Source organism: Octopus sinensis, linkage group LG1 (assembly GCF_006345805.1).
Source record: "Octopus sinensis linkage group LG1, ASM634580v1, whole genome shotgun sequence".
NCBI classification, from domain to species: Eukaryota; Metazoa; Mollusca; class Cephalopoda; order Octopoda; family Octopodidae; genus Octopus; species Octopus sinensis.
Genome location: NC_042997.1, coordinates 176,301,226 through 176,361,160, shown reverse-complemented (window position 1 = coordinate 176,361,160; position 59,935 = coordinate 176,301,226). Strand labels below are relative to the sequence as shown.

General features: G+C 35.8%; 2 protein-coding genes across 3 annotated transcripts; one reads left to right on the top strand and one right to left on the bottom strand.

The window, feature by feature from the left end:
• The first annotated feature begins 8,913 nt into the window (after nucleotides 1-8,913).
• LOC115218884 (phosphatidylinositol N-acetylglucosaminyltransferase subunit Q) lies at nucleotides 8,914-29,845 on the top strand. 2 transcript variants are annotated; one of them, XM_029788876.2, is made up of 9 exons: nucleotides 8,914-9,037; nucleotides 15,492-15,689; nucleotides 17,761-18,271; nucleotides 21,569-21,694; nucleotides 22,918-23,038; nucleotides 24,867-24,993; nucleotides 26,555-26,711; nucleotides 28,209-28,401; nucleotides 29,674-29,844. In XM_029788876.2, the coding sequence occupies exons 2-9, from the start codon at nucleotides 15,539-15,541 to the stop codon at nucleotides 29,827-29,829; spliced, it is 1,542 nt and encodes a 513-aa protein (XP_029644736.1). In that variant the 5' UTR covers nucleotides 8,914-9,037; nucleotides 15,492-15,538; the 3' UTR covers nucleotides 29,830-29,844. The 2 variants fall into 2 exon arrangements, with proteins under 2 accessions (XP_029644736.1, XP_036362995.1); XM_036507102.1 differs by lacking the exon at nucleotides 8,914-9,037 and having other exon boundaries at nucleotides 29,674-29,845.
• Nucleotides 29,846-34,470: 4,625 nt separating this feature from the next.
• On the bottom strand, nucleotides 34,471-50,665 carry LOC115218033 (endosome-associated-trafficking regulator 1). Its single transcript, XM_029787787.2, has 7 exons — nucleotides 50,416-50,665; nucleotides 47,477-48,018; nucleotides 42,764-42,837; nucleotides 41,088-41,199; nucleotides 38,310-38,372; nucleotides 37,156-37,292; nucleotides 34,471-34,999 (listed from the first exon to the last, which is right to left on the bottom strand). Exons 1-7 carry the CDS (start codon nucleotides 50,663-50,665, stop codon nucleotides 34,891-34,893), a joined length of 1,287 nt encoding a protein of 428 aa, XP_029643647.2. The 3' UTR covers nucleotides 34,471-34,890.
• Between the last annotated feature and the right edge of the window lie 9,270 nt (nucleotides 50,666-59,935).

Below are 59,935 nucleotides of genomic sequence, written 5' to 3'. Positions count from 1 at the left end.
AATACTGAGATACCATCCCTTCCAGAGAAGCAAGCATTCACTCCCAAACAGTATTCTTTCTTAAATCTCATCATGCCAGTAGCCATTTGTAAACAAATCTGAAGATTTCCAAGAAGATGGCTACTAACAGGGCCAAACACCTTCCTCATTGCATGAAGCAAAGTAATTTGTTGCAAATAAGAAGGGTATAGGCTCATCACCCTTGTAGTCAATCAGGTTGCACAGGAAGATGCCATACCCAGTAACTAGTGAAGCAGCTTTTGAGGGTCAGCTGAAATGTTAATGGTTAACCAAGATATTCTCAAATGATGTTTATTTTTCAACATACACCCCCTTGCAGTCCACACACTTCTTCCATTGGTGTTGTAGTACTTGAATCCCATTGGTGAAGAAGCTTTCATCTTGTTGGTCAAAAAAAGGTCATCAATAGCAGATATGACATTGTCATTACTGCAATACTGTTTCCCAACTAAGTGTTTTTTTCTGTTGGGTGATAGATGATAGTCAAATAGGACCAAATCAGGAGAATAGGGAAGGTAATCAATAAGTTCAGGGTCACAGTCATGCACATCAACCACTGAAACCAAAGACATGTGCTGGAGTATTTTCTGATGGAGCAAGATTCCTTTTGTCAGTTTTCCTGGCCATTTGGACTTGACAGCCTTTCATAACTGCCTCAACCAGTTGGCATTGTACTCTCCTTTGACTGAGTGGCCTTTTTGAAAATAGTCAATAAACACAATGTCTTTTGCATCCCACAAAACTGAGGCCATCATTGGAGGAGGTGAGGGGGGATGTTTCCACTGTATGGATTGTCTTTTTGTCTCTGGTTCAAAGTGATGAAGCCAACGTTCAAGAAACCAGCTGAATCTGGCTCAGACAATGTCAGATTTTCCTATGATGTGATCAGCCTGGTATGCTTTTGAACAGGTGTCAGATGTGGCACCCATCAAGCAGGAACCTTCATCATACCAAGTTCATTGTGCAGAATATTCTCAACTCTCTCACAGGATATGCTAATATCTTCAGGTACTTGATAACACTGTGATGCCAAATTTTGTTGATTTTCAAGAGAAGTCACCACTAGTCTCGTTACTTTTGAAATCTTTGAACAGTTATGGAAACCACCTCTCCACCCCACCTCACCACCTCACCAACAACAACACTGAACACCTTTTTGATCTCCATGTGTCTAACACACGTGGACATGCCTACAAAGTCAGAAAACAGCACAGCTCCCATGACTTTCGGAAACATTTTTTCACGCTCAGGGTTGCTGAAGCGTGGAATAAACTGCCTGCATCAGTTGTTGACTGCCATGACACTGCATCCTTTAAGGCCCTCATGCTTCCCGAAATCCGTCGAAACTACACCTGATTATATATACACTTTAGATGAGTTGTAGTGCACCTGAGCACTGTACACAATTATTATTATTATTATATATCAGTTTTACCTGGAAAGAATTAATAAGAAGAGTTGAAATTAATGCATGAAACATCTCACAGCTCTAACATTACACTTTATAGTCAACCTATGAACTTTTCAGCCCACTCTTGTATAGCAGTATTTATAGAAGAACGAGAAAAGAAATTCTGGGTGTGGGAGCAAAACTCGAAATCAAAGGGCTTTCAAGTTATCTTAGTAAAGACTAAAATTTTAGTAAGCAAGAAAACAAAAGGACTCTACTCCAAATGAGATTCCGGATACCTAGTGCAAACTATGGATACACAAAAGGTGCAGTAGAATCACAGGTAATTATTATTAACCATCTTACAAACAATAACTCTGAGCACCTTTTCAAACTCCACCTGTCTAAGACCCATGGACATGTTTACAAAGTCAGAAAACAGCACAGCTCCCATGACTTTCAGAAACATTTTTTCATGCTAAGAGTTGCTGAACCATGGAACAGACTGCCGGCATCAGTTGTTAGTTGTTGGAGCACTGCATCCTTCAAAACTTCCATGCTTTCTGAGATTCGGCAACACTACATCTGATTTTCTCCCCTCCATACACACGCAAGCATGAATCCGACTCATACACTGTTCACTTTCCAGACATTTGTACATTAAGGCACATGCTTTATACGCACTTTTTGACAAGTTGTGGTGCACCTGAGCACTGTATACAATAATTTCATTATTATTATTTATATGAAAGTCAACATAGAAAGTAGATTTTATATGTAGCAGATATGCAGGCCTAATAAACATTAAGAACACATAGGAAATAGATTTTCTCCAATGCATAGGAGGATCCCTTGAGGTAGTAGATAGCTTCTGATCTGTAGATGACCTAATTAGCTGGGTAGGAAGATGTTCTCAATATAGTGGCCTCAGTATGAACAGGCTGGAGGAAGTTCAGAATGCTTTCTCCCTAACAGAGAGTGAAAAGCAGATTGTATAAAACTTGTGTACAACTAGCATTGCTACATGGTAGTGAGCCATAGGCTCTAAATGCAGAGAACTTGTGAAAACTAGAAAGCAATGAAGCAAGAATCTTCCACTGGATGTGCAGTGTCAGTGTACATGACTTTCAGAGTACAAATGTGTTGAGTGAAAAACTGGGCATGAGAGAAATCAAATGTAGTGTGCAAGAGAAAATTGTATTAGTTTAAGCATGTGATATATATGGATGAAGGAGGCGCAATGGCCCAGTGTTAGGGCAGCGGACTCATGGTCGTAGGACCGCGGTTTCGATTCCCAGACCGGGCGTTGTGAGTGTTTATTGAGCGAAAACACCTAAAGCTCCACGAGGCTCCGGCAGGGATGGTGGTGATCCCTGCTGTACTCTTTCACCACAACTTTCTCTCACTCTTACTTCCTGTTTCTGTTGTACCTGTATTTCAAAGAGCCGGCCTTGTCACTCTGTGTCACACTGAATATCCCCGAGAACTACGTTAAGGGTACACATGTATGTGGAGTGCTCAGCCACTTACACGTTAATTTCACGAGCAGGCTGTTCCGTTGATCGGATCAACCGGAACCCTTGTCGTCGTAACCGACGGAGTGCTTCCATCCATACATGGATGAAGGCAGCTGTATAAAGAAGTATCATTCACTTAATGTGGATGAAATCTATGATAAAAGGAGACTCTGGAAGACATTGGATGGAAGTAGCAAAGTTTGATCTCAGGTTCTTAGGCCAACTCAAGAAGACCCATCTATTAAGGCAAAACTGAAGATATACACATACATACATGTATGTATTATGTATGTGTGTGTGTGTCTGTGTGGCTTTCTGTATATCAGTGTGTGAGGATATACAGATATATAGATAATATACAGATAATGTACACATATATAATGTTTTCTTTGTTATCAACAAATATCAGAAAATTTGTGACTGTGTTATTATTGTTGTTAGTGTTTTTATTGCTATTTTTATCACTATTATACTTGTTTCTTGAGTACAATTGACGTTCAGTGGGATCATCTGTTGCCTTTAACTGAAACCCTGCCAGTATTGTTGCATCAGCTGAATTATAATTTATTGCTATAAAGCCATTGAGAGAATTTCTGATTGATAAAACACTTATAGATAAGTACTAAACAATATTTGACCAGTAACATATACTTAATGTACATCGGTACTGCTGTGAGAAGATTGGTTGATTGGCCATTCCTTTAATTCAACCCCCTTCTACAGCTGGTGTGATTACACTGAACCTCCTCCAAATATTTCTCAGAATTCAAATGGAAGTTTTTGCAGATTGATTTGAACTATCTACAGTTCGAAAGAGATGATTTGGTTGTGTAATTCAAATAGTAATTCATGTTATATAATCTTATATTGTATAATACATTGTGAACAAATAAATAGCCATGCTATTGAAACATACATAACATAATCTGGACAAAAATTACTCTCTACTGATGTTCTATTATATTTATATTGCGTGACATGTACAGCAAGTGTTGCTACATACATTGGATTTATAATGTGGAGGGATGAAAACTTCTGAAGTTTTGAGATATCAAGTTCAGGAAACTAACCAACCACTTGATTACCTACTAATCAGGCACAGACACTTAGTTGATATATTTTATTCTCACCATGAAATGAGACGGAAGGACAATTGTAAATGCAAAGTCTTTTTGCTATGTATCACTTATACAGATTAGTAGTTAGTGACTTGAGAATATGGAAGACTCAGAGAAAAAGACAAATTAAAGAAGGAAGATATAGAGGAAGCCAAGAGTTCTTGACTGGCCTTTGATCAATACTTATAGCAGAAAAGAGGAAATAGAGAAAATAGGAATTTCTGAGAAACAACCTCCAGAGGACTACAGACCAGATTTGTGACTGTTGCAAGGTACAAGCCAGATGCAAGGTAACATAGTGGTGCAATAGTAGCATAGAAAGAATCATAAGTGCTTAGCGACAGGTTTGGAACAAATGGAAGAATGTAATCTGAAAAGAAAAATATCAAATGGTCAGAAAGGAAACAAGGCATTAGATATACATAACAAAGGAAGATGCAGAGAGAAAGAGGATTTCACATGAGAGGCAGAGGTGTGAGATGTTCTGAATTGCTAAGTAGAGTTCTAGAGAGAAGTGAGATGTCATTAGAGAGAAGTGTACCTGAAATGGTAATGGCACATGTTGTCATACAGACACAAAAAAGGAAGAGGCATGGGAGTGTTATTGTGAGAGTTCCTGGCCCTACTGTATAATATTTTTCTCAAGGCTGTAGGCATAGAAAATCTTTGAGAGACATTCTGTGAAGATTGGTGAGGGGTTAAGAGATTAAAGTGTGATGGAAGGAGAAGAACAGGTTTATTGTTGTGGAGGAAATTCATGGCTACTTTATACTTTGCATGGGTCACTAGGATTGAGATGGTAACTGGAGTGGTGTCCAAAAGAGACGTAAGTATAATGATGACGAGGTGCCAGAACAGACCCTCAAGGTAACATGTCGAAGAAGATGAACTGAAGAGAATGTGAATAAAGAAGAGTCAGGAGGGTGATGGGTACAGTTGCAAGGGTGTGGGAGGAGAGTGAGAGATGATATAAACATAAAGTAAAGGTGGTCATATGTGTACATAGATGATGAATATAGTGAATGTGAAAAGAGGTGGATGGCAAATATGACTGGGGACAATGAGGGAGATAAGGGATGGATTCAATAAAGAGTAGCTCAAAAAAGAGGAACCATTTTTGGGGGGTGAAAGGAAAGGGAAGAAAAAGAGTAGTTGTAGACACAACAGGGACATAGAGTGAAGAACCCAGTTGTGTGCATACACATTATACCTTGAGAATTTGTCATATCATGCTAATAAAACTGGACAGGTCTTCCCAAGAATTGTATAAACCAATTTTTTCACTCCTTTTTAATTTCTTTCATGAGGTTCAACAGTCCAAAATAAGTTTTCATTACTTCATCCCATATCTCACGGGGTCTTCCTCTTTTACAGATTCCATTTCCTGTAAGTGATGACACTTCTTTATACAACTATCCTCATTTATACGTACCACATGCTCAACCGAATACAGTCTTCTCTCTTGCACATTATTTCTGGTTCTTCTTATGCCCAATTTTTCTCTCAATACATTTATACTCGATGGTTCTCATGCAGATAACAGAAGCTACTTACTACTTTTAGGGATCCTCCCTGGCATTTGAGAGCATATACATATATACATATGCTCTTAACAATATATTTCTTTACTGCCCACAAGGGGCTACACACAGAGGGGGTAAACAAGGACGGACAAACGGATTAAGTCAATTATATTGAACTGGTAACTGGTACTTATTTAATCGACCCCGAAAGGATAAAGGCAAAGTCGACCTCGGTGGAATTTGAACTCAGAACGTAACAACAGATGAAATACTGCTAAGCATTTCGCCTGGTGTGCTAACGTTTCTGCCAACTCATTACCTTTGCTCTTAACAATATAGGTAATTCAGCAGACCTACTCGCCAGAGGCACATAACCTCCTTACTAATGTAGATAAGAATGCAATTTTGGTCAGCAAGATTGTGAAAAAAAAAACCCCTCTGAAATGAAATTCTTTGAAGCAAAAACTCCGTGTGAGATGGGGTTATCTCCCTTTGAACAGTTCCAGTTATGCCTGAAAAAGGTCAGTTTATGAAGGATTTCTGTACACTGGTCAGCAAGCAGAGAAATCCATGTCTCTCATGCAGGCACTGACTAAACATTTAAATTTTGAAATTTAAGAATGCCCTTGAAGCAAGCAAATTTTTTAGGATTATTGCCTTCTCAGCCAAACAAAGTTTACATAATCTGCTCCCATTGAGGTATGGTCCAGGCACTTCCATTTAATCTTGTATGGCGTATCCTCTTCTTTTAAACCCTATATGTAGTTGGTCGAAGACGTAATGTTATGCCTCTTTGGGATCCTAAAAAAAGGACCTGTGGTTATTTAGTAGTAGCTTAAAGGAGCCCTCTATTCCTCCAACATATTCCTGTGTGTGTGTCCTGAGCACTGTGGCGCACCTGAGCACTGTATACAATTAATTTCATTATTATTTTATTATTTTATGTTGTTGGTGCTGCTGTTATTGTTGCTGCTGACTCTGTTATCAGGTGCTTCTGTCGTTATTACTACTCCTATCGCTACCATTGCTGCTGTTACTGATGGACACCACCTCTGCCTTGTAGACCAGAGCCTACTGAACACTGACTATTAGCCCTACATGAGCATCCTGCCACTGCGCAGAGTTTAAGAGCAGTCACTAAAATCTTTTTTACACTGGGTGCACAGCTGAATGAGACTCTTAAGATGTGTCTATCAAGTAGTCATTTGAACCTATAAGATTTCATGAAATGCTTATCCACAAGTATAAGGAAGATCTTTCTGATGCAGATTTTGATGTTGAGTGAAAAGGGTAGGGCAAAGAAAATGACTTTACGGTGGCACTTTCTTTTGTGAATGTTAGGTCCCATGATAAAGGCGATGTGGTCTGTAAACTTGTTGGCTGCCAAAGTGTTGTTGTAATAGAGGGCTGCAGTGTCAAATATAAATATATATGTATGTATTTACTCCTGACTATGAAAATAACATCAGTAATGCTTCTCTCCTCAGACAAAGCTGGACTGCATTTTGTCTAGTCTAATTCTGCTCCTAATTAATTGGGCTATAACTCTCTTCATAATTTTCATCACCTGGTCCAAGAGTTTGATGCTTCTATTGAAAGAATCTCCCTTACTCCTGTAGCAGCTAACAATAATGCTGCTATGCCTGTGACTTGCTATTACACCTTCCTGAATGACCTGACTAACTATACGGGTGATTAGCTTGTTTCCTACCTTACGAGATGAGCATCTCATCTCAGCAGTGATTCTGGATGGACTAGGGGCTTTCCCGGTTTTCCTGCCTTTAATTGCCTTATCTACCATACTGCTGTCCACTAGGATAGCTGGTCCCTTTGTTATGTTCACATGAAGGAAACTCCTTTTATCCCATTCATTTTCCACATTCAATAGTCTTGCATAGTAACTTTTCCATGCTTCTTTCTTGTCCACATCACTAAGTGCAAGCATACCATTATCTATCTGCACACACTTCTCTCTCACAATATCTCAATTCTCTCTGACACACTGTCTAGCAGTCTGGAACAGTTCAAGTTTCTGCTCTTCATACTGTAGGACATTGTCTAACTTATTCTTTTCTGCTTCCACCCTAGCTAGATAAACCAAACATCTAGCCTGACTTTTAAGCCTTCTGATATAATTCTTTGCAACCCACTCTTTTCCTGTCTCTTCTTTTTATGGCCCTGTCAATGTCACTGTTCCACACCATGCCTCCCTTGATCTGGCAGAGGCTTTGCTCTAACCACAGATTTTGTCTGTTGCCCTTTGTAGGTTGTCCTGTATGAACTTCCAGTTGTCCTCTACATCTCTATCTCTTCCTCCTTCTCATCAAAGGCCTCATTAAGGACATCTTTAAATATCTGCCCATTTGAAGGATCCTTGAATTTCCACAACCTCCTTTTCCATATTGGTTTGCATCTCAAGATCTTTCTGGCCCTAAGCATGAAGTCACCAACCACTAGCTTATGTTCAGTTGTACATTCCTTACCGAGCAAAGATTATATGTATATATTTAAGGCGATAAGAAATGGAGCAATAAACAGTGAGAAGTGAATCGTTGGTGTTATAAAGTCATCATTTAATTAAGAAGAGAATATGTTTACAGCTGTTTCAGTATTTCAAACTGGGGTAAATTTGCATTTACTCCAGCTTGATACACTGAAACAGCTGTAAACATAATCTCTTCTTAATTAAATAATGACTTTATAACACCAACAATCCACTCCTCATTGTTTATTGTCCAATTTCTTATCGTCTTTATATTTATTAAACCACGGTTTACCTTATAAGTTACCTACTACCGTATACCTTATAACAAGGACCATACATACTGAGGTAATATCAGGAGTGCCTATGGATACATCTATCCCTTTGATGGTTACATTACCTCTCTATGTATATTTATATATATGGAACGTTTATAATTATGAACAAGTCACAGTTATAACTAAGAGAGTTTCAAAACCCTTACATGTTAGAAATAGCAGCCAAAACCGCTATAAAGCCATTTTTTCATTCCTATTATATCTCTTAATAAAAACCGTCTGCAGACGACATGACAAATAGAATCCACAACTTAAAAATAACTGGTTAATTCCCTATTGCAAATTCGACGATAGGGACCTCTTAATTTCTAGTTAACTAAACACTTTTAAACTTCGTATACTGCCGTTCAAAAGGAAAAGATCTTATTCCGTTTCTTCCCTTTGCACTTCGCTAGTCATCGATCTGCTATCCTTCTTAAATTCAATTGAAGCTAGGTAAGGCCAAGTTGCAACTGATACATAACGTTACAGTAAAATTAAAATCTAAATTATAGTCAGAAATCTAAGAGAGATAACTCTTACAAGATTCTTTAAAATTCTTTAAAGCGGTGAGTTGTCACATTCTATCTTACTTTTTTGTTAATCTAGCAACTGTTTATCGATACTCGAATACATTCAAGCAAAAGTAAATGTATTTAAACATATACCGTAAGTATAAATTTCGTTTACATTCTATGTATAGCCCTAAGAATGGTCGAATAAGGCAAATTTTGGTTGAAACTGTATTCTTATGTGTTTTCTACTGGCTTTATTTTCTACACCGCTTATATAGGTTAATATATATGCGAGCGCGCATTTTTTTCATGATAGTCGTTTAGAGCAAGTTGTTTTACACCTATTACGCTGTTTTTGTTTTTGTGCCCGGTTCAGACGCTTTCGGAAATTCCCGATATAAATATTCCGAGGCCTCTCCCCCACCCCTCTTTCGCGAGAGCGCATTTTTTTTGTCATATTCGTTTAGAGCAAGTTGTTTTACACATATTACACTATTTTTTTTTTTGTTTTGGTGCCCGGGTCAGCTCCTCAGACGCTTTCGGAACTTCCCGATGCGAATTTTCCGAGGCCTCTCCCCCACCCCCTTTCGCGTGCGCGAATTTTTTTTTTCATATTCGTTCATAGGAAGTTGTTTTACACCTATTACACACATTTTTTTTTTGATTTTCTGATATTTGTTACGCCCTATATTAACCCTTATATATCTCTAACTTTTCTGGTGTTAAACTTGTATATTTTATTTACCTGAACTTTGAGTTCAGTTAATACCTATTTTCTAATATTGTATTTATTTATTTATATTTATCACTATCGTTAGTTCATAATCGCATGTTATATATCTTCTCGAGTTTAGAAATAACAAATGTGTAAACAGTTCCTCCACCATGTAATACTTATAAGCTATAGTTTCACAAATGTATTCTTATCTAATTAAATTTCTCACTTGCAGCGGGAAATTTTGAGCTATTTTAAAATATGAAAAGAATTCTATGGCCTTTTTGAAGATTGTCAACAAACACCAATGCCTTTTGCACCCCCAAATAACTGAAACCATCACCTTCTCTGCAGATGAAATTTGAGCTATTTTAGAACATCGAAAGGAATGCCTATTAATCTACCCTGACCTTAGTCGTGATGTCTAAAACAAACTCATGATCACCCTAATGATTTAATATACTATTGTGAATAGTTACAAATAATTTGTTTGTACAATATATGTGTGTTTGTGTGTGTGTGTATAATTTATTTATATTGTAAGAGCACTATTTCCCTTTGGCAAAACTGTTATCCATCTGTGCGGGATTTGGTTAGTGTAGCCACTCTGAGCGAGAGGTCCTTTGTTACCAACAGAGGTAGGAGCTCCAGAATTTTGCCCAGTCTATTGTTATTCTAGCAGCTACGCCCTCAGAGCATCCGCCCCCACAACTGACTTGGTCACCTAGTCAACAGATGTGATGGAATCTATTTTCTGTACATCTTCGGTGTTTATTGCACCAGTGCACCTTCCACACACAAAAACTACCTTCCCAGTTAACATTCCTTTGATATTGCTGCACCTCTTAAGTGTCCATAACTTACACTGGGTACATCTTATGGAGTTTCTACCTACACCTTTTCTACAAATCTAGCAGGTCCATCAACCCGAAGGAATTTCTGATTTATCTACCTTCCTACTTACTAAGACTTTGGTTTTTGTTAGGTTAACTTTAATGCCCTTCGATTCTAGACCTTGCTTCCACACCTGAAATTTCTCTAGTTCTAGTAGTGATTCAGCTATTAGAGCAAGGTCATCAGCATAGAGGGGTTCCCAGGGGCAACCTGTCTTGAATTCCTCTGTTATTGCCTGGAGGACTATGATAAACAAGAGGCGGGGTGAGGACTGATTCTTGGTGAACCCCTACTTCTACCCGGAATTCTTTGCTATATTCGTTGCCAACCCTCACCTTACTGACAGCATCCCTGTCCATGGCTTGTACAGCTCTCACCAACCACTCATCTATCCCTAGATTTTGGTGCATCTTATTTTTTGGGGCCACATCATCAACATTGATGGAATAGCACCACTTCCAGATAAAGTGAAAGCTCTTCAGGATATTCCTCCACCTACTTTTTTGCAACAACTTTCTCAGTTCCTTGGTCTTCTTAATTATTATTGCCATTTTATTCCACATTGTGCAAACCTACTGTCTCCTCTGTCTGATCTCTTATGGAATAGAAAAAAAGGACTAGCCTATTTCTCTTGACCCAATTCATCTTGAGGCATTTACCAAAGTTAAACAGGTGCTGACTAGCACTTCTCTTCTCACATATCCTGAGTCTGATGCCCAGCTTTTGCTGGTCATAGATGCATCAAACACAGCTGTTGGTGCAGTTTTGCAGCAACATCACCAGTAGCTAGTACAATTCCTTACTCTCTTCTCGTGGCAGCTTAAGCCTACTGAAACCTGCTATAGCATATTTGACTGTGAACTTTTGGTTGTGTATGTGGCAATTAGACACTTTCAACACTCACTTGAAGGTTGCCAATTTATGACCTATACCAATCATCGCTTACTTTTGCATTTCGTTTGAAGCCCAACAGATATTCGCCTTGCGAAACTCATCACCTAGATTTTGTTTCACAGTTTACCAATGATATTCTTTGTCATCACTTTTAGATATCGACCTCCATCTTCTTTTTGCAGATCATCCTCCCTGAGAGTCGATCAATCTTGCTTCACCTGAATTTGTGACTTGTAAATTCAAGTACCTGCCTATGCACAAATATTATGTGACATCTCGACAGATACACCATGTCCTCTTGTTCCTCGCATCCTGGAACTTCAGCCACAGTGAAACTCATTTCAGCTAGATTCTTTTGGCTGAATATGAGATGAGATATCACTGCTTGGTCATGTTCTTGTCTTTTCTGCCAGAAAGTTAAAGTGCATAAGCACATTCATGCACTTCTTGGTACGTTCAACACCCTGGACGTTTATTTGACCCACATCCATTTCAATCTAGTAGGACCCGATCCAGTTAGTCAATGTTTTATGTATCTCCTTATGTGCATTGACTGTTTTACATGTTGGCCAGAAGCCATCCTTTTGTGTGATATTACAGCAGAATCGGTAGCGCGAGCCCTGGTATTGGGTTGGATATTGCGTTATAGCGTTCCTACCATGATCATCACTAACTATGGTATGCAGTTCAAACCCTAGCTCTTCCATGAGCTTTTGAAAATTCTAGGTGTGCGGCACATTCGGACTACTAGTTACCATCCAGCTTCACATGGTTTGATGGAATGCTTCCACTGCCAATTGAAGGCTACAATGCATGCTTACCTTGACCAACATCAGTGGAGTGAATATCTACCCATTGTTCTTCTGGGCTGCCATTCAGCTGTCAAGGAGGATCTTAGATATTCTCCAGTGGTAACACATAACTGGATGCTAACACTACTAATGTTCAGCACCAACATTTTGTCCTGCAGAAGCAATTGAGTGTCAAGTTCAGAAGCTGCTTAATAACCAACAAATTCTTCAGATAGGACATTGTCAAAAATAGCATAGAACAAGTGAAATCTGTTTCATCTACAGTTAATGCAAAAGAACCATACTTAGGCAAAGAGTATTTTATCTTTGATTACTGATGCTGTGATAAAAGGAAACTCTTTCTGAATATCATTAAATAATATTTGTATTTCAGGGCCTCTCTACATTCCTTTGCTTGATGATAGGATTTTGTGTCAGTGTCAGACCCATTCTTTCTTGCACATTGTCTTGCCTTTACCAATCATGTTTGTGTCATCCTTTTTGGAGGTGGGGACCCTGCTGTGTTGTTAAGGGATAGGTAGTATTTTATTTTTACAATGCTTTGTATGAGCCTTTTTAAGTGTATTCTATTCCAAAGTTTTTGAAAGTCCTGTACAGAAGCAACTGTAATATGGAAATGGAACCTATGTTGGGTAATCAAAGCATCCTTTTGCCATGTTGCATACTTCCAACCTAGAAAGCCTGCTTTGGTGAACACCTGGTTCTTTTTTTTTATTGATCTGGAAAATGTTGACAGTGAATATATTTTAGTTTCTGATGTGCTGTATTTTACACGTGAATGTTATAAAACTCTGGATTCAATCTCTAATAACTTGAGCCATCTAATGTTTTTTTGAAATTTTCTGAGCATTGTTGGGAGGAGGGTAGTCATTCTTTTGATTGTGGTTAATATCTGCAGGGTGAAGACTCTAAATCTGCTGAATTGCAATTGTTTTAGAAACATCACCTTTCACACTGGACATCAAATGAAAGGTTTTCCAATTCCTAATCATAGTGCAGCCTAGTTATTTGTCTTTTGGTGTTTTGTCATTGAATTATGTCTACTAACATCTTCTAAACCTTTTCAAGTAGAATCTGCTGAGCCAATAACCATAGCAAAATATTCCAAATTTGCAGAAGCTGACACTTGGAGGACTTTTGGGTTTTAAGAATGTTCAGCATTTCCATAGTACAGCAAGTTTCTTTCTAATGATTTGTCAAATATCCATTGTATATTAGATTGGCAATAAAGAGTTAACAGGTTGTTTATACATAAATGTTTTTTGTTTAAAAAGTGACAAAAAAAATCTATTAACACAGCAGTTGGCCTCTTCAAATTTATAGTAAATTTTTGTTCAGACTGGAAAGAGCACATAGAATTTAAAAATAAAAAAAATAATGTACGTTCAAGAAATAACATGCATTCAGTATCACAGTTGATAACAATAGCTATTGATTTTCCTGCTAAGCGATATATTGTTAGAATAGTTGTTTCTTACCTATGGCTGTAATATTGAACAGGTGTTTCAATTGTGACAGTTCCATCTTTATTTATATATTGTTTTTCAAACATAATATATCTAGTGCAATGCTCTCTAATGTATGCTAGTTAATTTTTTTTTATATGTACAAGGGGGTGCTGAAAAGTTCCTGGCTTTAGGTAAGAGAAAGCACAAGAGGATCATGATTCGAGCGAGGTCGTTGCCAGTACCACCTAACTGGCCCCCGCGCCGGTGGCACATAAAAAGCACCCACTACACTCTCAGAGTGGTTGGCGTTAGGAAGGGCATCCAGCTGTAGAAACTCTGCCAGATCAAGATTGGAGCCTGGTGCAGCTATCTGGTTCACCAGCCCTCAGTCAAAATCGTCCAACCCATGCTAACATGGAAAGCGGATGTTAAACGCTCTTATTGCAGCAGTCCTTCAGTTTTTCTAAGCCCTGTAAAAGAACTTGGAAGATTGGGCATCCAACCAGGCTTTTCACAATACCCTTAAAGCCAGGTGCTTTACAGCACCTCCTCATATTTTTTATGGTTAAGGTGTGATTTAGAGGAGATTTGGGAGCTCTTTTTGAACAGATTGAGTGACTGCATGTAGGTTCCCTTTTTGTCTTGTAGAAAGGTTAGCGTTCACATTATCCTGTCAAAAGTAATGCTAATTTATTCATATGTTTTGAATTAATCTTGCATTATCCTGTTACTTTGAGATTTTTATGAAGTAACTATTAAGTTTTAGAATGATATTGTAGGGTTAGTTTGAGAAACCGAATCTGGTCAGTTTGAACATAAAGCAGGTAGAATATTTGGGCCTGATATGACCTGTTTAAGCACTAAAGGATTAAAATACGTTTGTTACATTTTCAGCTGTAAATTACTAGTAATAAATGAGAATAATTATTTCATGATAGATTGGCAAGCTTTTGTTCACTAACAAACACCATACCAGCATGATGTATGCTACCCTTGTCTCTTCTGTTGATGCCATAATAGTTCTTGCTTCTCTAAACTTGCAAGCTGTCATCTACTACTACTACATTAACATTTTTTTCTCCTCAAACAACATATGATGTATTTTTTTGCAATTTACATAGTTCTGCACACAATCTTACTGAATGCCATTTCGGGTAAGTGTCTTTTACCATAAACATAGGTTGACTTGAATGTTATGAGTGAAATTATATATACAGAAGCTCATCAGATACACTGTATCTGTTTTTAGATAGGAGACAATGTTTGGTTTAGCATCATAACCCGGGTTCTTTTTAGTTAATCCCCTTCTGTTCTAAGTATTCTCACCAGCTTTCCTGTCTGAAGATAACTGATACATTACTTCCTAATCTACAAACCCATAAATTGTTTCTTCCTCACTAGTTTTGATGATTACAAGTAAGTTCATGGCTATCAATTCACCACAGGGAAAGTTTACCACCATCAAATCACCACAATGAAAGTTCACCGTGGGGAAAGTTTGCCAAGAAAATAGATCTATAGTATCTCACAGCTAATAGTTAAAAACTATTTTATTGAAAAAAGAAACCCAAAACAAAAACAGTGAACTTCCCCTGTGGTGTATTAATGATGGTGAACTTACCCTGCAGTGAATTGATGATGATGAAATTACCAGACATGAGTTTTGATGGCCCTTCCAAAAGCCTTGGGTATTGTCCTTCCTCCTCTGATAAAACCATAGAACTACTTTTTCCTTTCACTTACAAGCTCTCACCAACCACTTTAATTTATCTGTATGTTTCTCTTTCCTTTTCATTTTCTATTTCTAATCTTATATTAAAGCTATTTTTATTTCTCTTCTTATAGGAAAATAAATGCGATCAGCTGCAAAGTTTGGAATGTATTGATCTTCAATGTCTGATGCAATGGATTGTACATGGAAAGTTTTTATACCTCACAGCTTGCCTTATCATAAGGATGGCTATTTAGTTGGCCGCATCTGGAGCCAAGAACAACTAATTTATATTGTTGGGGTTATACGTTTAGAAGACTTCAATGATAAAGGTTATTTTTTAAAAAAATATTATTTTGATTGCTTTTAAATACATTTTTTATTAAAAAAAATGCTAAGCATGTTGCCTCTAGATTTGTTATGTTAGATTAAGTAAGTGGGCTGCTATTGTGTTGGATTAGTCCCGGGATAGATAGATAGAGAGAGAAAAGAGAGGGGAGTGAGATTGCAGGTATGATAGAAGAGACCACCAGTACAGGAGGGGATTTCCAATGAGAGAAGCAAGATTCCCCATATTGGTAGTGGGGGCAGGAAGAGGTGGGCACATCATGAACTAGGAAAGATTATTTTAGAGATAGTATGAAATATTTAGCCAACATGAAAACACAGGGAGAAAAAAGAAAACTAAGGCTTTAGAGAAATTTCAATTTGGAAGTTATATGAAAAATTAAGGATAAAAACTAAGGCAGAGAGAAATTACGATTTGGAAGTTATATTGAAGAGTCAAATGAAATAATTAGTCTACAAAAGTACATATTAGCAATAATGCGGGTTAGATGTATGAATGAATGAAGCGATAAAAAAAATGAGAAAATATCTTAGCCTAGCTTGTGCATACCATAGATGCTAACAATAACCAAACACTGGAATAGGCTGCCCGAAAGTCTGAGAGGAAAACATGCACTAAAGGTCCGTCCCTCGCCTGGCCCTCGTGCCAGTGGCACATAAAAAGCACCATCCGTTCGTGGCAGTTTGCCAGCTCTGTCTGGCACCTGTGCGGGTGGCACGTAAAAAGCACCCACTACACTCTCGGAGTGGTTGGCGTTAGGAAGGGCATCCAGCCGTAGAAACACTGCCAGATTTGACTGGGCCTGATGAAGCCTTCTGGCTTCACAGACCCCAGTAGAACCGTCCAACCCATGCTAGCATGGAAAACGGACGATAAACGATGATGATGATGATGATGATACTATGGCCGGAGGTGGACATTATGAATGGGCATTTTCACCCTAGGGAGTAAAGATAGCAGTAAGAAGCAATACCCAATTACTTGTGAATTATAGGTGATATGTTCATTTTAGTTCAGTTAGAAATTAGTGACAGTGATCAGGGTGTTCAAATATCCCAATTTTCTTGCAATTATCTCTGTTTTCAAACAAGTCCCAGTGACCTAAAAGAATCTTTTGGGATACTGATTGGTCCTGTTATTTAAAAAAAATTAAATTTTAATTTCAAATGTAAGCTTTCATAAATATTTTCCAGTTTGTTTATATGTATCTTTAAAATGTTTGCTTTCTACAAATCTTTTAACTTTTAGAAAGTACAGCTTTAAGTTAAAATTTGCTTATTCAGTCTTAATTAAAGTATTAACTTACAGCTCTTGTACAACTTCAGTGATTAGCTGTGTGTGTTTTACCTTTTTTATATTTTCATACATTGTAATTTTAACTAATTTAATTTTTGTCAATTGGTTCAGTAAATGATTTAACAAAGTACATTTTTATTCTCATACGTAAAAGGCTTACAATATTTATCTATTTGTCTCCCGACCTACCAATGCATTCACCTATCTACCTACCTCTCCCTACCAACTTACCTATACCTGCCTACCAGTTTTAGAGCATGTAAATTGAGACCCTTTCCTGAGCTGTCTGTGAATTAAAGAAAAAAAGATATTGCCACCTTATGTGTGGTCAACTTACAAATACAACTCAATTTTTAAATAGGAACACTACCAAAGTCTTTGAATGCAATAGTGTATGTGTCTAAAGAAAACCAAATTTACTGAGCCCATTCCTCTATATAATATACCCACAGGAGTACTTGAACTCAGTAATGCAAGCTAACAAAATACTGTAATTCAATCTACACCTTGGTACCTACTTAGAGCTAGGTGGACTGTGTTGTTGAAAGTTAAGCATCTTGGTTATACCACACTGACATTACTGTTTCCTTAACTATTTAGCAGGTATTGTACTATTAGTACAATCTTGTACCATCCAACATTTCGTCACTAGTTTTTGATTAGATTATGTAAATTTTATTCTTATATAAGTAAAGAGTTCATTTACATCTCGTACTTTTTAGCTTGTTGCTAATTTTTTTTTTGTTTGTTTTCTCTAGATAATTGGAGTTTTTGCTGTAATGTTGCTGACAATCAAGAAAGTTTACCAACATTAAAGGTTGTTGGTGTCTGGAATTCTCATAAAAATTCAAAAGTTGACCAAGAGAAATTTTACCACCTTTTTCAAACAGGATGGTTAGAATTGAAGATGTTAAACCGCAGATCACTAAGTGCCCGAGTCTACACAAATTCTTCCAGAAATGGGTTCTTTTGTTGCACATGTGTCCTTTTTGATCCAAACGATCTTCAAAAGTCATATTTTATTCAAGAGAGCATCACTGCACATAAAAATGATAGTGAATATTGTCAATCAGATACTATTCCTTCTGCAGTTGTGAAGATTGTACAAGACGTCTGCCAAAATGCTGATGATATTGCTCATTTGGAAGAAAATCATAGAATGACAAGTTATTTCCACAAGTCTCCTTGTTTAAAAAGTTCTTGCCTGGACATTATTCTTACATTATTCATATCACCTATCAAATTCATTAGTTCCTTGTTTGTATTTAAGTAAGTTAACTTTCTTTTTTGTTTTTGATTCAAATGTATTAATTGAGTTAGATTGATATAATACAGGTAAAAATGAAATAAGACCTTTCCATATATAATTCAGTATAAAACCTTTCCTTGTATATCCTCCACCTCATCATCATCATTTAATGTCTGTTGTCTATACTGGCATGGGTTGGACGGTTTGACTGGGCTGGCATGCTGGAAGGCTGCACCAGACTCCAGTCTGATTTGGCATGATTTTCTATGGCTGGATGCCCTTCCTAACACCAACCATTCTGAGAGTATAATGGGTGCTTTTACATGCTACCAGCACAGGTGCCATTTGCATGCCACCAGGGTGCGTTTATGTGCCACTGGCACAGGTACCGATTTGTGTGACACCAATATCTGCCACAACTGTGATTTTGCTTGGCTTGATGGGTCTTCTCAAGCACGACATAATGCCAAAGGGTTTGGTCATTGCCTCTGTGAAGCCCAACACTTGAAAGGAACTCAGCCACTTTGCCTCTGTGAGGTCCACTGCTCAACATGAGTATTCCTTGTAATCATAATATCTCTACAAAAGGATTTGAAAAACTCAGAAAATATATAGATTTGTTCATTGAAATTGGAAAAAAAAATGTGGCATCTCAAGATGGTTACAATTGTAGGAGTGCTTGAAATGATCAAAAAAGGAATAAAAGATTATTTGAGAATGATCCCTGGCTTGCTATCCATGCCAGAAGTGCAAAAGATTGTTTGAACTGGTTTGTCATATGTATTGAGAAGAGCATACATATACACACACATACCCACACACACACATACATACATCTATCTACATAACAGCCCACTAACTATTCTACTCTACCTGTGTAAACTGTGGGTGTGGAGGTATACTAATAATATTAGTAATGATGATTGCAATGAGGATGATTGTATTCAAAATAATAACCATAATAATAATCATCATAATAATATTAATAATGATAATCATATTAAGCAGTAACAAAAACAGATAGTTTTGCATTAAAAAAATATTTCATAAAATGTTTTATTTTTTTTAATGTTTTTTTAATGTTTTTTACTTTAATTTCATCTTTCTTTTGTAATATTTTAAAAAAAGATAACATTTTTCTATCTTAATAAAATAAAATCTAATTTAATTTCTAAATGAACTAATGAACTAACTGTCCTTTTAGAAGAGCCTGGCTCCATCAGACTTCTCTAAAAAGAACAAAAACAACCTGATTTGTTTTTATGTTAATATCATAGGTACAGGCACGGCTGTGTGGTTAAGATGTTCACTTCACAACCAAGTGGTTTCAGGTTCAGTTCTATTGCACAATACCTTGAGCAAATGTCTTTTACTATAACCCTTGTCTGACCAATGCCTTGAGTGAATTTGGTAGACGTAAACTGTGTGGAAGCCTATCCACTCCCTCTTCTTCTCAGTCTCACTTTACTAGGCTTTTGGCATAACTGACAATGGCAGTAGATCTCTTCTGTTTGCAGTATATAGCCTCCAATGTAAATAAGGATGCTACCGCATCTGTTCTGACCCTCTCACCAACACTGCTTTGTGTTGTTCACTGGTTTGGAACCCACCTACTTTCCATTCACTCTGCCACCACATCACTCAACCTATGGGTGGTTACATTGGGTCTATTGTACCCAGTACACTCTACCTTCATTATTCCCTCCTCCTGTCCTGTCATTATCCTATTCACTCTGTCACTATATGTTGCTCACCCCCCCCCACACACACACACATCTTAGATCATTGCTCAACCTACTGAGTAATGCAGCTTTCTGTCATTGTCCTGCCATCTTGCCCACATTGTCTTGAATATACATACCTTTCTCAATACTGTTTACCCCTGTCACTCATTCTTCCATCACATATCCCTCTCATGTCATTCATGCTCCTATTGCTAACTCTCACTCTGTGAAGAGGCTACTGAATGAGCAGAGATGTGGGGGTTGTGAGGTTCATTTAGTTGTGTCATGGACATGGGTCTTTCCCTCCCCTATTCCTATGTCTAGTGCTGGTGTCACAAAAAACACATCCAATATATCCTGTATTGTTATTAGGAAGGGTACCCAGCTATAAAAAGCAAGCTAAAAATGAAATGCAAGGAAGATGACCTTTCCCCAACTGCTTTGGCCCCTTTAGATGTGATGTACCTCCTTATGCATTCTAACTCTGACCATGGCAACCCATTGCCTGCATGGAAAATAGATATGAAATGATGATGATGATGTGTGTGTGAGTGTCTGTGTTTGTGTTCTCCCACTCTATTGCTTAACAACCAATATTTTTTGTTTACATCCCTGTAACTTACTGGTTTGGCAAAAAAGAGATGGATGAAATAAAGTATCAGACTTTAAAAAAAATAGTACTGGGATTGAATTGTTCAACGAAACCCTTGAAAACAATGTCCCAGTCCAGTGACTGAAACAAGTAAAAGAATAACATTTAACTTGGCATGTAAAAAGCACCTTCCAAACGTGGTCGATGCCAGTGCCCCCGACTGGCTCCTGTGCTGGTGGCACATAAAAAGCACCATCTGAACATGGCTGATGCCAGTGCCTCCTGACTGGTTCCTTTGCCAGTGGCACGTAAAAAGCACCCACTACACTCTCAAAGTGGTTGACGTTAGGAAGGACATCCAGCTATAGAAACCTTGTCAGATCAGATTGGAGCCTGGTGCAGCCTACTGGCTTACCAGTCCTCAGTCAAATCGTCCAATCTATGCCAACATGGAAAACGGATATTAAATGATGATGATGATGAAGTTCTGCTTGTATAGGATCAGTACCCAAGACAAAGTTTGAATCCAGAACTTTTAAATGCAAGTTCTGATTTCAAAGCCTGTTTTAACCATTTTCCTGTACAAAGTATTTCCATAGGTTTGTCTTAAACATCCATGCTTGTTTACAGGCTTTTCTATAGCCTTTGTTTCATATGTTCTGAGTAATATAAAACTTTCCTTCCATAAGACCCAAGTTACTTTTGTGGTTGAAAAAAATTGGGAATGTGTATCGTACATGATGCATAGATGCCAGTGAAATATGTCCTGTGTATCACATATGATACATAGGACAGGCAAAGGTCAAATCATGCATGCATACATGTAATAAGGCATCTGAAGAACATTCACTGAATATATTAATCAAAATATAGTTTAGAAGGAAGCACAAAAAGATAGATTTAACAGTTAAGAATAAACCATACTACTCTATTTAAATAACTGATCTACAAAAAATATAGTCCTGTAACTTCTATTTTGCCCTTTTTTTTTATGTTTATAGGAATACCAATAAATATATTGATAAAGTTTTGTTTACTTCTGCATTTGCACGAGTTATGAAAATGAAACATTCTCAGATTGAATTGCAGACAAAGAAAGATGAAAAGTCACCTCTGAAAAAACTCTGGTTTGTTGATATTTGTCTTTTTACTTCAATGATATGAATTTTGTAAAATTGAATGCTATAATGATTGAATATTAAAAAAAAAAATCCTCTTGTTGAATTCTGTATCTAGGGCATTTAGAGGTTTATCAAACCCTTACGATGTTTTGTAATTTCTAGTGAATACTGATATCACCACCAACAACAATTATAAGAGTTGACCTCCAGCATTAAGTCTCCGACTTTATACAATTGTAACACTTTATACTTCTTTTATGTATCTAGTCATTCAGAAATGAGGAACAATGACTGAGCAGTGCTGAATACCAATGCTTTACATTACTTTTGTATTACATTGTAACAGTACATGTATTCAGCTATGTTTATATCTGCCTGGTGAAAGTAGTTGAATTTTCTGTTTTACTAGTATAATCTATGAAATAATAATTTTGTTGGTAAAATAAAGAAAAGATTATTGTATTTAATAGCATAAAAAATGCACAGGCATGTTAGATGCAACCAATTTCAACAGTGCATAGTCGGGAAAAATGTTTTTAAAACATTAAAACATGCAATATAAGCCCTATGTAGCATAAAAATACCTGGAGTCATTTTTTTGAAACATCTTTTGTGGGGTGGGTGAAAGTGCATCTTATAAGCTGTCAAATATGGTAAGTCTTGTCTTAAGCTTTATCCTTTATTTCAAATATTTTCACATTTTATCTGTTCTGTGTTGATAAATTAAAGTACCAGTATTGTATACCATGATGGTTTGTAAATTCAATTGACAACGCTCTTCTTTACAAATTGATAAACTTTCTCAAGTGACAAAAAAAAAAAATTTATTAACTGTTGATTATTTTTATAAATATGAATTATATAGTAGTTATTTCTAATTTTAGTACAAGGCCATAAATTTGTATGGATGTAGTAACAGAAATAGTTAACTTTTTTTTCTCTAATTTTCAGTTACTTGGATCTTGGATATCGTCAGATTATGGATTCGTTCACTTTTATCAACAATGTAATAGAAATAAATTACCAAGATAAATTGTCATTTTGTTACAGATGGTTTTTAATTGAGAAAAGTTCTAAGATACTTGTAAAGTATAGTGAAAAAAAAAAAAATTATATTGTTGTTGATTTTTTTAAAATATGAATATATAGTAGTTTTTTCTAATTTAACAAGGCCATAAATTTGTATGGATAGTCCAGAAAGGGTTAACTTTTTTTTCTCTAATTTTCAGTTACTTGGATCTTGGATATCGTCAGATTATGGATTCGTTATTAGGAATTTTATGCTTATTTTTACTGTCTTCGCTGACATCACCGCAAGATATTGCCTCTCTTATCCTATACTGGACAAAGGTATCTTAGAACTTTTCTCTTAAAAACTTATCTATGTAAGAAAATGAAAATTCTATCTTGTAATTTATTTCTATGACTATTGTTGCTTTCAGTCCTAATTATTATTATTATTATTATTTTATTATTATTATTTATTATTATTATTATTATTTATTATTATTATTATTATTATTATCATCATTCAGTAGTTTTATTTTTATAGCGTGCTTTCACTTCACTACCGAGCGCAGCTCTGTGTGCCTTGGGTATGTGCTGTGATTTGTTGTGGTGCTCTGATGGTTTCTGTATGGAAAGTGTTTATTATTATTATTATTATTGTTATTAAAAAAAAATATGTTTTTTAAGGCAGTGAGCTGGCAGAATTTTAGCATATCAGATGGAATGCTTAGTTGTATTTCTTCTGGTACTTTAAGTTCTGAGTTCAAATTTTGCTGAGGTTGACTTTGCCTTTCATCTTTTTGGGATCAGTGAAATAAGTTACTGTTGAAGACTGGAGTTGATGTAATTGACTCATCCAATTCCCTAAAATTGCTGGCATTGTGCTAAAAATTTGAAAGTATTATTAAATGTTATTTAAACTTGTAATAAACTACTGGAAAACAGTTTGGGCTAAACAACAATAATCCTAATTATTGATTTGACTAGATTTAAAGCCCTATATTTTTAGGGGAGGAGACAGGAAACATGAAATGTTTACGAGTTTCCTGTAACTTTCTAAGCAAAGTGAAATCATTTCAATAAGTATAAAAATCTCATTGTGGATTTGGCTCACCTGAAACTTAACTCTTGTATGACAGTGCTCACCACAATGATCTTTCTAAATATTGAAATTTTGCCAAAGCAAACATTGGAGCTTGGTGCAATCTTGTGGCTTGCCAGCTCCTGTCAAACCATCCAGACCAAATTATGATGATGAATTGATCATAAAATGTGTATTACTTAAACTAAACATTAATTTATACACACCTAGAAAATCTATGACATTATTATCTAGTATGTCACCCTTTAAGATGGTAGTGTTGTTTAAGAGAAATATTGCTGATATTTCTTGTAAATTAAATAACCACCTTAAGACTCACTAATTGGCTCAAATAATGAACAAGCTGCATTACTATATCAGAATTCTAAGTTCAAATGTTCCTTCTAATTTGTTGCTATGAAGGAATGCAGAAATCTACATTGTATGCAAATTTTCTTTCTTTACAAAGTGCATGCGCATTCATGCAAATAAGCATCACTCAAATTCCTTCCATTAAACAAATTTGGTTTCATCTTTAAAAGCTTGTAAGTAATGTAAATACACATTCTTTTCCCTTCCTAGTTGTTAAACATGTGCACATGCACAAGTTCACAGCTTAGAAGGGGGAACATTACTCACAAGGTAAGTCTAAGACTATGGTAAAGACACTTAGCCAAGTTGTTGCTCATTATGATTGAACTGGAATTATGTGGTAGCAAAGCAAGCTACTAAACCACAAAGCCATGCATATTTAAAAAATTTTAATTTATTATTACATATTTAGTTGTGTCTGCGGAGAGTAATTTTTTTTTTGTACCTTATAATGTAACACACTCACCAGTAAAATTTCCACTTATTTCTTATTTTTATTTTCTAAAAATTTTCATTGCGTCTTGCAACCTTTTCAATAGTCTTGACTCTACATTATAAGGCACAAAAAGAAAATGACTTGCCCCAGACACAACAGAATATGCTTCAACACACATACTCATATAAAGAACCTTGCAAACCAAATCCAAAAACGAAATTACATATTTAATTTTCTGTCTATTTGAATTAAAATGTCTTCTATGAATTTCTTATTTGTAGACCACTGTAATAAGTTTGTCAAGCATCCTGCAATGGTTGATGGGCTCACCTGCTGGTCTCAAGCTTAACTCACAGCTTAATGGGTTCTTGGGATCGTTTTTCAAGTACAACATTTATGTATGGACTAGTAAGTAATAAAGTATATTTTTAGTTTCATTTTTGATGGAAGCAAAATATCATTTTAACGTCTAATTTTCCATGCTTGCATGGGTCAGAGTTTACTAAGGCAGTTTTTCTATGGCTGGATGCTCTTCCTGTCACCAACCCTCAAAGCAATATTTCTCCATGGCCAGGTCTGTTCTCGTAGAATTATTAAAAATGAATGACACTGCTTGTATGATAGTGACAATCATCATACGATGTGAAGACAAGGAGACTCACCCACTCACTCACACAATATATATATATAGGCACAGGAGTGGCTGTGTGGCGAGAAGCTTCCTCCCCAACCACATGGTTCTGGATTCAGACCTACTGCATGGTACCTTCAGCAAGTGTCTTCTACTATAGCCTCAGGCTGACCAAAGCCTTGTGAGTGGATTTGGTGGACAGAAACTGAAAGAAGCCCATTATGTGTATGTTTTTATATACATACATACACACACACACACATATATATATATATAACTAATGATATGAACATTTAACGTGGTTTTTGAGTCAGGGATTTGACTGCTATTTCGGTATGGAGGTGTCTCTCAGACACCCATATTTTTAGTTGTAAAAAAAATTATTACCTTTGTATGATATTTTTCCCATGCTGGCCACTTGATAATATCGATATCGATATTATCCTTATTTATAAATTTATATAAAAATATATATATATATATACACACACACATTTTTGTATTTGTTTTGCAAATTTCTTAATGTGAAATCGTGTGTTGAAACAAAAATTCCTATACTTGGGGATGGTCATATTTTGCCATTTAAACACATGCACTATATATTTGGTCTTCACTTCAGCTTTATTATTATTATTTTAGTTTCTTTGTCAAAGCTCTTTCTCACACATCTTGTGACCTCTTCAGTCACTCTCAGCCCCATATAGGAGATAGAGAGTCACTGCGCTGAAGATGTGTGATGAAAGATTTCAGACAAAGGACCCTAAAATGAAAATAATAACGAAGTTGATATGAAAACCAAGTATATAGTGCATGTGTTTAATTGGCAAAATGTGACCATTCCCAAGTATAACAAATATATATATATATATATGTGTGTGTGTGTGTGTGGAGGTGCAATGGCCCAGGGGTTAGGGCAGTGGTCTCGCGGTCGTAGGATCATGGTTTCGATTCCCAAACTGGGTGGCGTTGTGAGTGTTTATTGAGCGAAAACACCTAAAGCTCCTCGAGGCTCTGGCAGGGGGTGGTGGCGATCCCTGCTGTATTCTTTTGCCACATCTTTCTTCTGTTGGCCTGCTCGCTTAGCCAGTGGGGTGGCGTCATTTGAAGGCTAAAACAATGCGAAGCTCATTGTGACCAGCGATGTGTAGCAACATCTGATAGCCTGGTCGGTCACGGTGAGATATATATATATATTTATTTATTTATACACACCATTTTGTTTTTACTTTACTGAAGAAATTCTAATATTTGAAATAGTTTCTGGTTCATGTTTGAACCATATTTTATCTTTTGTTACATATTTACTTAATTCTAATTATTGGTGTATTCTTTTTGCAGCATATTTGACAGTAATTCTTGAACCAATTCTTGCCACGTTTCTTCAGTGCTCTTTGTTTTCGGGGATCTTTGGTTTCTCTTTGCAACTTAGCCTTCTCCAAGATATTGTATCTTTAATGGCGCTTCATATATATTGTTTCTATGTTTTTGCTTCACGGTAAGTCGAATACTCATTTTGATTGAAATTGCTGTTAGCTTTTTAATTTAATTACTTTATAATCAATAGCATTTAATTGGAATATGTTTAAAAAAATAAATTTGGCTTTCTTATTGAACTAAATATTTAATTCCTGAGAAGTGCAAGGTGGTTCATTCTCATCATATTAGCATCAATTTTAACATGCATGAACGGTTGGATGAGGTTTATTGAGGTAAATTTTCTACTGCAGGAAAAAACAATAAGGATGGGTTGGGTGTGGAATGGGGCACCTTAGGCGAGTGTCTTCTACCAAAGTTCTGTCAGGGCTGATTGATGTCTTATGAAAGAATTTAGTAAACAGAAACAGCAGGAAGCTCATATCAGGGCCATCGCTAAGCCCCTGCAACCCCTGTGGTCACAGGGGGCCTCTGCGGTTGAGGGGCCTCATGTTAAGATCAAAGTATGTAGATTAGTCATCTATTTACTTTTGTTAAGATATCAAACAAGAATTAAACTATCTGTGTTAACTGAAAATTTCAAGAAATATAATGGTAATACACTGTACCTGCAAAAGTTCTTGTAAAAATATTACATTGTACTATGAATGTGTACCAGACTTTGTAGATTATCTATGATATCTGTTGTACATGAACTTAACTCTCAGTATGATTATTCTGAACTGATTAATGATCTTGTGAAGTGAAAAGTGTGCTGTGAAAGTTGTCTGGATTATAAAAGTGCTTTTTTATTCGTATCTGGAAGTTTTACTTACTGAAATTTGTAATAGACCTAAATAAATTTAACTGGTTGTACTTTTAAAGATGTTCTTTAGGGTTATGTGAAATATTGAACTTCAGATAAAATAAAGTAAAATATAGCTATGAATAAAAGGTGCATAAATTATGAATTTTGTATGAAGGGATGGGGCCTTGAAACAAAAAGTTGAAGGGGCCCTCTAAAAGTCATGTAATAGAGTTGGCTCATATATATGTGTGCCTATATATCTATCTTTTATCTTTTACTTATTTCAGTCATTAGACAACAACTATGTTGGGGCACTGCCAATAACTTTTAATCTAATGAATCAACCCCAGTCCTCTTTTTTTAGCCTGGTACTTATTCTATAACTGCTTGGTTATGGGGATGTAAACACACCAACACCATTTGTCAAGTGGTGGTGGGGAACAAACACAGACACACACACGTGACAGGCTTCTTACATACATATATACATGTGTATGTTTGTGCAAATGTTTATACTTTGCTTGTCACCATTTGAGAAAAATGGTGATGACGTTTATATGCCTTGTTGACATTATGATTGGTTATTCTGCATTTCTGAAGATTCATGGGGAAAAAACAAACTTTTACATGTAAAACAGATGAGGGTTAGTGACAAGAATAGTATCTCAACATAAAAATCTTGCTAGTAAGATATTAAATGAATGAATGAAAATTCAAATTTTCAAATTAATATTTCAATGAAATTTCCAATTTAATTTTTTTTTTGTTCAGGTTTTATTATTTCCAAGTCTACACTCTTTCATCTCTTTGGCGTCTGTTTTGTGGCAAAAAATGGAATGTTCTCCGTCACAGATTAGATACAGCATCAAATGATATTGATCATCTATTTGTTGGGACCCTGTTTTTCACAGTACTTTTGTTTTTATTGCCAACTACAGCGGTGTATTACAGTCTTTTCACTCTGGTAAGTGAGCACTTATTTTTCTTTACAAATTCCGTTGATGTTGATCGATTTCAATTTTGATTTGAAAATCAAAAATCAAATCAAAATCGAAATCCATCAACATCAATGGAATTTGTAGTTGTGATACCAATGCCAGTGGCACGTAAGAGAACCATCTGAACGTGGCCGTAGCCAGCACCGCATTGACTGGCCCCCGTGCCGGCGGCACGTAACAAACACCATCTGATCGTGGCCATTGTCAGCCTCGCCTGGCTTCCGTGCCGGTGGCACGTAAAAAGCACCATCCAAGCATGGCCGTTCGCCAGCCTTGTCTGGAACCTGTGTCGGTGGTACGTAAAAAGCACCCACTACACTCACGGAGTGGTTGGCGTTAGGAAGGGCATCCAGCTGTAGAAACACTGCCAGATCTAACTGGCCTGGTGCAGCCTTCGGGCTTCCCAGAACCCAGTTGAACCGTCCAACCCATGCTAGCATGGAAAGTGGACGTTAAACAATGATGATGATGATTTCTCATTGAAATCATTCACTCTTGCAAGACAACCATGTGTTTGTATGTGTGCCTATCTCACAACATAGTGTAGCCATGGCCAGTTGGTTAAAAAGTTTGCTTTGTAATCATCAAGACTTGTACTCAGTCCTCCTGTGGCAATAAACCTTCACATTATAAGCACATGAACAGGATCCCCTTCATTTTACATGTAAGCTCATTTACACATGCATTGTATATATATCTTTGCTCTGGCAGGAGCCCTTTAACGTTTAAACCAGCCATATCAGGCTCAAATATTTCTCTCTACTGCATGTTCAAACTGGCTAAATCTTGCCTCTCACACCTACCCTACAATGTCATTCTATCACTGAAATCTTAAAAGCATTAATATTTCAATGAAATTTCCAATTTAATTTTTTGGGGTTCAGGTTTTATTATTTCTAAGTCTACACTCTTTCATCTCTTTGATGTCTGTTTTGTGGCAAGAAATGGAATGTTAATGCATGATTAATTTGAAACAATGTGAACAAATAAGCATTACATGTGACAGATTAATTTGAAAGCTAAAGAGTGAAGCAAACAAGCTGACTGCACTTCCAAGGCTTGGTTGGCTTAGGGCTGTTGTCAGACATTTGCCCAAGGTACTACACAGTGTAATTGAATCTAAAACCACAAAGTTGGGAAGCCAAACTTCTTAACCACACAACCATGCCTAAAAAAAAATGTATATCCTTTGTTTTATTAAATCTCTAAGACTGTCTCATAAATTTTTTATTCTTCAGCTCCATCTAGTTATTCTTCTATTCCATACTTTTGTCACATCGATTACAGACTGGGTTATAAATGTACCTATTTATTCAATGATGCAGTGGCTCATAAGAGCAAAATCCGTTGCAGGTATGTTATTTTTATTCACTTCAGTTTTTCTTCAACCCTAGGTAAGCTCTGATCCACTAGAACTGTGATCAAAAGCATTTCAGTCATGACCATCTTTTTTTTTTCTAGACAATATAGTGCATTGAAAACTAAACTATCCGACATGTCCATAGCAGACTGAGCAATGATATAAATGGTCCCTCATTTCTTGATATTCTTTTATGTTCAGTTTCTTTATTTTCCTGTAGAGAGAAACTATCTATTTTTAGGCCTAGCTTAAAGCAAAGCCTGGAGGTAAATTAACAGATATTAAGTATGTCACACAATAAATTCAATCATCATCATCGTTTAACATCTGCTTTCCATGCTAGCATGGGTTGGATGATTTGACTGAGGACTGGCGAACCAGATGGCTGCGCCAGGCCCCAGTCTGATCTCATAGAGTTTCTACAGCTGGATGCCCTTCCTAATGCCAACCACTCCGAGTGTAGTGGATGCTTTAACGTGCCACCAGCATGAGGGCCAGTTAGGTGGTACTGGCAATGGCCATGCTCGAAAATGGTGTTTTTTTACGTTCCACCTGCACGTAAATTCAATGCTAATAATAAAAATAACTAATGGTGTGTGTGTTTCTTTTTCTACTAGACAGTGGTGGTACTTATGAAATGTTCCATTTACTATCCAAAATATAACTATATCAGTATTTGAAGTCAGCAGTGTAAGCTAATCATACAGTGTTAAGTTGTATCATGATATGATGCACATCTACTTCTCAGTGGATACAGCTTAAACTCTGTAATAGATATGAACTGTCTACCCTTAGACCAAGAGACTAATGTGAAACCTTTTACTTGTTTCAAATGACTGAAACAAGTAAAAGGTTTCTTTCAATTTCTGTCTATGAAATCCACAAGCGAATCCTGAAACATAGTCTTTTGTGATATGACAATTTTAATTATTTGATTTCCAAGTATAGTTCTAATTATTTTTTTGTTTTGTTTATACTAGATTAATTTCTAATAGTCTATACCATCCTTTTTGATTGACAGCTTCTTTCTACAGTTGATATTATCATATTATTAGCATCAACCTGCGTTTGAGATTTAAAAAAACATTTCTTTAACTTTCTAAGAAACAATCTGAACGCTTCTGAAGCAAACTTCATTTGTTTGTTTACGTTCATCGTAATTTGAATTTGAAGAAAGATATGTGTTTCAGTTGAGATTTCAATTTAAGTATTTTCTTACTAAATTTATATTGGTCAATTTAATTAGGAAATTCACTGAAAGCTTTACTAAGGTGTTAGTAATTTCAATAGTAATATATGTTTTAGAAATCAAAAGGTAATTTTAATATTCCAACAACCCATTTTAGCATGGAAAAACAACCATAAAATGAATGAATGATGCTTGTTGATGACACAGGCAGAACGTGTGGATATAGGGTTTGTTTTGTTACTAACTTGTTCTTGGGCCAGCCAATGCTATGTAGTGAAATTGGTAGATGGAAATTGTGTAGAAGCCATTGTATTTATATATAAACATACATCATCATCATCATCGTTTAACGTCCACTTTCCATGCTAGCATGGGTTGGACAATTTGACTGAGGTCTGGCGAACCAGATGTCTGCACCAGACTCCAATCTGATCTGGCAGAGTTTCTACAGCTGGATGCCCTTCCTAACACCAACCACTCCAAGAGTGTAGTAGGTGCTTTTACGTGCCACTCAGGTGGTACTGGCAATGGCCATGCTCAAATGGTGCTTTTATGTGCCACCTGCACAGGAGCCAGTCCAGCGGTACTGGCAACGACCTACTTAATCTGGATATATAAGCCAGAAAATTGTGGTATTTGTCTCAAGAAAGCATCTCATCTAGACATATAGTGCTGAAAAGCACAAGCATAATCAGTAGCTGACACAAAGTGTCCAGCAGCAGTGGAAGTGCTAAATCTAGATTTCTGCCTCTTTGAGTATCATTAGCCAGTAAATTGATATAGAAAAAGTGATGAACAAATTACTAACATCACAAATATAGCAAATTTTTACCCAGCTTGCTGGCTATTTGCTACACCAGTGGTTTGTCAGTCAGTTTTTTTTTATCAGCAGAGGCTAAAATTGTGGTTGATATTTGCTACCGATAATGCTCAAGGAGGAAGAAATCTAGATTTAGCAATTTCATCATCACTGCTAGACACTTTGTGTCTGCTTACTGATATACTTCCGTGCTGTTTAGCACTATACATCTACATGAGATTCTTTCTCAAGACAAATACTGCAATTTCTGGCTTTCTACAGTATATCCAAGTTAAGTAAGATATACAGAATGCTATTTTGAGTTAATACTGCTTTTGTTGTGATTAGCAAATATATATATCATCATAATTTAACTGATGGTGAACCAGACTCCAATCTGATCTGGCAGAGTTTCTACAGCTGGATGCCCTTCTTAATGCCAACCACTCCGAGAGTGTAGTGGGTGCTTTTACGTGCCAGTTTGGTGGTACTGGCAATGGCCACACCCAAATGGTGCTTTTTTACGTGCCACCTGCACAGGAGCCAGTCCAGTGGCACTGGCGACGACCTCGCTCGAATATTTCACATGCCACCAGCACAAGTGCTAGTAAGGCGACGCAGTAACGATCACACTTGAATGGTGTGCTTAACGTGCCATCGGCACGGAGGCCAGGTTGTTGCTCTGGCAACGATCTCACTCGTATGGTACTATTAGCGCTCCACTAGCAACGGATGCCAGTCACCGAATTTGATTTCGACTTCGATTTCACTTGCCTCAACTGGTCTTCGCATATATATAAGCATGCATGTGTGTTTGATCATATTCCTTGTATGAAAAGCATTGAGTGAAAATGGTGAATGTTCATTGACTTTTTCTGCTAATAAATTGTCCTGCAGCTATGCTTTCAAAAGAAAATATTTAAAAATCCATTTGAAAAACAGGTAAGTGTTAGTGACAGGAAGAGTATCTGACTATAAAATACTGCTTTTACTGATTTGTCCAACTTGTGCTAACATGGAAAAACAAACATTAAGCAAATAAGTAAAGCTGTTGATCGAATTTGTACTACGAAAGGCATTTTTTATATTTACATGTTGAGTGACCACCACAACATTCTTTGTAATTCTATGGCCAAGTAAATTTCAAGAAGCAGTATTTGTGGTTGGCAGTCATATTATCCTTAGCTAAGAAAAAAGATTTTCAGAGAATAAATTAGCCTTTTGTTTCATACATTAAATACCCTTCCCTAGAAGCTTGCTTCTTTTATCATGGATTGAAAAAATTCCCAGTATAACACTCAGTTATGTTTTGTAGGTTAATATTTTTCTTTAAAAGACAACAAAGCTTAAGTGTAGAAAATAATTTGTAACAGACTTGTAAAGCTTGGAAACTAGTTTGAACCAAATTACTGTACCTAAGAATATATAGTAAATGTTTCAGTTATCAGGAATATGATTAAACTTGTAAATGAGCTTTTTCCATCTTAATTCTATTTTTGATTGATTGTCTCTTAATTTTTTTGATAAAAATAATTCTAAATTTAGATGGAAATTCAAATGTTTGATTATTTTCTAAATTAAGTGAAACTTAAGCAGTAAAAGACATGTTAATCATTCAAAAATACACAAAGGCTGTTAACTTCACTTAGACAATTATTATTTGGTGACAAAATCAGAGGTGCAGTGGAATTGCATTAATGGCCAGGTTGTAGTTGGTGTGACAAATTTTGACTCAATAATACATGCCTAAGTGAAGTTAACAGTCTTTGTGTGTTTTTGAATTATTTTTGTTTCAACGTGTTCAGATCAAATCACTTGCCTGGCAAGTACACCACTGAAATTAAGTAGTATATTTTAGAAATGAAAAGGTGTTAAACAGTATTCTAAACAAAAACCTGTTTCTAGTGCCAGCATTATCAAATAAAAGTAAAAACTATAAAATAAAATTTTCTTTTTCAGGTTTCTCAATTTACATTCAGCCAGGTCTTTACAATTTTGAGTGAGAAGCAAAGAACCAACCTGAATAATGTGCACTCAGTATGGTCTAAGATAATTAAAAAAATTATAAAAGGACATTTTATATAAACAATAATTAACACTAGTACAGAAATAAAAATCTGTGTTTGTTTTTGATGCTTTTTTTTTCTTTAACATCTGAAATGATTGAAGACAAAGATCTATCTCTATATATACAAATATGTCTTTTATGTTTTAAGAATGGTAGGGTGTGATTTAAGGAAATTTGGCTGGTATTTCTAGTAGGGTGATCAACCAGTAGAGGCTTCTTTATTAGCTTGACAATTTAGAGATATTTGAAGAATATAGCAAGGAGAAAATAATACTTGGTATAGAAGGCAGATAACTGTTCATAGTTGCAACAGCAAAAGCAGGAAGAAATGGCTTATTTTTCTACTAATAAATATACTTTCTTATGGAGTTCATTTTATTAAATGCTGTAATATAATTTTGTTAATTCAAGGACCTAAGAAATAACTTCAGTAATCTATAGTAATTCTTTGTTAATTTTGTTAATTCAAGGACCTAAAAAATAACTTCAGTAATCTATAGTAATTCCTTGTTAATTTTCTTTTATAGAATATTTTGGAATCTTGCTGCATACTAAGTGATAACAGCCCCTTAACGACAGTAGTTTAAACAAAACAAACAAAAGACAACAAAGAACAAAATAAGGTACAATAGTTATGTAATAAAAGAGAAAATATACGTTTGTGGTATAATTCATACAGTTGGTAATAATTTAACAAAAAATAAAAAGGCAGGGGTGTAAAAAAAAAAAAATGAAATGAATCACTTTGACAGGATGGAATTACAAAAACGTTTGGACAAATCCCTTAAGCATATATTATCAGTCAATCAGAGACATGATCCTCACAGCCTATCAGTTATTGCATTCTTTTTCTTTCTTTATACAATAGCTTGTCCTTTTTTTTTTTTAATCTTTCTTCCAAACTATATTCAAATGATTTTGAAAGTAGTTTTTTTTCATAATTTCCTTTGTAAAATAAACCTTAGAAGGGGAAACCAGTTTGTTGTGAGAACAACTCGTGGCAAAAGTCTTTCTTTGCTTATATTTACATACATCTCTTTCAACTGTTCCCTTTCTGGTTGTTATCACAACTTTCTTCTTGAACTTTATCTGCTGAGGCTAAAACAGCCGATAGCATTCTCAAAGAATCAACACCACTCAGCAATTGTCTAGTAAATGAAATGAAAGAAGTTCATGTTAGTTACATCCAAAAAAAGCTTAAGGTAGTTTTTTTTATGAATACTAAAAAATGTAATTATTTTAATTAACTTTGTTCATTTTACAATTTCTCAAACTACATTTTTAAAAATAGTCATAAATATCAGAAACAAGTTTTTGCATTAATATCATGGTCATAACAAGACAGGAGGCAAGTGGCAGAATTATTAGTGTTGAATGAAACGCTTAGCTACATTTCTTCATTATGCTCTGAGTTCCTATCCTGCCAAGATCAACTTTGCTTTTCTTCTCTCAGGGATCAATAAAATAAAATACTAGCCAAGTACTGGGATTGGTGTAATCATATTTAATGTAATGTATTTTTAATTAACTTTGTTCATTTTACAAGTCTCAAACTACATTTTTAAAATTAGTATAAATATCAGAAACAAGTTTTTGCATTAATATCATGGTCATAACAAGACAGGAGGCAAGTGGCAGAATTATTAGTGTTGAATGAAACGCTTAGCTACATTTCTTCATTATGCTCTGAGTTCCTATCCTGCCAAGATCAACTTTGCTTTTCTTCTCTCAGGGATCAATAAAATAAAATACTAGCCAAGTACTGGGATTGGTGTAATCATATTTCTTTACTACCCACAAGGGGCTAAATACAGAGGAGACAAACAAGGACAGACAAACGGATTAAGTCGATTACATCGACCCCAGTGCGTAACTGGTACTTAATTTATCAACCCAGAAAGGATGAAAGGCAAAGTCGACCTCAACGGAATTTGAACTCAGAACGTAACGGCAGACGAAATACGGCTACGCATTTCGCCCGGCGTGCTAACGTTTCTGCCAGCTTGCCGCCTTGTGTAATCAACTTATCCCTTCCCTCAATATTGCTGGTATCAATGATACCATGGAGGTGTAATATCTTGTAAAGGAACTGTCTGGAACAGGTTGTATCTTTTACACTGTTTGGGTGCAACACAATTTCCTTCTTTGTTTCCAGAAACTACCAGTCAGGAACAAGTAAGCAACCTTAAAAATATTGACTCTTTTTTTCTTATTTACAAAAAGAAGGCACGTTGGTAAATTGGTAACCACTTGGTATTTCGGAAGGCACAAGGTAATGAAGTTAAACCACTTGTAAGTTTAACACTTGTACCTCACCTCACAACAAATTCAGCAGCAACAGAGCAGGTCAAATCCCAAGCGTCTGGGACAGGAGAATAGGCTAATAACATGTTGAAACACCACTGTAAAGGAACTGTCTGGAACAGGTTGTGTCTTTTACACTGTTTGGGTGCAACAATCCTCTTTAAATTAACCTTGTCAAGCTGTATCCCTGCTATAGTGGGAACCACTTAAATGTCATCTGTCATGGATTCGCACTAAAGCAATTATGAACAATACTCAGAAAAAGAAGATAAAATACTAAAATTAGACAAGTGATCACATTGCAGCTTTGTAGTCAAGTGTGTTTATGACTGTTAATGATGTTCCCCATAGCTTTTTACTTTTGTTTTTAATCGAAAAACAAAGTTAGTTTTGTAATGAAATGTGTATGTGATGAATCCAGCACTTTGTATTGTAAATGAATAAAGCCTAGACTCATTGCTGTTGAGGAAATTACTGAAGATATTCTTTGGACGAGGAGTTTACACCTACGTCAGCAATAATAGGGATTAAGAGAATCAACTTGGTGAAAGTGATGAGGAAAGTAGCAATTCAAGTGAACAAAAATAGGGAGAGAAAGATAGGTCTATTATTGTTATCCCTCTGAATTTTTTTTTTTTTTTTTTCTTGTGGTTCTGTTCAAATACAGTAGTTAAGCGAAAGGCTTATTATTGTTATTCTCCTGGATTTTTATGTGATTCTTCCATTAGTTTGCCTGCAATCATTACTCTTGAGCTGTATATGCAACTATTTATTGCTTGGCTCAGGAGCCCAGGTGAAAGGTAAAGTTAGACAACGGACCCAAGTCTGAGAGAATTAAATAGATTGACATAAATAGTTGAATGTTTTCAATTATAAAGGTGCATCATTACTAACACGGTTGAATTTGAGCACATAAACTAAAAGTGTCCATTCATCTAAAAACAGTTTCATTTAATCTCGGGTCGAAGTCAAGACATTATATAAATACATTGAATCTTACCTTAATGACTGTTCAGCAGAAGCTGCAACTGTTGCTAATTGCTCAGAGGCAGAAAATGTTTTCTGTTTTAGATATGCTGTACCTAAGTCTCCAGATTGTAATATTTCATTTTCTTTCTGAAGCGTTTGTATTTGTTTCTAGTTAATAACAGAAAAATGGTAAATTAGAAAACTGTCACTGTCACATAAACTGTTATCTTCAGACAAAAGCTGAAAGGTCTAAGTCTACAAAAAAAAAAAAAAGTAACCTGCATATATAGAAAATTAATACATATATAAAAAAGACAAAGATATATATATATATGTCATCATTTAACGTCTGTTGTTCATGCTGGCATGGGTTGGATAGTTTGACCAGGGCTGGTAAGCTAGAAGGTTGCACCAGACTCGTCTGATTTGGCAAGGTTATTTTACGGTTGGATGCCGTTCCTAACGCCAACCACTCTGAGTGTAATGGGTGCTTTTATGTGCCACTGGTATCTGCCATGACTGTGATTTTGCTCAGCTTGATAGGTCTTCTCAAGCACAACATAATGCCAAAGGTCTTGGTCATTGCCTCTGTGAGGACCAACGCTCGAAAGGAACGCAGCCACTTTGCCTTTGTGAGGCCCAACGCTCCAAAAGAACTCAGCCACTTTGCCTCCGTGAGACCCAACACTCAAAAGGAACTCAGCCACTTTGCCTCCATGAGGTCCAATGCTCCAAGGGTGCTCTTTATGTGCCACCAGCATGGGTGCCAGTTACGCGACACCAACATCAGCCACGACTACGATTTCACCTGGCATTCAACTCTAAAATCCATCCTCAAATCCTGTCCAAGCCATGATAACATGAAAAAATGGTGTTTAAAAGAATGAACGATTATTTAAGCAAGTACATAAAACAACCAGTTACGCGACACCAACATCAGCCACGACTACGATTTCACCTGGCTTGACATGTCTTCTCAAGCACAGCATATTGCCAAAGGTCTTGGTCACTAGTCATTGCCTCTGTGAGGCTCAAAGTTCAAAGATCATGCTTCATCACTTGTCTTCCTGGGTATACCTCTACCACAGGTTCCCTCCACAGTTAGAGATCAGCACTTTTTTTTATAAATAACCAGAATAAAGTTTTTTTTTTTTTACATGTGAAATTAAAAAAAAAAAAAATTACCTGCAGTAATTTCATATCTTGTTTTAATTTTGAAACCATAGATTCTGCTTTTGTTGCACGAAGCTGCAATAAATAAATAGATTTACTGACACTCTTGAGAAACAAAGGGTTACTTTCTCTTTTTGTCAAAGAGTAAAGTGAATTGACATCATGGCTGTGTGGTATGCATATGTATTTGTGTGTGTGCATGCATATAAAAAAGAAGTCCCTTCATTGAACAACAGGTAAGAGTTGGTGACAGGAAGAGCATTCAACTCTAAAATCCATCCTCAAATCCTATCCAAGCCATGATAACATGAAAAAATGGTGTTTAAAAGAATGAACGATTATTTAAGCAAGTACATAAAACAACTCCATACATTATTATTACCTCTTTGCGAAAGCAAAGACTTCACTGCATTTGCTGATGTAATGATGAAAGAATCATTAAGAAAAGTGCATAAAATTGTATGCTGTAAATCCGAGTATAATTCGCATTTTTTCCCCAAAATTTAAAGGTCAAAATCCCTAGTGCAAGGTTAAAAATGAAAAATATTTTCTAAGCAATATCTGAGTCTCTATTTGATGTCCGGCAATGTTTATTCAGATGCATTTTGTGACGTCAGGCGTGAAAATGCCTTGAGCTAAGCCTGAAAGCAATGAAGTCATAAAAGAATCATCCATAACTTGCAGTAAACAACATTTATTAAAATAAAAGTATTCAGAACACAGAATAACATGTAACAAAAACAATTTGCAAACATATTTTACATTCCCATATAACAGTTAAGAACATCACCATTACTGTAATTCGCATGCACGGAAGTGTTTGTTCGACTAGGTGCTGCTGGCTTAATTATGCACGACTCAAGTTAGAGAAGGGTGCGTATTATACACAAGGTTTAGGTTTTTCAGAGGTACATCCCCCTAAAAATCCCCTGCGTATTATACTCAAGGATTTACGGTATTGGTTGTTGTAAAAAAAACATTGTTTGAAGCATAAATAACAGACACCACCTGCCTTGACAAACAATAGTTTAGTGTTTTTATCAAATACAATGCTTATTTATTCACATTGTTTTGAATTAATCATGCATTATCTCATAGCTTTAAGATTTTGATGATGTGATTTTTTATTTTTAGAATGACATTGTCAGGTAGGTGTAAGAAGGCCAGATCTGGCCAGTTTGAACATAAAACAGGTAGAATATTTGGGCCTGATATCATCATTGTTTAACGTCCACTTTCCATGCTAGTATGGGTTGGACGATTTGACTGAGGTCTAGCGAACCAGATGGCTACACCAGACTCCAATTTGATCTGGCAGAGTTTCTACAGCTGGATGCCCTTCCTAACGACAACCACTCTGAGAGTGTAGTGGGTGCTTTTACGTGCCAGTCAGGCGGTACTGGCAACGGCCACGCTCAAACGGTGCTTTTCATGTGCCACTTGCACAGGAGCCAGTCCAGCGGCACTGGCAATGACCTCGCTTGAATGTTTCTTTACGTGCCAGTAAGGCAATGCAGGTAACGATCATGCTCGAATGGTGTTTTTTTACATGCCACCGGCACTGAGGCCAGCTTGTTGCTCTGGCAACAATCACGCACGTATGGTACTCTTAGCGCTCCACTAGCATGGATGCCGGCCAATTAAAACGCTAAAGGGTTAAAATTGAGAGCATTAAAAAACTAATTAGGAAAATAAATATTTACTATTGACTAAAATCATTTTTCTTCATTGTGTAATTATTTCTAATTAGCTTTTGAATTCCTCCATGAAATATCACCACCATCATTTAATGTCCACTTTCCATGCTTGCAAGAGTTACATGGAATTTGTTGAGGTAGACTTTCTATGGCCAAATGCCTTCCTGTCATCAACCCTTGCTTGTTTCCAAGCAAGGTAATATTTCCCCATGGGAGACTGGAAATGAACAACTCGTTTGTATGACAACGACACTAATTTATAACAGCATGTCATGTCTAAACAAGGGCAACACATATATACAACAAGCTTTTCAGATTCTGCCTACTAAATCTACTCACAAGGCTTTGGTCAGCCTGGAGTAACAGTAGAAGATACTTGCCCATAGTGGAATTGAACCTGAAACCATATGGTCAAAAAGCAAACTTCTTAGCCACACACCCATGCCTCCCCCTAGTGAGAAAAAAAGAAAAGAAAATATTTATTGACTAATATTTTACTTTACTCTTTTACTTGTTTCAGTCATTTGACTGTGGCCATACTGGAGCACCGTCTTTAGTCAAGTAAATCAACACCAGGACTTATTCTTTGTAAGCCTAGTACTTATTCTATCGGTCTGTTTTGCCAAACCGCTAAGTTACGAGGATGTAAACATCAGCATTGGTTGTCAAGCGATGTTGGGAGGACAAACATATACACACACATACATTCATATATATACATATATACGACAGGCTTCTTTTCAGTTTTCGTCTACCAAATCCACTCACAAAGCTTTGGTCGGCCCAAGGCTATAGTAGAAGACACTTGCCCAAGGTGCCACGCAGTGGGACTGAACCCGGAATCATGTGGTTGGTAAGCAAGCTACTTACTACGCAGCCACTCCTGCACCTATAACAACTCGTTTGTATGACATGACTATGCATAACTATTTCTAATTATGCTTTTTAATTCCTACTTATCAATATTAATTTAATATTTTTCATGCAGAAGGCATCTATAAGTAATTCATTCTCACTACATTATAGAAACCTCACAATTATAAAGTGGTTGGGGGTTTCCCAGTAAAAATTACTATTTATCCTGTAAACTCACGGTGGTTGTCTCAAGATTTGCCTCCACTTGCTGGATGATCTTCTCAAGGTCTTCTGTTTCTTGCTTTTCACACTTCTGTTTTTCTTCCATCTCTTTCAGAACTTTGTTGACTCTAGAAATGATAAAATATTTACCTCAGATTAATATTTCCTAGCATACAATTTAAATACTGTAGTTAATTAGATTGTACCTAACCTCCAGCTATGCAATAGTGTATCCTTACTAAAGACAATTAACTATCCTTATATATTTCTTTACTACCCACGAGGAGCTAAACACAGAGGGGACAAACAAGGACAGACAAACGGATTAAGTCGATTACATCGACCCCAGTGCATAACTGGTACTTAATTTATCGACCCCGAAAGGATGAAAGCAAAGTTGACCTTGGCGGAATTTGAACCCAGAACGTAACGGCAGATGAAATACGGTTATGCATTTCGCCCGGTGGGCTAACATTTCTGCCAGATCGCCGCCTAATTAACTATCCTTATAGTCAAACAGAGGAACCACAAATAGCACACTTCATTCTTGTAAGTAATGCAAAATAGGTGACAAATATTTTTTTTTGTTCACAATACCTGGGAAAGTAATGAGGAAACTACTCCTTGCAATAAGCACATGAAAATGAGGAGCCACCAAAAGAGTCTTTAAATTGTCACTCAAACTGTTAGAAATAGCAGCTAAATCTTCCTCAAATTACACCCAATTGTTTTAAGATTTTAAAAAAATTACATATTGGAAAATGCAGTCCAGATGGTGAAATTTGAAATGTCTTTGGTCATAGAACAGTTCAGAACTAATCTGAGGTTTAGCAAGATGTAGTTTGTGATGGTCTCATAACTACATAATGATTTCCAGCACATTACATACTACAATAAAATATAATAGACTATGTTAGTTCAAAATATAGTTTTTTTTTACATATTATTGAAAATAAGATCAATATTTTTACATAAATAATTACTGTAACAAAATATGACTTAATATTTTCTACCAGTAATGGTCAAATCCAAAAATATAGAATAAAAGGATCAATACATTTCAAATTAAGAATTTAAGAGCTAGTAATAAAACTTTTTAATTTCTGCAGTCAAAGTAAAGATACTGATCTCTAATTAAGGAACATTTCCAGTAATCTAGATTGGATTTTACATTACAAAGTCATTTTGATGGCAGCTTTTTATATTTTAAAACTGATAGAAAATATTGTTTTCAAATTTTGGCACAAGAACAGCAATTTGGAGTGAGGGTCAATTATATCAATTCCGGTGCTCAACTGGTACTTAATTTATAGACCCCAAAAAGATGAAAGGCAAAGTTGACCTTGGCAGAATTTGAACTCAGAACAAAATGCCACTAAGCATCCTGCCTGGCATGCTAATAATTCTGCCAACTCACTGCCCTTACTACGTAGAAAACATCACTAACAGACAAACATGACCAACTTTCACCTCACCACCAGCATTAATTATTAACACAGTTCCATAAGACTGATGTGTCACTAAAACTAATATTTCAACACCTAGCAAATGGTTACTAGAAAAGATGTCACAGAAAACTTATGTGAACTTGTGATAGCTGAGTAAATTTTCTATGAACTATTAACATTATAAATTTATTTAGACATTCATTAAGAACAGACACATCAAAATCAAATCTTTTCAAACGCTTACCTATTTGCCTCTTTTGCTGCTTGTTGCTGAGCTTTACAAAGTTCTTTGCGCAGTTCACAGTTCTCTTCTCGAAGCTGTAAGAAAGAAAATTATATTTAAGTAAAAACTGTATTATCTCACTCTCTATTAATTAATTACGGAGATGTACTTGCATAGCAAGTGATTTGATCCGAGATCGTGTGCTGAAACGAAAACAATTGCAGTGTGGAAGGCGTTTGTAAGCCATTTAAGAAACACACAAAAGCCGTTCGATTCACTTCAATATTTAAGTTTAATTTGTCAAAATATTTTCATCGCTTTAAGACTGCGACCTGTTCACTGACAAAAATCCGTGCTGCATCTGTTTGTATTAATTAATTATTTTGTTACTTAAGAGAAAAGTAACATCATCATCAGTTAACATCCATTTTCCATGTTGGCATGGGTCGGATGGTTTGACATGAGCTGGCCAGCTGAAGAGCTGCCTGAGCTCCATATCTGTTTTGGCATGGTTTCTAGGGCTGGATGCCCTTTCTAACACCAACCACTTTACAGTGTACTTTTCAAATTTTTCATGAAATAAGAGAGATGGAATTTTTAAATGTTACTTTAAAAATAAATTAACACTTTTGTTACCAACCTGGCTGAAACCGGCTCTGGCTCTGAGTACAAATGTATTGTTTTCATAAGTTTTTAATTAAAATCTTTCACCAAAGAAAGTACAGAGTATGCTGGTATAGGCATGAGATGTTTATGGAGGATGTCTGTTGTATAAAGAAATCTAGAGAACTTGATATGGATGGAATTTATTAAGTATATATTTTTTATTAGGATAACACCTGAATAATTAACATTAATAAAGAAATCAAGAAAATTGAGAATCATTATCTATTAAAATGTTATGATGCTATCCTACTGTCTAGAAGTTCAACAATTCTTTTCCAGTTACTACCTATGTACTATGTTACTGATAATGCTCATAAAACTCAAGTAAATAGCTTGGATACTGCATGGTGATATCTTATTTTTGTTTTGTAATGCTGTATTAAATTTTCTCATTGCAACATGCCTGCAAAAATATAGCATCCCACCTTTGGAGAAAATGTCCTTATGATTCAAAAACATAAAGGAGTACGAAAAATACAGTAAATTTACTGACAACAGTAAAAGAAGAGAAATGCTGCTATATTTTGTGAATAACTGCATAAAAGATAATGATAATAAATAGTGATGGGAGATTAGAGCAAATGCTTTTGACTTCACATGTTCTGACATATCACCCACCTGGTCTGTATTGTTTAGCTCCAAGTCAAGCAGACCAATTATCAAGAACACGCTAGCCATGACCAACTTGTCATTTTTTACCTCCATCTGCAGGGACTTCAGTATCCATCATGTCCTTTTCTAAGACAGTGAGAAGTGATTTAAAGGAGCTTTGATTTTATTTCAAGTGACTGTAGAGAGGCTTTCTCATTGTAACAAAAATTATGACAGCTCCTACACAACTTGAAAACAACTAACGGAAGAAATAAAAACCGAATAGCTGTATACTGAAGTGCAAGGTAAGTTTGTACACTAAGCTTATTGAAGATTCCATTCTTGCAGCATAGCTCCAATGTTATCTCTTCAAATACAAAGGGCCTTGTCCAAAATGTTAGTTACTACTTCACATGGTACACAAGTATGCACCTTATTTACTATTTCCAATGCAAATCATATTCACATAGGCCAATGATGAAATTATATCTACGGCTGAGTAGTTAGAAGTATGAGTACATGTGAAATAAATTCCTTCAAATGCTCAGAAAGCTCCTTAGAAGTAATTGATAGTTTTTATTTCCTAGATAAGCTAATTACTAGTGTAGGTAGGCACTATGAAAGCATAGTAGTCAGAATAAGAAGGAAGTGGAAAAAGTTCAAGGTGGTATTACCTCTTCTAATGACAGATGGTTTCTCTCTCAGAGAAAAGGGCAGATTGTATGATTCTCAAGTACAATGTGCAGTGCTGCTTGATAATAAAATATGAGTTTTGAATGCAGATTTGTAAATGATAGAAAGAAATGAAGCAAGCATGCTCCAATGGCAGTGTATGCTTCCAAGCTCCAGAAAATTCAAGTATACTGTAGAAATGCTTTATTAGAATCTGTTCAAACCACTTTGGTTGCCATTCAACACATAGAAAGTGGGAGAACAGGAACAGCACAACTGAGGAACATTTTCAGGTGCCTAATGGTTAACAACTGCAGCTGCTGAAGCTGTAAACATTGGGTAGATGAAGAAGCTAAGAGAAGAATGATATCCTTGACCAGTAACTGAACCTGTAACTTTACATGTAAAATAGCTATTCTTCAGTAATATGAAGGAAATATTTTCCTTCATGTTTTAGTTTGCAAATGTGAAATAATATAACAAATTTTCATGCTATCAGCCTTATTTTTGGAGTATTTGTGTCTGCTGCAATGCATTTTAATTCAATCAACAATCATCTTCAGGAGCTCTATATTTACAGGCATTCTCAGAACCTTTTGTGTTGTTTTTTAAGAAACAATACAAAACAATGATTTGTAAACCAGCTGTCAGGTCTAAGAAGTGCACAAGAGTAACACTTTAAAAATATGCAATTCCTCTCACCTGCTGTTTTCAACCTATAACTACACAATTTTCCTACACCTCCATAAAACATACATACAGCTTTGTATGCAGACCACATCACACATACCTATTTCTTTACTGTCCACAAGGGGCTAAACACAGAGGGGACAAACAAGGACAGACAAACGGATTAAGTCGATTACATCGACCCCAGTGCATATCTGGTACTTAATTTATCGACCCCGAAAGGATGAAAGGCAAAGTCGACCTCGGCGGAATTTGAACTCACAACGCAGCAGCGCATTCTTCAAACATTGGAGCTATGCAACAACAATGGAATATTCAATAAGCTTGGTATACAGACTCCAGTAGAATATGGCTGTCATTATTGGAATTGACCAAAATGTCTCTAAATTACATTAATAAACAGTCTTAGAGATAGTGATCCAATGATTAAGAATGTTAAAGCACTATAAGTAGAAACACAGCTTCCAAGTAGAGAATTAAGAAAAATTTAAGTTGTTATCTCATTTCAGAAATACAGTCATACGGAATAAAATATGAGGAAAGCAGCAAGTCTATCAGGTATAGTGGCTGAAGTAGTAGGACTTAAGTTAGTCACTCACGTAATCAACCAGATAATATAGGGAGGTTTTGTACCCAATGATTGCTATAGCAGTATAATATGCAACTGCTTCATGAGCAAAGATGCTTTTGAAAGAAGCAACTGTAGAAGCATCAAATTGATGGACTTCATTATAAAAATAACAGAAAGAGTATCAACACAATTGATTAGGAAGAGAATTAGTTTAGATAAGATGCAGTTCAGATTTGTGCAAAATAACTTCAAGAGGAGGTTTTAGCATTAATTAATCTAGAGAAGGCCTTTGACAGAGTAGCCCACATGGTTTGCAGTCTTGTAGTCTTTAAGAAAACTAAGTGTAGAGTGGTACAATCGATGTACAGAAATACAGTCAGCAAATTGAGAGTTGGAAATGAGTTCAATGAAGAATTTGGTATGCAGGCAAGCGCTCATCAAACTCAGTTTTCAGCACCCTTCTATTTATAATTCAAGCTATAACAGAGGAATTTAAAACTGGCTGTCTATGGGAACTATGCCAATGACCCAGTTCTTATAGCAGAGTGTGGGGAAGACTTAGAAGTAGTTAATAGGGACTCCACATGGTGTACATGATGTGAAACATGGATGCACAAGAGTTGCACAGGCAGATTGACACTGAATGAAGACTTTGTATGATAGATGTACAGGGGTAGCTAGCAGTTAGAGTACAAGTAAATTGAATCATTTTCAATGTTTGGATGGTTCCACAGAAGTAATTGAAAGCTTCTGTTATCTAGGCAATCTAATAAACTGTGAAGGAAGGTACACTGAAAGCATAGCAGCTAGAATGAGAAAAGTTCAGGGAGATACTACTTTTTCTAGCAACAAGGAAGTACTAGGAATGGAGAGAGATGAAGCATACATGGTCTACTGGATGTATAATGTTAATATGCTTCAGTAATGTGGTACAAAAAGCTGAGAGATAAACTGAGTTGAAGAGGTATTACATATAATGTGTAAAAGAGAAGACTATATTAGTATGGATATGCAATATAAATGGATCATATCAGATGGGTAAAAGATATGCCAGAGTATCCAAGCCAAAGGAAAATGTAGAAGAAAATCAAGGAAGACATGGATAGGAGTGATGATCTCAGGATGTTGAGTATCCCAAAATTGACAAAGGAACATAGTGTATGGCAAGATGTTGTGTCAGAGAAAACTTGTTCAACCATGCAAGCATGAAAAAGTGGATATATTAATGATGATGATGATACATATGTAATATTAAAGAACAAAGATAGATGTTCTCATCACTGTACTTCTAATGAACAGATTACCTGTCTAAATCAATTTTCAATATAATCAAAATTTTGGAAGGGCTTCCAAGTGAAACATTACATTATCATTCAAGTTATAATGAGATTTGGATTGAGATCTTAATTTATATATGAACATTTTAGTATGGGTGGTCACAAGTAGGTTTAGCACTAAAAAGATTAAAGAAGCTGTCAATAAAAGAAACAAACAATAAAAAACAATTTTATCACTGATAAATAAGGAACAGAAAGCAAACTTACTCTTCTCAATTCTAGTTCTGTATCACCATTAATTTGCAGGGCAGCCATCTGACGGCCCTGATTAACTTGAACAGTTATGGCAGGGTACCGGGTGTTATCATTATTATTTACAAAAGCGCCATCAGAAAGAAAATCGGGAAGACTAGAAGCTAACTGAGGTTGAGAATCTTCTGACTCAGTCTTAAATGATAAATCATTTTCAATATTTGGAGAAGTGTTTGTCAGTTCATTCCTAATTTGGTTTTCCCCCAACAAAGTCCTGCGCCTTTCCTGAGCTTCATGATTACTTAAATCGTTTTTTGAGTTGTTCAAATCAGAAGCACCACTAACATAATTAGAACTCAAAATGCAATTTGGAAGGTCCAGATCCAAGACATTGCGGTCTCGAGATGTGTCTCCGAAGTAGTGATCCTGTACAAAATCAGGTAGGTCATGTGCAGGACCATTATGACGGCGATTCTTAGAACCAGAATGTGCAAGGAATTTTTTGAATGAAAATGGATTTCCGTCTGAAGATTTCTTTTTGGGTTTTGATTTTCCATCTGAAATTGATTTTTAAAACAGATATCGGTTAGCAAATGCTAAAAGAAAAACATACTAATTAACTTTGATAAGATTAAGCAACGCACAATTCTTAAATTTGAAAATTACATTTGAAGAAATACCATAAAATATTTTTATACCAATAGACAATATTATTTTATTTTTATCTAGCTTCAGCTCACGAGCTGTGGCCATGCTGGGGCACCGCCATTTGGTGTTGCTACATGATTTTATATATAATGATAATTATTATTATTATTATTATTATTTAAAAGTTTGATTCGGTTCTATGCTACTTCAAGTTCTGCAAGCCCTAACGGGAACCCAACTATCTCAGGTTTCTGACGCCCGTTAGGGGCCTGCGAAACTTGAAGTAGCACGGAACCGAATCAAACTGTTTTTAAATAATACATGTAACTCCTACTAAATGTGTTGAATACCCTTTTCTTTCCTTTGTCTACTTACTCGAGCGTGTGTGTGTGTGTATTTATATATACACACATACACATTTTTGACAGGTTTCTTTCAGTTTCCATCTACCAAATGCAATAACAAGGCTTTGGTCAGTCTGGAGTTATAGTAAAAGGTACCGTGCAGTGGGGCTAAAGATTACATGGTTGGGAAGCAAGTTCCTCAACCACACGTAAAACGATACGATTAAGTTTCTAAAAAAGCAAACCTTTCTCAGGAGAGGTGCCGCCGAATAACTCTTATAAATTGTAAGGGGTATAAATAGTGAAGTAAACAGGCCTAAATACATTGTTAATTTTGATGACTAAATCTTCTAAAGAACACTAGGCCTGGTGACAATTCAAAAGAAATCGATATTGATTTCTATGTTTTACTATATACAATTTTTTAACAGAGGGATACATAATCGATTGACTCAACCTAGTTTATATTATACTTTTTATTTTGGCTTTGGGAAGATGAAAGACGATCCTAATAAGATCTGACCTAAGAACAATGAGCTATAAAGCAACCAGTCTGGCATTCTACTACTGATTTGGCCATGTCCATTGTCCCTCACTCACATTTAAGAATATATATGACTTTATATATACACGTATATATATATATATATATATATACACGTTTATATATATATATATAAATTTATATATATTCACAGCGACCAGACAGTGAAATAACAAACGAAAAGAAGACTAAAAAGTGAGACAGTCGTATACTGGAGTCCAGCTTAAAATGCGTTTTGTAGGTTACTTTTTTGCTAATTAAAGAAAGAATGAATATATATGAATATATAAATGAGAGAGAGAGAGAGAAAGATTTTTGTGTTAATATCCGTTGATATTAACACAATTTAGCAAAAATTTAATTCCTTTACTTTTTTAACACACAGGTGTGTGTAACAGAACCACTAATAAATTCTTAAATTTCAAATAGGGTTAGAAAAATAAACAAAAGACAATGTTTTCATATTTGAAAAGGGGCGTAGATGCTGGAATAACCCACCTTTGGTACTTAAAGTTTGGTATTAATAATAATATACACACACTGAAAAATACTGACCTAGAAGAATGCAAAATATTCTATAAACCGTAGAGATAAAAATACTAAACCAATTTGTTAGAATACTAAACAGTACTAAAAGTTGAGGTATTATCACAAAGTTCGTTGGCAAGGTACAGAGCAATATGTCTGAGACGGGGAGGAGGTCCCATTATTTACAATACAATCAAAATTGTATGAATCGAAAGACCCGTTAAATACAGGAAGATATAATGTTAATAAAGCTTAATTAATGGAAATTATTTACTTTATAGAAGCTATTGTTGTTTAATTCTGGGTCAGCCATGATCAAGCAGACCTATGATAGAAGACGTTCCAGGCATGACTTTCCCGTCTTTTTTTATATATCAAAGACTACGTTGTTTAAAGTCTTCTTTATTTTTAAGACGATAGGGTGTGATTCCAAGAATGTTTCATGGTTATTTCTTGCTGGTCAAGCAACTGTATAGTGAAAGATTCCTTTGTTGTCTTGCACATACTATTATATTATGGTAAATATTGCTTTTTAGGTTCTAAATTCATGAAGCGAAACTGTCGTTTTAGTTTTTTTCGCTTATTAATCTTCGTGAAGTCATCAATTTAATTAATAAAAATGAATCTTATGTTTAAAAGTGATGCAGCAGATGTGATATAGCTTACAACTATATTGTTTTATATGCGAAGTTATGAAAAGATTGCATAATTATATACATCCTTTGTGTGCGCGTGTGCACATATTATACATTTATACACACACACACATATATATATGAACTATTTGGTAAATATAACAAAGATATAGGATGCAAACACAAAGTAAAGACAATAAAAAAGCTGAGTTGAGTAATGAGTAATCTAAAACAACTGATATTACAAACATATACCTTGTTCGGCCGGCTGACAAACAGGACTTGTGAAATCATTGTCGGGAAATAATGCATTAGTGCCGTCCAAAATATCATTGCCTTGGGAAGATCTTTCGAATTCGTCGTCATTCTGTGGTGTTAAAATGTTTTTATCCTTAGTATGTACAAAGTTCTTATAAGAGAATGGATTTTCATCGCCTTCTTCACCCCCACCTTCCGCCATTATTGACGAACCCAGGGACCGTCTATTGTATGGAGAGTGATTCATAATTATAATAAAACTAAGCTAAGTAAACAATTAGTTGAAATATTGAACTGAAACAACTGTACTAAAATTATGTGAATAAATAAATCGTTTATAGCAAAATTATATTTCAATAAAAAAAATAAACATATCCCAAACAAATTTATTCATTTATTTCTTTGTTCGCATTAAATATCAGTCAAATGATGAGCTTACAAAATAAAATCGAGCATATGATGCAAACAGATTTCTCCCTCAAAGGAAAACAGAAAAAAGGTCAAAGAGCGGGAAGTTATAGTTTCCACAGTTTATCAAATTCGATAAAAGAGAAAGACAAAAGATCCTGAAATTTTCTATTTCAAATAACTTATAGTACAAGCAAAGAGAAAGAAAAAAAAAATAAAGAGACCTAGCACATGAGACGGGACAATCCCATGGAAAGTGTATATGTGTATGGGTGGAGGTGGGATAAGCAATGAAGAATAAACTTGTGATATCTAATTGTTTTTTTCTATGAAATTAAATATCGATGTATGTTGAGAAGAAAAATTTGAATTGTCTTTTGAATAATATTTTATGAGTCTGGTGACCATATGCAAAAACGAAATTAATTAGAAAATAGTGATGTAATTTAATTATGGATATCACCATCATTATCGTCATCATATCATCCCCATTTTCCTCGTCGTCAAGATCCTTGTTATCATTTTGTGATGTTTTCCCCGTGCAACCACATATACCAAAATAATTCTACAATACATCTCGCCATCTAACTCAATCAGGTATCAATTTATTAGAGGAATCCCACGTCTATCCTGTCTCACATTGTGGTTTTAGTGAATTAAGTGCCAATTGCATCCCATGTCCATACTAGTGTATAAACATATCCTTGCATACATTAACCAAAAATATATGTTAAAAGGAATCAATATTGCAACCATGGTTATGTCAAGAGTAGAAATAGTTTTATAAACTGGGTCCTAACAGAATTTCCATATATTCTTGATTATTTAGTTGATATATTAATTAGAAGTAGCTGATAGCTTCCATTACCTAGGTGACCAAGTCAGTAGTGGGGGTGGGTGCACTGAAAGTGTAGCTGCCAGAATAAGAATAGCCTGGGCAAAGTTCAGAGAGCTCTTACCTCTGCTGGTGACAAAGGGCCTCTCACTCAGAATAAAAGGTAGACTGTATGATGCATGTGTATGAACAGCCATGCTACATGGCAGTGAAACATGGGCTGTGACTGCTGAGGACATGCGTAAGCTTGCATGGAATGAAGCCAGTATGCTCCAATGTCAGTGTGCATACTCGACAGAGTGTAAGTACCTTGAGAGAAAAGTTGAACCTAAGAAGCATCAAATGTGGTGAGCAAGAGAGACAACTGTGCTGATATGGTTATGTGGTGAGAATGGATGAGGATAGCTGTGTGAAAAAGTGCCACACCTTAGCTGTTGAGGGAACCTGTGGAAGAGGTAGACCCAGGAAGACCTGGGATGAGGTGGTGAAGCATGACCTTTGAACACTAGGGCTCACGGAGGCAATGACTAGTGACTGAGACATTTGGAAATATGCTGTGCTTGAGAAAACCTGGCAAGCCAAGTGAGACCATAACCCATGGCCTATGCCCACTTATGCATACCTTTCTTTCATTGGACACTAAATTCTGCTTGAGAAGACCTGTTGTGTGTGTGTGTGTGTGTGCATGTGTGTACACAATGGAAGTGGGATGGGTCATCTTTGTTTGCTTAATATTTGGGTTTATTTTTTGATTTGGTTGAATCGTAGTTGTTTTTTTTGGGGGGTCAGTTATTTTTAGCGTTTTGACAGAAAAAGTCATTCTTAAATTGTTTTTTCAATGTAAGCGTGCCCAAACAAGTCGAATGCTTACACAGAGCAGGTTTTACAGCCACATCATCCAACCAACTAGTTGAAACCGAGCTTAACTGCGAGTATATATATATGTATAAATACATGACGGGCTTCTTTCAGTTTCCGTCTACCAAATCCACTCACAAGACTTTGGTTAGCCTGAGGCTATAGAAGAACACTTGCCCAAGGTGCCACATAGTGGGACTGAACCCAGAACCATGTGGTTGGTAAGCATGCTACTTACCACACAGTCACTCCTGCACCTATCTTGACATTTTGTATGATCTTTGTAATCAAAAGGCTCATTCAGACAGTGTTGTTTGTTTTCAGGCTGTTTGTTGTTCAATCAGTTAGGGATTATCACCTTGCTTGGAAACTAGAGACTTTTGGGGATAGGAAGGGCATCTGGCCATAGTAAATCTGCCTCAACAAATTCCATCAGACCCATGCAAGCACAGAAAAGCGGACTCTAAAACAAAGATGATGATGTTGGTTGGTAATGCTATTCTTGTAGAAATTTCAGGTATATTAGAACTTGTCAAATTTGTCACTGTTCATGGACTCAGTGCTATCCTGTCATGAGATGTATAAATTGCTTATGGATGAGATCTATAATCAGCAGTCAAATCTCCCTCAAATTACTCCATAACATCTTAGAAAACAAATGACATTGTTAATGTTGTCTTGGATACACAGTGTGAATAAAAGATAAGATGGTTACAGATAGAATACTTCTGATCATTGGTTGGCTGAATCAAAGTTGATTTGGGACTAATATCTTCAGTATTTATGTGTATGTACATACACACATATATGTATACATATATTAGAAGGTTTGGAGATGATGTACAGGTATTTTATATTAGAAGAAATGAGGTACTCAGAAATTCAGATGGTTTTATATTTACAGATATTTATTTGTATATTACATGTTTTTATACATCATTTGTCATATATTAGTGCTTCCCTCCATTCTAGTGGAGTTGTCAAATTGAACTGTATATATTTACATTAAAAGCTGGTTAATATATATTGCCAGAATTATTATTGCAAGCCCAGACACCTGAACTATATGGTCCTTGACACATATTTGATGCTATTTAATATTTACATAAAAATATAGCACATTTAACAATTCGCTATACATATGCACACACTTCTTTCTGCTTTCACTCTTCTCCCTTTCCTCTTTCATTACTTATTCTCTTTCTCTTTCTCTTAATTTCACTGTGGTCCAAATTGAATTTCCATTTCTGGTCATATTATCCCACTCCCTAACTTATATTTTACACTAGTTTTGCTTTGTAAGCAGACGTAAATTTGGTATCATTAATTTTCTAGATTTCTATTTTACTTGAATCTCATTTCTTTTCCTCTCCTTTGATAAAGAGTACAATCTGAAATATTAGAGTCCTCCGTTTCTTTCATTGGTATATTCATTTTCATTGTACAAATTCTTCCAATGTCATTATTTCACTTCATAATTCTATGCTTTTACGGTCATGCGTTTTGCTTATCTTACTGTATGTATTGTTTCTTTGCCTCCTCCTTTTACTCATTTTATTTGTGTGATCTTTACCTAATTATATCCTTACAACCACGCAGAACAAATAACCTCTATTTTTTCCAACCACATTTTCCCATTCTTTTATTGTTTTCTAATGAACGTCTAGTGTGTGAAACATCAAAACTCTTTCCCTTCTTTTCAAGTTTTAAACTAACCTCAACATTTGTTAAAACCTGTCCCTCCTGTGTTGTCTTCTTTTTGTGCTCATTGTATAACATATAACATAGGCGCAAGAGTGGCTGTGTGGTAAGTAGCTTGCTAACCAACTACATGGTTTCGGGTTCAGTCCCACTGCGTGGCATCTTGGGCAAGTGTCTTCTGCTATAGCCTCGGGCTGACCAAAGCTTTGTGAGTGGATTTGGTAGACGGAAACTGAAAGAAGCCTGTCGTATATATGTATGTATATATATATATGTATGTGTGTGTATATGTTTGTGTGCCTGTGTTTGTCCCTCTAGCATTGCTTGACAACTGATGCTGGTGTGTTTACCAACTTCGCGGTTCAGCAAAAGAGACCGATAGAATAAGTACTGGGCTTACAAAGAATAAGTCCCGGGGTCGATTTGCTCGACTAAAGGCGGTGCTCCAGCATGGCCGCAGTCAAATGACTGAAACAAGTAAAAGAGTAAAAGAGAGATTTCAGTTTTCACTCAGAATTCATTGTTGATAAACCTAAGGCTATATTAGAAGACACCTACTCACAATGTTATGCAGTGGAAACGACCTCCAAACACATGGTTGGGTAGCAAATGTAACCCTATGGTTAACTATGCCAGTACCTATAATCTTATAATAAAATTTACAAAATGATATATTGGATAATGTCATTTACGGTTCTTAGTGTCTGAAACAAAGACAGAGTAGTCATAACTGGAATGTATCTGCCATACATTTGCTCACTCAAAATGACCTGGAGCTAAATATCAACAATTCTTGTTTTTCCTCAAGTGTAAGTCACAGTTCTAAGTGTATGGTATAGATGTTCACTTTGCTATCATGTTGCTTTGGGGTCAATTCCAAAGCATCTTGAACACATGACTGTAAAAGCATAGAATAGGCGTAGGAGTGGCTGTGTGGTAAGTAGCTTGCTTACCAACCACATGGTTCCGGGTTTAGTCTCACTGTGTGGCACCTTGGGCAAGTGTCTTCTACTATAGCCTCGGGTCGACCAAAGCCTTGTGAGTGGATTTGGTAGATTGAAACTGAAAGAAGCCCGTCGTATATATATATATATATATATATATAATTTTTTGCATGAGATAAAAAACCAAGGCTGTATAGATATTAGAGCATTTATAGTGTCCTCAATGACACCATTATCTCTTATATATACATATATATATGTACGTGTGTGTATATGTTTGTGTCTGTGTTTGTCCCCCCAATATCACTTGACAACCAATGCTGGTATGTTTACGTCCCTGTAACTTAGCAGTTCGGCAAAAGAGACCGATAGAAAAAGTACTAGGTTTACAAAGAATAAGTCCTGGGGTCGATTTGTTTGACAAAAGGTGGTGCTCCAGCATGGCCACAGTCAATTGACTGAAAGAAGTAAAAGAGTGTCTTCTGCTACAATTTTGGAATGACCAGTTCTCTATGAATGAAGTTTTTTGGATACAAACTGTAAGGAAGCTCATTGTAAATGTGTATGTGTGTTCAAAATGATACCACTTGGACTGTGGGGATGTTATATCTTGCATAAACAAAAGGTCTTGGAACTTCGCAGTTGATATCTAAAAATCTGAAATAAAGTACCCCTTTTGAAAATAAGAACATCAGTTCAGAGAAAACTGCCTCAAAAATGCCCCATCTAACCCATGCCAACATGGAAAAACTGGATGTAAAAATGATGACAAAATCTATGACAATGATGTATATTATATTTTTCTTTGCATGTTTGCAAGTTTCCCTAAATAATATTTAAAAAAATTATTCAATTTAGCAGGGACAAAAAGGGACTTGCTGAATGAAAATTTGTTCAGTTTTTATTTTTTTCTCTTCTATTCTGGTTTTGAAAAACAAGCAGAGTGAAAGAAGAGAAAAATAAATGATACTATGCACTAGAAATTCTTTTTACTTTGATTAACCATTTTTTCAATGATTTCTGATATATTACCTTTGAAAATTGAATTTTTTTTGTTTCCAATTTTTAATGAATACTTTCTTGTAGGTGCAGATATGGCCATGTGGTTAATAAGCTTGCTTTGCAACCATGTAGCTTCAGGTTCAGTCCCACTGTGCAGCATCTTGGTTAAGTATCTTCTACTATAGCTCAAGGTTGACCAATGCCTTGTGAGTTAATTTGGTTAGTGGAAACTGTGTAGAGGCCTCTGTATGTGTGTGCACACACACACACATATATGTATGTGTGGAGGTGCGATGGCCCAGTGGTTAGAGCAGCAGACTCATGGTTTCGATTCCCAGAAAAACACCTAAAGCACCATGAGGCTCCGGCAGGGGGTGGTGGGGATCCCTGCTGTACTCTTTCACCACAACTTTCTCACTCTTTCTTCTGTTGGCCTGCTCTCTTAGCCAGTGGGGTGGTGTCATTTGAAAGCTAAAACAATGTGAAGCGCATTGTGACCAGCGATGTGTAGCAACATCTGATGGCCTGGTCGTAAAAAAAAAATATATATATATGTATGTATGTATGTGCTTTTGTTTGTTCCTTACCATTGTTTGACAACCAGTGTTGGTTTGTGTAGATTCCTGTAACTCAGCAGTTTTGCAAACAAGATTGAGATAGTAAGTATCAAACTTAAAAGAAATACTGGAGTTGATTTATTCAACTAAATACTTCCTTGACATGGCTGCAGTGCAATGACTGAAACAAGTAAAAGATAAAAAACAAAGATTTAGATATTTGCTTGGTTCAACCACTTTTGGACAAATTCAAAGAAGAATGGGTCCAAAGTTCTTAGGAATTATGTCTGTCTTGAGTCCATTGGCCCATTCTTTGAAGCTTGTCCCAGTTTCCATAGCATTTAGGTACATGGACTTCCAGCTTAACATGATGCTATTCCGTTATGGGGTTAATGTCTACTGCTAGTACTGGTACTAGTTTTTAGCTAAGTGGATATAAGCAATGGATAAAAACACTAACCTATCCAAGAATTGAACCCATGATCATGAGCCCAACACGCAAACTACTCTACATTCATGCTTTCACTGGAATCATAAGTTTGTTCAGAAAGTATTTTAAGGAGTTGCATTTTTGTATGTGAAATTCCTTTTTGATTCTTAGATGGTAATGGATCAGTTTTATTCTGAAGAATATGCAGGTTGGAGACTGGTTGAAGAAAATAGAAATAGAGAACCAATTCTGATATTATTCTTTTGAAAATGGCTTTTTGTTTCATTCCCAATTTTATTAATCTATTACATATCCTTATTATTATGGAGCTTTTGCAATTATATCTCTACTAGCAGTGAAGCCCGGTTTCACCCAGTCGATTTGGATGATGTGGCTGTAAAGCCTGCTCTGTGCAAGCATTCAACTTGTTTGGGTACGCTTACATTAAAAAACAATTTTAGAATTACTTTTTTCTGTCAAAATGCTAAACATAACTGACCAAAAAAAAAACAACAACCAAGATTCAACCAAATCAAAAAATAAACCCAAATACTAAGCAAACAAAGATGAACCATCTCACTTCCATTGCACGCGCACACACACATTCACCAAACCCACCCTTTTACATACATACAGAGTTGAAACAGTGTTAGAATCATTTTTTTCAGCATACAATTTTCATCATCCCAATACCAAGAATGACATCATCCCTTCTTCCTTATTCATTTATTACCCCTTCCTTTCTCATTCATAACACCAGAGTATTATTATAGTAGATTATCTTGGTAACCATGGGAGCTATGAAAAAAATGGCATCACCTCTTTCTTTCTCATTCATAAACACAAGAGTATTATTATAGTGGATTATCTCGGGAACCATGGGAGCTATGAAAAAATACAAAGCCCAGCATCACCACTGGATCATTCTACACATCTGTGTAATTTTTTGCGCAATTCCACCCAGCCATTTGTCTGTGAATCCCAAGACAAGAAAGAATCGCCTATGTCAAATTATATATATATATATATATATATATATATATATATGTAACCGAAACTCTGCCAGCCCTTCTTCTATGACCTATCACACACTCCCATTGTATTTCATATCTCATACTGCCTCTGACACCAACTATTTCTCTGAAGGAATGGAAAAGTGAGAGAGGCAGAGAGAGAGAGAGAGAGAGAGAGAGAGAGAGAGAGAAAGTTTAATGTTGAATATTCATTTTAGTCTCTCTATATATAAAGCTGAAGTTGTGTGGCAGGTTTGGTAGCCTTCAACTAACACTATCTCCTCCAAGACCCGGCAGTGCAAGTTGACCCAAGTTGAGAGTATGATAGAAGAAGGCTTGCTCTTCCTTCCGTAGAAGAAAAAATTCAAATCTGACCATGTTAACACCAAAAATTATTTACATTAAAAAGGTGCTTTTTTTTCTTTGAAAATCCCTATTTTTTATAATTTTTTGACTGCTGTGTTGCCATTTTTCGGTGTATTTCAACCAGAAAAATGTTCACTTAAAGAGAATAACAAGCTACATAATGCAAAATTTTTACTTTTCAAAAATTCCAATTCTAAAGGGTTGAAACAAACCCGAGCAATGTCGGGCGATACTGCTAGTTGTTAATACATCTGAAAAATAGGTTTCTCTCCCGTACTTTCTCAATTTTTGAGAAAAACACAGAAACTGCATAAGAGAGAGAGAGAGAGAGAGAGAGAGAGAGAGAGAGAGAGAGAGAGAGAACAGATGTCATAAGCTAGCAAGACAAAGAGTGAGCATATTGTAACAGCTTGTTCTTTTGACATAATTGCTCATAGTCCGAAACAATTTGTAGCTTAAAGTGGCATAATAACACACAAAAAAAACAAAACAACATAACAACTTAACTTGCTGTAATGAAATGCAAAAAATGTGTTTATAAATGTATCCTAACAAAAATATTTCAAGTCCACCTTCTTGAAAAAAATATAGCCTATTTTTAGGAGGTGCCAATATTTATTTCAAATTCAGATATGCAATACAAAACTTATTCTTATTGATCCATCGACAACAGTTTCTCTATTTTAACCTGTTAATTACCAGAATGTTTAGACAATTCTGTCCAATTTTTTAGTATTTACTTAAAAGTACAAACAGTGATATTTGATATTGTAAATTTAACCATCTTTATAAATTCTTCATTCTGTATTACTTGCCTCCGTCCATTTGTAAGTTTTTCAATATCTGATTTGAGAAATTCCTTGGATTTTGAATTAAAATATATATTTAATTTATTTTCAGTATCTTCTCTGCTGACTGCATTTTTGTGAGTTGCAAATATCAAAATAAATGTAAGTCTGCTGGAGCAAGGTTTTGAGAATATGGAAGGTATATATCATTTTTTTCCCCCATCTAAATGATTTCAAAAATGATTTTTCGTGACTTGTGCAGATGTGCATTATCTTCATGAAAGTAACCATCCTCCAGAATAGTTTATAACCCTTTTGTTACTGTATTTATTTTGAAATGCTCTCTGTTTCTTTCAATTACTTTAAATATAACAAAGAATTTAGTGAAATAACTTAGTTATCAATAAGCTAGTGTTAGGAACATAAATTGTGACTAAGGTTTGGTGGAAGATTTTAATTCAAAACTTATGAAAGCAAGACATTTGTACTCAGAGCCAGGGCCAGTTTCAGCCGGGTTGGTAACAAAAGGGTTAAGGCAAGAAGTTTTTTTATCCAAAGTCGTGTGCAAACAGTGAATTTGCTGACAATAGACTTCAAAAGTGACAGTTTGATTTG

What these genes read in the sequence shown, in the direction of transcription:
- LOC115218884 (XM_036507102.1), top strand. Translation starts at nt 15,539, where the DNA reads ATGTCTGATGCAATGGATTGTACATGGAAAGTTTTTATACCTCACAGC. An exon ending in AGAAGACTTCAATGATAAAG is followed by an intron (nt 15,690 to 17,760) that starts GTTATTTTTTAA and finishes TGTTTTCTCTAG; the next exon opens with ATAATTGGAGTTTTTGCTGT. An exon ending in AGTTCCTTGTTTGTATTTAA is followed by an intron (nt 18,272 to 21,568) that starts GTAAGTTAACTT and finishes TTATGTTTATAG; the next exon opens with GAATACCAATAAATATATTG.
- LOC115218033 (XM_029787787.2), bottom strand. Translation starts at nt 50,665, where the DNA reads ATGAATCACTCTCCATACAATAGACGGTCCCTGGGTTCGTCAATAATG. An exon ending in TTGTCAGCCGGCCGAACAAG is followed by an intron (nt 48,019 to 50,415) that starts GTATATGTTTGT and finishes AATCAATTTCAG; the next exon opens with ATGGAAAATCAAAACCCAAA. An exon ending in CAGAACTAGAATTGAGAAGA is followed by an intron (nt 42,838 to 47,476) that starts GTAAGTTTGCTT and finishes TCTTTCTTACAG; the next exon opens with CTTCGAGAAGAGAACTGTGA.